This window comes from Arachis ipaensis, chromosome B7, assembly GCF_059453495.1.
Source record: "Arachis ipaensis isolate K30076 ecotype BB chromosome B7, ASM5945349v1, whole genome shotgun sequence".
NCBI classification, from domain to species: Eukaryota; Viridiplantae; Streptophyta; class Magnoliopsida; order Fabales; family Fabaceae; genus Arachis; species Arachis ipaensis.
The window spans coordinates 81683332-81755420 of NC_142442.1; the positions used below are offsets into that span (position 1 = coordinate 81683332).

The following is a 72089-nucleotide window of genomic DNA, read 5'->3' on the forward strand; positions in this document are numbered from 1 at the left end:
AGGATTTGCATTCCCTTTTTTTTCTTTTTCTTTTTTTACGTCATTTCCATCAATTCTCCTTAGGGGGGAAAAGCTTGAAGCATTTGTGTATGTGTTGTTAATTCGTGTACATGCTTTTTAATCAAGTGTCACGTTCTGATCTTGAGATTCAAATCAAGAAGGATTTGCTTCAAATGGCTCAAAAAATTCTCGTTTTTGAAGTGGGGGGATAAACTCGATTAAAGGGGAACGTTAGGCGGAGAAATTAAAAATAAATAAATAAATAAATAAATAAATGAAATAAAATAGAAGGGGATACGATAAAATGCACTAACTAAACGTGAAATGAAATAATGGGCCACGGAGAGAGAAAGGGATGAGTACTACGTATGCGTTTGAAGATAAGCATTCAAGGGCTTTACGCAAATTAGTGAGGCAAGGTAGCTATATAAAGTTGGAATATGATTGTATTGAAATTAAAAAAAAAAAAGATAATAATATTGCCATGCACAATGCATATATCATATTATGGTTATTGGGTGGTTCCTTTGCTCCTTCCTATATAGAAGAATTAAGCAGATGAATGTGCAAAAAAATAGATATAGATAAGGTGTGATGCAATAAACCACTTGTGTTGTTGGGTAGTACCTTTAATTTGTCTATATACTAGCAAAGCCTCCTGTGTCTTGTAATGTTATTAGTTGCTTTATCCTGTTTTATTTTTATCACTACGTCAATGAAATGATCGTTGCTCGTTCATTATTATTATTACATGGACATGGGGGGTGCCAATTAGGCCTCTCTATCTCTGATATGATTCCATTTCTTTCTTTTTCGGTGCTGCTTTCTTGAGCCCTGCCCAATCATTGCCTCATAATGCATGCCCTCCTAAGATATGTATCATTTATTTTCATTTCTTTTTGCTTATGTTTTGATTTGATTATTCATCCATGGCTGCCATACCATGTGTCATGCATCACCTTTCTTGTGGACCTAGCTTACCTCATGCTTTAATTCAATCATATCCTTGCTCCTCTTACATGCATGCTTCCTTTTATTCTTCCCTCGTAAAACTATTCTTGTGGAAACTTTAAATCGATAAATAAATAAATAAATAAATAAAAGAGAAAATCTACGCATCATCATATTTATTAAAATCCGGTTTGCACTTAATTAGCAAATGAAAAGTGAATAATCTCACACCATTAAATATAATTTCACACCATTAAAAATATTAATAATGACTACAAATTACAAAAACTGCTAACCCCTAACATTCCTCATATATATAAGAAATATATCTAATGAGAATGAGTTGTTTATATAAGAATGTGAGAATGTAATTATTATGGTTGAAATAAATTAAATTTAATGGCCAGGATTAAATTTGCTTTAAAAGCTAAATTAAAATTAAAATTACTACTCCTTCTTTTTCTCTTTCTTTCTTTGACCAAAAGTAAAATTTCTCTCACATTTTTATCTTTTTTTCCTTGATCTTATATTTGGAGGCTAAAAATTAAATTCCTAATGTTTTAATATTTCTTTGTAATGCGTTATTTCTTTCACTATTAGTCTTGTTACTGTTATTGCTCCTCCTTATACTCGTTACTATCATCGTTGCCACACATTAAAACAGATTTAATCTTGGCCATTAAATTTAATCCAACGATAATAATTGCATTATCACATTCTCATATAAACAATCCATTCTCACTAAATATATCTCCTATATATATATATATTTAATATATTTTTTTTAAATAAGAACTTTTTAAAATTTGTTTAAATTTTTAGCATAGTTTTTTTTTTTTAATTTTTCTTAAGCTAAATTCTTTTTTCTTTTGAGATCTAATAAGCATCGATCTCTAAATCTTTTCAATCATAAAATTTTAATATTATGTTACAAAATTACTTTTTTTTTTAAACTTAAAACTGATAAAAAAATATAAATAATTATATCTCTAATACTTTTTAAAAATATTATTTATAATATTTCATTAAGACGTATACAATATATATTAATAAATAAAAATATAATTATACCAATGAACTATACTTCAAATAATATAGCCTTCGTATCTTTACTTCAAAGTTTTGGGTTTGAGTCTCACTCCTAATATAAAAATAAAATATATAATTATACTAAAATTTAAAAGTGAATTTTGTTTTTCTTTTGCATGTGTTTTGTCTTTTCACTGTTTGGAACATTTTAGGCAGCTGATTTATGCATGGTGGCTATGAAAATATATCTCAATACGTGTTGATTTGAATCCAATCCTTTTGTGCCACATGACCAACTTGGAGATCTTATATATGTTTCCTTCACTTTGCTCTTATTTATCACCTCATCACCTAAATGAATCATCCGACAGCAAGATATCATCAGTAGTTATCTCAACTGCTCGTACGTATATATAACCAATTTATAAAAAACAATGTATCATCTATCACAAAGAATCTGAATTCAATGTGCTTAACTTTTACATATCCTATCGCATGCAACCTCTCTTTACTCCTTACAACTACTTATTTTTAAACACTAAATTATAGATAAATTTTATTAATTTATATGTATAAATTTTAAAAAATATAGGTATAAATTATATATTAATTTATATATATAAAACTCTAATAAATATAAATATAAATTATATATTTTTTATGTGTAAAATATCGATAAATATAAGAGTAAATTATTACTGATTAAATATCAATAAAAAATAATATAATATTTATTAATTACATAATATTATTTTTTTTAAATTTAATTTTATAAAAAAAATACCTAAATAATTATATCTTTTACACAAATTTTTCAAGATTTTGGTAATAATAATTGAACGCATTACTACTTGCTAGTTAATGCTGATCCTTAATTAATAATCTGACTAACAAAAGATTGGATATTAGCTACTTATAATTGGTTGGGATACATGAGTTAATTAAGCCTCACCTCTATACTGGTATAAAAATTTTTGTTTCAAGTTTGCATAAACTTCCAAGTCTTTTAGAACTTTCGCACTTCCTTTTTTCTGCTCCCCTATAAAAGTTTCGTCTTCACATGCCTTAATTCATCAAGAGAAGTATACGGAATATGTTTATAACAGCTTTTGAATTAAAAGTGACTCCTTTGCATATATAATATGAACCAAACTTGCTATTTGCAAATAGAAGAGATTACTCTTTACTGGATTGATTTAGTGCCTGCCTAACATTGAGGTAATAATACTCTGCGCGCGTGCTACGTACCAAAAGAAGGGAAAAAAAAAGAAAAATAAAATGATTAGAGATATAATTATTCATGTTACTTTTTAGCTTAAATTTTTAAGATAAGTAGTTTTATGATATGATATCAAAAAAATTCGATTTTTGATAAATTCTAAAAGTAAAAAATTAACATAAAACAAATAAAAAAAATACTTATATAAAAATTAAACAAATCCAAAAGAGAGTATCACTTGAAAGAAAATATTAGAAATCATCTCATGTGACAGAAAACACACATCGTCTTATATCTGTTGTATGGTCTAAATTTTGCTATATGCCGTGGACCTTACATAAAATTTATTTTAATTCATTCCATACAATGTTATGTACGTAACCATATGCAGACCACATATTTAATTCACTCTTCTTTTAATTAGGACTACCTAAAAATTAAAAGTTGTCCTAAAGAGAGTGACTATATATCCATGTGTGTGCACTATGACTATATTCCTACCTCGCCCGTCCTTTTATGAAAGTGTCTTCAACCACAGTGTGAGTTTCACACCATAAATTGTGAATAATTGTTTTACTTTATGGAATATACTTGATTGTTATTCTCTTTCCTTGTTATTAAAATAAGTGTTTCTTTTAATTTTTTTTAACTTCATTAAAACTTACATCTGCTTTATTTTTAGTTTTGATTTCTATAAAAATTTTAATTTCTTTAGATTTTATTAGTATAATAAAATTTAAAAGATCTTAGTTTTAGTACATCTTGCTAAGACAAAAAAAAATTATAAGAATAGATTAATTTTAATAGTCATCTTTGAGACACTTATTACGTGGTCAATGTAATTTAATAACAGAGGTGGGTTTGACTTGGTAATAAGTTAGCAACAGTAGAGAATATATATAACGCCAAGAGAAGATATAAATAGTCATAGTGATAGTGATATAGTCAAAATATATGATACTCATTTATTCAAATAGAAAACGTATAGTCTAATTAACCTCCTTATACTATATAGTTTTCTGCACTCTTTCCCCCGCACAAATTAAAACAGATATAAGAAAAGGAAAGACGAAAGCTAAGACAGTCAAAAAGAGAGAGAGAATAAGGACCCTTTTTTCCCATTATTATTGAATTATACATATATTCAGTTTGCAATATGATCAAAGTTATTGAATAGAAGTGGTATGATAGTGTTCCTGCATAATAAGTCTAGCGGTAGATATAACTGGTCTTATTTAGAGATTGAATTTTTTTTCATCTGAAATAGAAGAAGTATATGTCAATTTCAAAAAAAATGACAGCGGTATATACCTGCTCATGGTAAATAAGAGTAAAAGATGAATGCAATATATATTCAAAGTAAATAACATATTTTTTAAGAAGTTAAAATTTTTGTATTTATAAAGTATTATCTCTTCAAAGTGGTTGAAATATGTTTTTGATATTTTGATAACTACCTTCAATTTTTTTTTTAAATAGTTTTATTATTGTCAAAATTTTTTCTAACAGAAATAAATCACGTTTTATTTATTTTATTTGAATTTCGATTCATAGGTATAATAAAGTCGGAGTATAACTATCATATCAGTAGTAATATAAAAATAGTGAGTTTGTGATCATGTATGTGTTGTGTTAAAAGTTAGGTCACAAAAAGTGCTACTTACAAATTCATTATGACGCAGAAATAATAGTGCAAATTTATTGATGAGTTATCATAGATTGATTGACCGCTAATTGAGACAAACTAAAATCTTAAACAGAATTTCATATATACATTCTCTCTAAATTCCCTTTATTATGTTCACACATGCGCAAGGCTTTTGAATGAGTATACATGCACAACTACTTTAAAAAATGGCCCAAAAATCTGATATTGATACTACTACGTACTCGTAATATATTAGCCGCAAGTTAAAATATGCTTTTATCCCATATTATGATGGATATCACTATCATATCTTGGTTGATATGCAGCAATAATAATGTGCATTCAATATATATACTGCTTACAAATTACAACAAATTAAAGGTGAAGACTCAGACTCAAGATATATAGTGATAGTATGCATAGAATAAAGAGTGTACTCATTTAAAAAAAAGAGAAAAAAATAAGAGAGATCTGCATTGATTTTTCTCTCTTTCTCTATATCCCTGCACTATTGAAATATACATGTATGGAAACAAGCACTCAAATTAAAAGGCTGCTTCAACATATATATAGGGGGACAAAAAAGATAAAAAGCCACTCATCCTTGAGAACTTTACATCACAAATGAGATAATTATCTCATCGGCAAGGGATCTTCATCTTACCCTTTGAGGGGCCACCAATTTCGGAATTTTAATTTACACATGTGCATACATAACATCAATACTAATAAGATCTGCTTTTTAATTGATTTATGATCATGTTGATTAAGCAACTCATGTGAAACCAGAAACTGAAACCAGAGTTGCATGTGATCAACTTAAATAAGGGGTTTTATAAAGAAAATAAAAACAAAACAAAATTATTACACAATTCTATTAAGATGGTTTTGATTACATTTCGTATCTTTTTTTTATATATGAATCTGGTTTAAAACAACGAAAAAGAAATAAACATATATAAATCATAGTTCGATCCAACATTTAAGAGATATAAAGCATATAAAAATGAGTAAAAGTTCTATTTATACATTAAAATTGATAACAAAAATTAACTATTATTATATACCTGTATATAAATACATATATTATTTAATTTATTTTTAATATATATTTTATATTTTAATATATATTTTATATTAAAAATTAATTGAAAAATAACCTACAAAAGTACAAATAAATTGTGATTTTGCTCTAGGATTTATGGCCCATAAAATGTGGTTGTTTTAAACCGCCGTTTATTGCATCTATACAAATATTTAAAGTTGTATTTATTTACAAACACAGAACATTAAAATAGTGAACTAAAATTGTATTTGGCATCGTATTTGGAAGATAAGACATGAATAGAGATATCGTGTTTAAAAATATTGAATTAGTGTATTTTATGTCCATTTTAACAGAAAAGATAAACACTACCAAGAGACACAAATTATTTTTTATTTTTAATTTTTTATTATTTTTGTTAGTTTTTTATAATTATATTTTTTTATTATTATATTTTTTTAATGAAAAAATGAGAATAAATTAGACATTCATAATTTATTCTAGTTTATCACCAAATAAAATATAAAAATACTAATTTTTGTGTCTTTATTTTTTTATGTCTTATTCTCAGTGTCTTGTCTTATCCTATTCTCAGACCCAAACGCAGCCTAAAAGAGATTTATTACGATCTATTTATTTGTGTTATAATATTGTTACTTATATCGGATCTCTTAAAATCTGATAATAAATTTCATAAATATTGAAAAAATATATAAATACTAATTTTTGTGTCTTTATTCTTTATGTCTTGTTCTCAGTATCTTGTTTTATCCTATTTTCAGACCCAAACGCAGCTTAAAAGAGATTTATTATGATCTATTTATTTGTGTTATAATATTGTTACTTATATTGGATCTCTTAAATTCTGATAATAAATTTCATAAATATTAAAAAATTTTAAAATAATTAATTTTAATTATTAACCTGACATTTAACATATTTTCAACTACAAAATAAATAATATATATAAAAATATTTATTATTTTATATAATTTTATAAAAGTTTTCAAAATTAAAATCCACATATTATCAAAATATAATTTGTTTGGTTATTTTTTTAAGGGTTAGATTAGGTAAATAACTTAATTAAGTTCCTTTAAAAAAATAGCTTAAAACATAAGAATTTATATTAAAAATAGTTTATAAATAAGTTATTTTTTGTTTGAAAAGTTATTATAAAAAAATTTGTTTTAAAATTGTGTAATAAATAGGAGTGAAAAAATAACTTTTGAGAAGGAAAGAAGTCAAATTTTTTATTTTTTCAAAAGCTCTTTAATAATTTTTCAAAAAGTTAAAAGTATATTTTAAAAAATGTACTAAATACTATGACTTTTTATAAGTCAAAAGTCCAAAAAATAGCTTTTAAAACTTCACAAACAGACTCAAAGGACCATTTAACATTGTTATATGGTTAAAATTCTTAAAAATTGTTCATTTTGATCAAAAAATAAAATCCTCGATTTTGAGAAGAAATAAATTATTTTTTTTACATTATGTTTCATTGTTTCTCCTCCCACAATTAAGTTATTATTATTTAAATATAATACTTAAATGATTTAACTAAGTGAATAATATCATTTAAATATACAAATAATTGCTTCACCATTTTTTTCTTTCTACCAAAATTTTCTCTTTTATCCTCCCTTTAATTTCAGTCAAAATATTTTGGCTTGTGACTTGTGAGCGTGTAAACGGTGTTATTGAACCATTTAATACTAATAATCGTATGTGGCCATCATCCACAATTCACTAACGTTTTTTCAAACTAAACTCGTGGTTCTAATTCAAGACTTATACTTACTAATTCGTAGTTCATAAATTGTAACTTTTATCCACAATAAAGTGATTTTGTTCGTCAATTTACATATAAACTTATGTACCAAATTCGTGGTTTTGTTCCACAATTAGGGGGATATATATATATATATATATGCCTAAGCAGTATATAATATATTTTAATCACTACAAAAAATTATCGAAATAGCGATGGATTTAGCGATTGATTATAATCTACAATTTAAATGTACATTTTAATAGCTAATGGTCTCAAATATATACAAAGAATAAGCAAAGAAAAAAAAATTTCATTTATATAAAAAGAAAAAAACCTAAATACCTTAAAAATTCAAACACACGAATATATATCAAACAATTGAAAGAATTTACAGCTTAATTTTTTCTTTCTCTTTTCACCTAACCAGGAGTTGAAGAAATTCTATGACCTAATTAAAGTTTCTTAGAGAGTAGGAGGCATTACTTTCTTTCTTCACCAAAGATACTAAAATCCCATAACCACGATTGCAGGGCAATATAATTGGTTGGTAATATGCTAGTAACCAATGAAATGGAAAGTTTTTCCACCATATGCATTATAGTAATTCTGCTGAATAACAAAAATATTTAATTATTCTGTTAGTTTTTATAATTTTACTATATTTTTAATTAGATCTTTATTTTTTTTTTAATTGAGTCTTTACACTATTTTTAATTTTGTAATTACGTTATTTTCATGTTAAAAATGTTAAAATTAACATAATATTTTTATCAAAATATATACGGTCAAAGATTTAATTAAGTTTTTAATTATAAATATCTTCAATTTACAAAGAAATATTTAGTTAACTCTAATATTTTTTTATATTAGGAAGGACTTAATTACAAAATTAAAATAGTGTAAGGATCTAATTGAAAAGAAAAAAAGTATAGAAATTTAATTAAAAATTTAGTAAAACTATAGGGATCAAGAGAATAATTAAATCTAACCAAAAAGAGGAAATTTAGGATAAAAAAGATTTGAGAGTTATAATAAACAAAAAATTCTGTAAGTTAAGATAACAGATCATTTCATATACTTGTTGGGAAGGGTAACCAGGATACCTGAATGTTGAAGAAAAACTTTTCAATTAGAATATATTATGATAAATAAAATAAACTGCTGAATTTAATTTGTCAGATATTTACATTTTACTAATTACAGGATATATAATTTATTTACTTATAGGGTGGATAAGAAAATGTATAATGTGGAATATGCTAATTATAATAAGTGGAGGTTCCTTGATGAACTGGAATTGGTGCTGTATTCTAAGAAGGGGTACTGAATTTTTGTCTGGCTGCAACATTTTAAATAAAAAAGATAAAAAAAAAATGAATGAAACTCAACAATCTTATTAGCAATCATAAACATGTTTGTTTTGGTTGCATGCAAGAAATTTAGGCCAAGTGAGTTCTATAATATCTTTGTTATGGTGTCTAAATTGTCTAACTTTTTTTTTAAGTAAAAAATAAAATATTTAAAATAAAAAATAAATCATGTAAAATTTATTAAATATTATTTATTTACTTTTTTTAGTAACTTAAGTACAAAGTAATAAACACCATAACATTTACTATTAAAAAAAATTAAATTTTAAACAAAAAAATGAAAAATTAAATATTTGTCATAAATGATGGATCAATTTTACACTACTTTACTCCCTATAATTTAAGAAAAGAAAATGTAATACCTTAAAAATATCTTCATCGGTTTTATCATCTCCAATGTAGATAGGAAGCACATCATCATTATCATTTAAATCTGCAAACAAAGCAATATAATTTAACCCTCTAATAATAATGTACAATTATCTTACAACACACATAAATTGAAGCAGAGGTTGTTATCAATCAATACCAAGAGATTCAAGTAAAAATTCAACCGCTTTCTCTTTGTTCTAGTCAATCAATGGACGAACCTCTAAACCTTCAATTTAAAACCTTGTTAAATAGCAATCATCATCATGATCTGGTGGGAGAACTTACAAATTACACACTTGTTCACACAAAACATGCAAATAAAGATAAAAATTAAATAAAACCTGAAGGGGAAAGAAAGTTGTGGAAATAAGTGGGGGCATTCTCATGTGGTTTGGTAGTGGGATACTCTTTCTTGAACTCGTTCTCCAAAACCTAAGGATTTTAGAATTTTAGAGATAAGTATAGCAGTTGGAATATCTGAATTCAATTAAATAAAAAATACAGTTGAAAAACATAAAAAAAATGAATCGCAATTCAAGAAAGAAAGGAACAGATTTTATCTTTTAAAATTCTTGTATCTTCATTTTTAATTGCTTTTCTCCCACAATCAGTGAAGTACATTCCACAACTACAGTCTTTGACTAGAGTGATATACATTGCTCAAGATTCATAATGTGTTTGGAATTAGATGAAATCTTCAATAAGAGGCTGATAGAAGAGTTTATATGCCTCTATCACTTTAAGATACCACATTGCTTCTCGATCAGGCCATGATGAAAGATCAACAATCTTATGAACATGTTATTATATTACAGTTCATTACTACATTTTGCTCCTAATTCCTTAATTAACCATCATGATAAGTTCTATAATCGCCTGATTCAATCAGAATTACAGTAAAAAATACAAATTACCTTTACCATAGAAATGTTTCTGGTACCGACAACATAATCTCCAACTACCATCACATACATCTCTGTCATTGATGAATAAAAACAAAAAAATAATTAATTAATTAGTAAAACTAGATTTGAAAATAGTTGCAGATTTTGAAGAGGAAATGTGAGGTTGAGTTGGATGACCAAGTTGCCAATGGCAATGTAGGAAATCGCGACCGAGGGATAGCTCAATGACTCCGGTGCTGTCATCAAGAACCAGAGGAGTGTTGGAGACCAAAACATCCTACGAAGAAGAATCGAGAATGTTATTTATGGTTGAAGTTAAATGGTGTTGTTTAGAGAAAATTGGAAATAGTTGGGAACTTAGTAAGTACCTGCAACCAAACGCGTTCGAAGAGGATGCCACCGAGTGTGTAACTGCTTTGAGAGTGATTTGGAACTTCACGTGCGTGCTTCAACTATAGTTGCGGATTGAAATAAGGTGAACAATCAGTAAGAAAACAAATCAAGAACATACAAAATAAGAAATTGAGGTGTTTCTTAGTTTTGGAAACCTGAATGCAAGCAATCTTCTTCTCTTCCGTTGGAGGTTCGAGATTGAGAACGGGAAGAGATGGCTCAGTGAAAAATCTTGTTATTTGTTAACATGTGTATAAACCCTAACTATCGAATCTTTTGAATTCTTCGACTTACAAATTTCATCAAGCTTCTTCACCTAATCAAAAGTTAGATAATCAAATTAACAAATAATTAAATAATATTTTTGTTATGGCAATCGAGAAATTCTCTCGATTTATACCAAATAATTAAATAATACGCGACAAGAAGCAACGGTGGATCTAGATGGCAAGGCGACGATCTGCAACAAAAGAGTGAGTAAAGGAGGCATCGCGACCAGAGGAGGCGACCGTGAGAAAAGAATGGCACAACAATGAGAAAGTCAGATCTGGACGGTGATAAAATGATATGTGAACTCAAACGACACCAACGACGTCAGGATCTTAAAGAAGAAGGCGACGATGCCGAGACCTCAGAAGACGATGGCGACGAGGCCTCAGGAGATGGTGCTGCAATAAGAAGATGATGAAGATGGCGCAGCAACGAAGAGACGACAATGGTGTAGGTAACTCAGAAGACGGTGCTGTGCTTCCAGCGGGTAACTCAATAACTGAAGGGAGAAGATGAGAATAGTGTGAGTGAGGGTAATTCAGTAACTATCTTATTTTTTTAAATTAGCGACCGGTTTAGTGACTGATGAGTTCATAGCGACTGAATTAGCGACCAAATAATATTTCATCATATTTTTCTATCAGTTGCAAAATTGGTCAGTAAATTAAAAAATAGCGACTGATTTTATGACCAGGAGTCCCAAAGACGTTACTTCTTTATTTTAGTTACTAACTCGGTCACTAAATTAAAAAAAAAAGCAACCGATTTTAGCGACCAACTTTATTCTGATTGTATAAAAAAGTAAACGGTCGCTAATTCGGTTGCTAATAGTGGCTGATTTAGCGACCACTGCCTTAGTGACCAAATTAGCGACCAAATAATTTTTCACCCTATTTCTCTATCGGTTGCAAATTGATCGCCAAATTAAAAATAGCGACTGGTTTTGTGACCAAGAATTCCAAACACGTTATTTCTCTTGTTTTGGTTGCTAATTCGGTCGCTGAATTAAAAAATAGTGACCGATTTAGTGACCAACTTTATTCTAGTTGTATAAAAAACTTATCAGTTGCAAATTCGGTTGCTATTGGTGACCGATTTAGCAACCAACTTTTCTCTGGTTATAGAAATTCTATATCGATCGCTAAATCAGTCGCTATTAGCAACCAATTTTTTTATTCGCTAAAATCGGTCACTATTCTAGTATTTTCTTGTAGTGAATGATGATTCTTAAAGTACTTTCCCAAAAAACATATTAAAAATTATTTTTTTAACTTAAAAAATATAAAAATAAATAAATTTTAAATATTAATATCTATTTTAAAAGATAAGTTTCCCAAATTTAACACTAGAAAACTACCAAAAGTATCCATGAAATTTACGAACACTAACAAAAATACACATAAACTAAGGAAATTAACGTTCAACCCATTGATGAGTGGATATTTTATACGCTTTTTGGCATCATTTTCATATAGTTTTCATTATGTTTTGTTTAAGTTTTATTATGTTTTCATAGGTTTAGTGAAAAATTCACATTTTTGGATTCTACATTGAATTTATGTGTTTTATGGTGATTTCAGGTATTTTCTGGTTGAAAATTGAGGAGCTTGAGCAGAAGTCTAATTCAGAGACAGAGAAAAGACTGCAGATACTGTCAGGATCTGACATCCGTGCACTCGAAGGGGCTTTTCTGGAGTTACAGAAGTTCAAATTGTAACACCCTACCATACAAAGTCTTATGCTTAAGTCATAATTCAGAGATGGCAAGGTATTACGACCTCTAAAACAAAAATTTAGTACGTATAGTAGTATGAATAATTGATTATAACTAGGAGCCTTTGTAGAAAAAGGGGGTAAACAAAAACCGTAACTCGAAAACGCAACACTCCGAATGATAACGTAACGAGCAAAGGATAAGCTAGCGCAAGATCATATATATAAAGAGTGTCAAAAACGGGAATATCAAGACTCAAAATCCGGCTGCGAAGAGAACCGGTCCGAGCATAGCAATATATACATATGATAAAATAAAGAAACCCCAAAGGAAACCCAAAGGGACACAAATACAGAAAACCTATTCTCCAAAAATCTCCTCTAGAAGGAGTCATCACAGTTTGTATTATTTAATGGAGATAAAAGTATCTAAACAAGATATATAACCCAAAACAGAGTCCCGAGAACAAAGGATCTTTGCTAATCCAGAAGTCTCCAGCATGCCTCAACGAGAAGCCTCACGTCCTGCATCTGAAAACCACAAAATCCGCATGGGTGAGAACCAGAGGTCCCCAGCACGGTAACAGCTTCCACATATATAATACATAATAATAGAGGAAAGCCAAAGGCAATCCTAGAGCTTCCTCCAGATAATATCAAAGCTTATAAACAAGCTAAACCGTAAGTGGCAACTGACTAAAGATTCTTCAGTCTAACCAATACTTCCCTTTCCAATTCCTTCAGACATCCCAACCACCAGCAGGAGTATAATATAGCAAACACAGTTATATCAGACAAGAGATTTACAAATAGGAACAGATAAGGCATTTAGACAATTAGCAAGTAATATGCAGTCAAATAGGCAATCTCAAACAATTCATGTAGTATGCTTATGATGCATGCCTGTCCCTAGTGGCTGATGATATCATCTGTCGGTTATAGAGTCAACCCGACAAGTCCTGGTAGCTAGCCATTGGACTGTCCCCCTGTCGTGCATCCCCAACTCGAGTTATACTCATCATAAACTTGATCATAATCATGATCCATATCCATCACCCTCACTGGTGAATATTTATCCATCACCATCACTGGTGAATATTTATGGGGGCGAGCTCATCCGGGCCTTTCACAGTGCCCGGCCACACTTACGACATAGGGTCAAAAGAGCTTCGAGTCTCAACCTGGAGCACGTGGTGGCTAGCCACTGCTACTACCCAGGGAAACCCTCATCTCCAATGGTGGAAGTGCAAACATTCACAATTCATTCAACAGCATATATGCATTTATACTTAGCCATAAACATGGCTCCGCCGCCACATGGCATAATCCAGCCATCCGGCTCACGGTTAAATCCATAACCAGCCAATTCATTAACAATTACGGCCATTCGGCCCATGGCATAACAAGCACTTCCACCGCCATCCTCCACATCTCACATAATCATCTTTGATCCTCATGGATCATTCATTTTTCCCTTGCTTCACTCGCAAGTTACCACATTCACTAGCCCTTTTCCTCATGCTAGGCATATCATAATGATTTAAGACATAAGTGGTGAGATTGGAGGCTTAGAAGTATGAAGTTTGGCTTTTAAAACTCAAAAATCAACTTTGGGATGAAAACAGGGCCACGCATACGCGCACTCCATGCGCACGCGTGGATGATGCTTTCTCGAAGAATGGCGTATACGTGCCAAGTGTGCCTACGCGCGAGGGGTCATTCTGCTAAAAATTTTCTAAGTTAAAAGCTGCAGAATTCACAGATTCAACCCCCAATCTTCCGACGGTCATAACTCTCTCATTTTAAATCATTTTTCACCCGTTCTTCGAACGGCATGGACATCCCGGATCCAATTTCATTTCTAAACAGAATTGGCACAAATCAAAGATTCGTAGTCCAAGTTATGTCCCGTCAAAGTATGCCCAAAAACCATATTTTCATTCAAAACCACAAAGTGCCATTTTCAAAACAAGCCACTTTCAACTCTTTTCAAAATCAATTAAAACATGCCAATTTCATCCCTTTTCTTTGAAATCAATCAAAGTGTACCAAATTCAACAACAAGCCATCCTCAACTCACGCATTGACGTTTTACCAAAATTCTCAAAACTACCTCCAACCATTTTAACACTTCTCAATCAAAAGGCCAAAGGATAAATACAATATTATGTCATACATCCTTCTCATCCCAATTTCTAACAATATCAATTTTCAATCAACCATCATTATACATAATCATCATACTCACCAACAATATGGCACCACCCATCAATTCAACCTCAATCATTCATCAAGCATATATCACAACATGCATTTTCTCACATATCACACAATCAAGGCATCAATATTCATAATCACACATATGATCACATCATATATCTCAACCATTCCACAACATCATCAATTCAATGCCTATCTTAGGGCCTCTAGCCTAAGTATTTCCTACCACATTACATATTAGATACGGGAAACCGAAACCATACCTTAGCCAATTTTCCAAGCTCAACCGGAGCACTTCCAAACCACTTGTCCACAAGCTCTCAAGGTATCAACACCTCCAAGAACAGATTTTATCACACAAAACCCTCTTCCAAGCTTTCCAAAATCACCAATCAAGCTCCAATATTCACATATACACAACCTAAGCCACAATCATCATACCCATACACAACATCTCAATGCCCAAACCTCATAGAACAACAAATTACACTAGGGTTGAGAATCTTACCACACCCAAGGTCCAAGGAGACAAGATTAACCTTCTCCTTCAAGAGAGTTGGGTCCTATAACATCAAAGAACCCAAAATCTCAACATTTTTACTCATGAAACTCGAAATCAAGGGCTGGAATTTCGAACAGTAAAACGTGGCTTACCTCAAGATTAATTGTATGGGTTTTGTAGAGCTCTCCGCGGTGAACGCGTGGCCACAAACGGAGTGGCAATCGGAGCTCTAGATCAAAAGTTATGGTGGTTTGAAGATCAAGTGAGAGATAGGACTTGAGAGAGTGTTCTTCCCTCCATGGCCTCCATTTCAGCGTGTTTAGTGTCTCAAATAAGGAGAGAGAGTGCTGAAAACTAGGGTTTTGGTTTAGTTTAGTTGGGCCAAGGGCCCACTTTGGGTCCGGTTGGCCCGATTTGGCCCGTTCGGTCCAATCTTGGTCCGATTTCTATAAAATTGGTACCGAAATTCTCGTCTCAATTTCCTCTATCATATTAAGCCATAAAAATAACATTTTTGGCTTTCTAGAATAAATTCTCATTTATGGGTTAATTAGCCGTTAATTAACCGGATCTTACACAAATGACACGCTCTCAACGACTATGGAAATCTAACATCTAGGGCTTTCCAGAAATATATAATAGTCTATACTTTGCTTTGGAAATGAAGGCCCAAAACTGGCATTCAACGCCAGCCACCAGCCCGTTCCTCTCTAGCAATAGACTAATCGCCGCTCCTCCATTAATTAACACCTTATTCACTTTGATTCCACCCATTACAGTTGTGATATGTAATGGGCGAAGATGAGATTTTTGTTTCTCAGAAGGCCTTTGGAAATAACCTGGTTCGTCCTCATAACGAATGAAGGAAAAAACCTCCTCATCCTCAACATCGTAGTCTTCACAAGGATTCCCCTCATACTCACCCAGGTACTCAGTTGGAATTATCAAATTGGTGCTCACCATTTAATCATCTACCTCTTCGAAGTATTTCTCATCCAAATCAGCATCTTTCTCTTTAGTAACTTCTGGAGTGACTATCACAGCCTTACCCTTATCCAGTTTAACAGGGGACGGAATTTCCTTCGAGTATGTTTCCCCTTCGGCAGGAAATACCACTCTCGAATGAACAGAAGGAGTTGTCCCCTTGACTTTTTCATTTTGAGACGCCCATGGAGCCTGACGTCTCCCCTTCCTCTTTGATATCCTCTTGCTCAAACTCGAAAATAAGGATAACGACCATGAGGAGGACCTCGGTGGTCCCATTGTGGATTACGCTTGTATTGGGCATCTCTATTACGAAACTCTTGGCAATTTCATATCCATTGGACACCTAAAGCCTGTGAACGGTGGTGCACGAAATTAGAACTCGCACAACTTAACCGGAAAGTGCACCGGGTCATCCAAGTAATACCTCAGGTGAGCGAGGGTCGATCCCACGAGGATTGTCGGACTGAGCAAGCAATCGTTCTCCTATTGGACTTAGTCGGACAAACAGTAAAGGTTATTTGTTGGTATAAAACGCATAAAATAAAGAAAGCAATGAGTGGTTTGATGTAAAATTAATATAAGAAAACAGTTAAGGTCTCGAAGATGTTTATCTTTCCGGATTAAAACGTCTTACTAACTATTTTAACAATGAGTGATTCATTCTATGGCAAACCATAAGTGATTAAACCCTAATCTCTTAGTGATTTAATCTCCCTTAATCCTCATCAAACGCCACTCTCGTAGGGGTGTCCATGGATCGGATCTGATCCGCATATCCGCGGTGTTTATCCGAATCCGATCCGAAAATTGCGGATATGGATCCGATCCGCAAGGCTTTCGGATCGGATCGGATCGGATCCACACACTAATCGGATCGGATTGCGGATTTTGTGTTGGTATCCACATATCCGATCCGCATATCCGCGTATCCGCAAAAATAAAGAAATAAATAAATAAAATATTCTTTTTATGTTTTATTTTAACTAATAATTATCATATATGTTAAATTATTTTAATTTATTATTCAAGAAAAGTATGTTTAATATTATTTTAAGAGTAAACATATTTAAAAGAATAGAAAAAATAAATTTTATTGAAATTTTTTTAATAAAAATAAGCTTTTAAAAATATTTTTGTATTTTGCGGATATATCCGATATCCGATCCGATCCGTGCGGATCGGATCGGATCGGATCCAACCTTAAAAACTGCGGATATTGGATCCGATCCGATCCGATGATTGTAGTGCGGATCGGATCGAAATTTTGGCCATATCCGATCCGATCTGATCCGCGGACACCCCTACACTCTCGTGGTCACTCAATTCAAATCAGAGGGTGAAGTTTAGAAAACCAGTTTAATGCCACAAAAACCCTAATTACCCAAAACTAACAGGATTATATGTCACATATCCCGATTAATTCATGTAATTAGCAATTTAGGAGGAGTGTTTTCAAGATGTAGTTCAAGCGAGATAACTCTCTCGAGAATCACAAGAACTCATGTAGAAAGGGTCATACTCTCATTCCACCCAGTTCATAAGATTAAAAACGAAAACAACACCTTATAATTGAATCAAACATAAATTAAAATAGAAGAATAATAGTTCTAATCCATAGAAATAAACAAAGCTCCTAACCTTAACCAGGAGGTTTAGTTGCTTATGGCTTACAGAGAAAATAGGGTTCTGAAAAGTGCAGAAGAAAGAAGATCCTAAACCTAAGTGATCTTTTCCTTTAAATACTAACCTAATAATAAATGCTAGGCCTAAAAGATATTATTTGTAAATAAAAATTACAAAAAGAAAATAAATTAAAACTAAGAAGTGCTAAATCTACTTAAAGGCCCAAAGAGGTATGAAACGGGCTGCTGCTGGTGTCCAACTTCAGGAATGAGCATCCGCTAAGGGGAGAAGTCTAACGTTGCTGGCCTATGCCCCCTGCTGACATCAAACGCCAGATGGGCATTCAGCGCCCAGGGAGGGTGCTGCCAGCATTTTCCTTTCTTGCTCCAGGCTTCTCCAAACTGCTTTGAATTTCACCTAAAATCATAAAAACACAATAAAAACTCAAAGTAGCATCCAAAGGTGATTTTTGCACTAAAATCAAGTAAAAGTAAATAAAATCTAATTAAAAATAATATAAAAATAACTAGAAAAAGGGTATAAGATGCTCACGCATCAAACGGCTCAAAGTGTAGCAGGGCTTCTTTGAGGGCCACCAGAACTTCACCCCTCTATCCTTCGATTTAGTTGCCTTTGTCTAACCTATTCTTCTTTGTGGGCCAATTATTTCTTCATTCTTTCTTTTTCGAAGATTGTTGCCGCCTCAGCATTGAAGACCGCATTAGGAATTCCAATAGCCCATCACCCACTCCAGGATAAACCGCTCAAACATGGGACTCGAAATCTCCCAATGTAGTGTCAAAATAATAAGAAAAGCCAACCTATTTACACAAAAGTAGGGTTCAGTAAAACTGGCCACATCATCAAACAGATCAGAATCAACCTTCATTTCTTTCTTTCCATCATCGAATTTCAACCGCCCTTCCATGATTGCTTCTTGTATCAAGTCCCTGAAAAGGATACAATTATTAGTCGAATGGCTAGTTGCTTGATGAAACTTACAGTAAGGTTTTCCTTTTAAATCTTTTATCGAAAGCAAAGTTTTGCCTTCAGGTAAAACTAACTATTTATCTTTAAGCAACAAATCGAATATTTGATCCGATTTTAAAATATCAAAACTATATTTTTTCCTACTCTTATGTTTTGAATCACTCAATTTATCAGTATTCAAGATCTTCTTATGTAAAGAACAAACATAAGGTGATCCTTTCTTTAGTTCAGATTCCTCACTCGAGGATTCCATTGCTACATATGATACCCTTTCTTTTCGAGAAAAAGATTTGCTTTTCAACTTTCTCTCGTCATTCTTATATTTTTCTTTTTCTTTCCTAAGAATTTCTACCTGGCACACCCTTTTAGCCAAATGAGTCAGATCAGGTATATGAATATTAAGCAACTTTCGATGCATATAAAAACCTAAACCCATAGTTGCTATTTTAACTACTTCACTCTCAGAAAGAGACACATAACATCAACTTCGAGCGTTTTTTAAACGAATCATGTAATCATCAATTGATTCTCCATAATCACGTTTCAAAGCCACTAAATCAGTAACTGCCACATTTAACTCCCCTTTTTAAAACTGAGCGTGGAAAACACTTTCTAACTATTCCCAAGTCGTCATTAATTAGGCCTAAGATTTGAAAACCAGGTAAATGCATTCTTCATTAACGAAGAAGGAAAAAACTTCATTTTCAGATTCTCATCATTAGCTAGATTTTCGATTTTGACTAAATATCGGGCAATATGCTCAGTAGTTGATTCGCCAACTTCCCCAGCAAATTTTGTAATTATCTTAGGATTCTTCACTCCTCTAGGTACTTCTGCAATTTGAACAACAGTAGGGAAAGCAGAGACAAAATAGGATCGATTCATAAAATCCACATTAAATTCAACCTTGTTAAACACATCCTCAACAATCCTCGTAACCTGATAACGTTCTCCAATTCGATTGACATGCAATTGAGCCAACACGTTATCAACATTTTGGCCATGATGAACCATCTGAGGATTTTCCTTGCCCACGAGAATATCATTTTCATTTTTCAACAAATTCTCAATACCCTCATGGTTTCCTCTCACATCTTGTCTTGCACCCTCATCGTAGTCAACAATTTGAGCAACCCGCTCTACTTTCCTAGCAAGATGTTCAAACTTTGTCCCATGATCTGCCATCATAGGATTCAATATTGTAGTCATTTGTTGGGTTAACAAGTTAACCAAATTATGATGACTTTTTTCTACATGTTGTCGAAATGCTGCCATTGAATTAGAGGCATTCGATGTAGAACCCACATTATAATCTCGAGAATACTCGGGTTGTGGTTGTGGCAGTTGAACATTATTCACCCCGAATGTACCTCCAAATCAAATTGGAGGAGAAAAACCACCTACTGGTGGAGTACACCCTGGAGGAAGGCCATAAGGAGGCCAGCCAGTGGTTACCAGGGGTTGAGTTTGTAATGTGTTACCATGTGGGCATGTATTACGCCCGTTATTCCCTGTTTGGGAACTAGTAACCACCACACTTTCACTCGCCACATTTCCTTGTAGACGTGAAGTAACATCCGAAGATTGTGCAACTATTGTTGTACTATCAATTATGGATGAACCACCATTAACATTCGAAACCTCATCTGTCATGTGTACAATTCTTCCACTTCTCAATTGCATACACTATGACAACATATAACCATTTGACACACTTGAATTTTCAAACTGTTCCACTGGCATGCCAATTTTTTTTTGTCAATTTTAGCAAATCGAGAGTGATTTGATATATAGTGGTTTGGGAGCGAAACCTACTCCTCTGTGAGTACCAGTTTTCTAAAGTGCATCAAAAAGACCTTTTTTGATTGAACCGAAACTAAATAAAATCTGAAAAGATAAATATAGTAAACTTTGAAAATACATTGATTGAATTTAAAATGAACCACATTAAATTTAATTAAAGTAGTAAATTGCCTTCGATAAGATCAAAGGACTTTGAATTTGAAAACAAAGTGATGAAAGATAAAATTGAACAAAAAAAATTAAAGATTGCTTGTAAAATAAATTGCAGGAAAATTAAAGGTTACTGGAAATGTAAATGAAATTTAAAAACATAGAAGGAATCCTACAGAAAAATAACTCGAATGTAGACTCAGAAAGTCGCTGGGATGTGAGTGTGCTTGAGTTCTTTTCTGAAGTAAAGTTCCAACACTTCTTCCTTCGAGTCTTCTCATATTTATAAGAGTTTCCAACCAATCAGATTACGGTGTAACCTCCACATTTATTAACTTTTAAACAATTATTCCTCCTTCTTTTGCTTAACATAAATAACTACTAGAAATAACTAGTGCGCGAAATTGAACTCGCACAACTTCACCGGCAAGTACACCGAGTCGTCCAAGTAATACCACAGGTGAGTGATGATCAATCCCACAAGGATTGTTGGACTAAGCAAGCAATGGTTATTATGCAGATCTTAGTCAGGCGAAATAGAAAGATAGTTGTTGTTGTTGGATGCACATAAATAAAAAATAGAGAAAAGCAATTAAAGGTTGACAAAAGGATAATTTATAAAATCAATTAAGGCTTTGGAGATGCTTTATCTTTCCGGATTAATACTTCTTACAGACCACTTTAACAATGAATAATTCATTCTATGGCAAAACTGTAAGTGATTAACTCCTGTCCTCTCAGCAAGTTAATCTCCTCTAATTCATATCAAACGCCATTGTCAGTGGTCATTCAATATGAACGAAGATGAAGCTCATGCAATTCATTCTCCTTCTGATCCTACTCAAAATACCACAAACAAGGTCAGATCTTCTGGATTGAAGAATGAAGCTCAATGTTCTAGCCTTATAATGAGCGGAAAATTTATACCCTTTTTGGCATTATTTTTACATAGTTTTTAGTATATTTTAGTTACTTTTTATTATATTTTTATTAGTTTTTATGCAAAAATCACATTTCTGGACTTTACTATGAGTTTGTGTGTTTTTCTATAATTTCAGGTATTTTCTGGCTGAAATTGAGGGACCTGAGCAAAAATCTAATTTAGAGGCTGAAAAAGGACTGCAGATGCTGTTGGATTCTGACCCTCCTGCACTCGAAGTGGATTTTCTGGAGCTACAGAAGCCCAATTGATGCGCTCTCAATTGAGTTGGAAAGTAGACATCTTGGAATTTCCAGAAATGTATAATAGTTCATACTTTGCTCGAGATTTGATGGCCCAAACTGGCATTCAAATGCCCACCAAAGACCCTTTTCTGGAGTAAAACGCCAGAACTGGCACCAGAACTGGAGTTAAACGCCCAAACTAGCACCCAAGCTGGCGTTTAACTCCAAGAATGGCCTATGTACGTGAAAGCTTCAATGCTCAGCACAAGCACACACCAAGTGGGCCCTGAAAGTGGATTTCTGCACTATCTGCACTTAGTTACTCATTTTCTGTAAACCTAAGTTACTAGTTTAGTATAAAAAGCACTTTTTACTATTATATTCACATATTTACATCTGTGGATGAACTTTGTCATCTTAGGACTTGGAGGCTGGCCATTCGGCCATGCCTAGACTATTTTCTCTTATGTATTTTCTACGGTGGAGTTTCTACCCCTCATAGATTAAAGGGTGGAGCTCTGCTGTTCTTCATGAATTAATGCAAGTACTATTGTTTCTCTTTCAATTCACGCCTACTTCTTCTCCAAGATACACTCTCGTACTTAATTCAGTTAAGTCAGAATGAAGGGGTGACCCGTGACAATCACCCACCATCTTCGTTACTCGCTTAGCCAAGATCCGCGTGCCTGACAACCACAAGCGGTCTACATGATGTTCAACGTAGTCATTGGATGACAGCCGGAGTATATTCTCTTGGGTCTCTGATCTGCGATTCGCATCGTCTCTCCTGACAACAGAGCATCCGAATATGAGATTAGAACCTTCGTGGTATGCTAGAACCATTGGCAGCATTCCTGAGATCCGGAAAGTCTAAACCTTGTCTGTGGTATTCCGAGTAGGATCTGGGAAGGGATTACTATGACGAGCTTCAAACTTGCGAATGTTGGGTGCAGTGACAGTGTGCAAAAGGATAAGGGTCCTATTTCGACGCTAGTGAGAACCGACAGATGATTAGCCGTGCGGTAGCTGTACCTGGTATTTTTCATCCGAGACGAGAGATCCGACAGTTGATTAGCTGTGCAGAAATCGTACCTAGTATTTTTCATCCGAGAGGATCATACAGCTTGCCATGGAAGGGAGCACGCATGATTGGAAGAAGACAATAGGAAAGCCGAGGTTCAGAAGCAACAAAGCATCTCCAAACGCTTATCTGAAATTCCCACCAATGAATCACATAAGTATCTTATTTTATTTTATGTTTTACTTATCTTTTAATTATCAAAACCTCATAACCATTTGAATCCGCCTGACTAAGATTTACAAGATGACCATAGCTTGCTTCAAGCCAATAATCTCTGTGGGATCGACCCTTACTCACGTAAGGTTTATTACTTGGACGACCCAGTGCACTTGCTGGTTAGTTGTGCGAAGTTGTGAAAAGTGTGAATCATAATTCCGTGCACCAAGTTTTTGGCGCCGTTGCTCGGGATTGTTCAAGTTTGGATAACTGACGGTTCATCTTGTTGCTTAGATTGGGTAATTTTATTTTATGTTTAAGCTTTTTATTTTTAATTTCGAAAAAAAATGTTCTTCATAGTTTTTAAGAATGAATTCTAGAGCTTCATGAGATATGTTGAAGCTTGGATGGCTGTTAAGCCATGTCTAATCTTTTGGACTGAGGTTTTCACTTTCCATTGTAGAAAGGACATGTCTGTATTTGTTATGCTAAAGCTTGGCTGGCCATCTGGCCATGTCTATTCTTTTGGACCGAAGCTTTAGACTAACATTGCACGAATCCTGAAAATTCTTATTAAAATTTTTGAATTTCTTTATTTTCTTTTTCCAAAATAATTTTTGAAAAATACAAAAAAATTTAATAAAATCATAAAAACAAAAAAATTTTTATGTTTCTTGTTTGAGTCTAGTGTCAAATTTTAAGTTTGGTATCAATTGTATGTTTTTAATTTTTCTTGAAATTTTCGAAAATTCATCATGTGTTCTTCTTTGATCTTCAAGTTATTCTTGATCATTTTTCTTGTTTGATCTTTAACTTTTCTTGTTTTGTGTCTTTTCTTGTTTTTCATATGCATTTTCGAATTGTTAGTGTCTAAACATTAAAAATTTCTAAGTTTGGTGTCTTGCATGTGTTTCTTTTCTTAAAAATGTTCAAAAATATGTTCTTGATGTTCATCATGATCTTCAAAGTATTCTTGGTGTTCATCTTGACATTCAAAGTGTTCTTGCATGCATTATTTGTTTTGATATTAAATTCTTATGTCTTGTGTCATTTTGTTGTTTTTCTCTTTCTTCATTAATTCAAAAATCAAAAAAATAATATCTTTCCCTTATTTTACTCATAAATTTCGAAATTTTGGGTTGACTTAGTCAAAAATTTTCAAAATTTAGTTGTTTCTTGTTAGTCAAGTCAAAATTTCAATTTAAAAACTTTATCTTTTCAAATCTTTTTCATTTTTCTTTTTAATATTTTCGAATTTCTTAAATAAAATTTTCAAAATCTTTTTCTTAATTTTATTTCATAATTTTCGAAATTAATGCTAACATTTAATGTTTTGATTCAAAAAATTTCAAGTTTGTTACTTTCCTGTTAAGAAAGGTTCAATCTTTAAATTCTAGAATCATATCTTTTAGTTTCTTGTTAGTCAAGTCATCAACTTTAATTTTCAAAATCAAATCTTTTTAATTTCTTTTTCAAATCTTTTTCAAATAAATTTCAATCATATCTTTTTCAAAATTTAATTTCAAAATCTTTTTCTAACTTCTTATCTTTTCAAAATTTATTTTCAAATCTTTTTCAGTTAACTACTTGACTTTTTGTTTGATTTTAAAAAGTTTTCTATTTCTTATCTTTTTCAAAATCACCTAACTACTTTTCTCTCTCTCTAATTTTCGAAAATCACTAACCACTTTTTCAAAATCTTTTTTAATTAACTAATTGTTTTAAATTCTAATTTTATTTTATTTCTTTTCTTAAAATTCGAATTATAACTTATAAATAAAATAAAAACAAAAATATTTTTCTTTTCTCTTAAGTAAAATTCGAATACACTCTCTCCCTCATCTTTTTCTATTTATTTATTTATTTACTAACACCCCTCTTCTTAAAATTCGAACCCTCTCCCTCTCTTTGTGTTCGAATTCCTCTTATTTTCTCTCTACCTCATTATTCTATTCTTTCATTCTTCTACTCACATAAAGGAATCTCTATACTGTGACATAGAGGATTCCTCTTCTTTTCTGTTCTCTTCTTTTTCATATGAGCAGGAACAAGTATAAGAACATTCTTGTTGAAGCTGATCCTGAACCTGAAAGGACTCTGAAGAGGAAGCTAAGAGAAGCTAAAGCACAACACTCTAGAGAGGACCTAACAGAAATTTTTGAAAAAGAAGAAGACATGGCAGCCGAAAACAACAACAATGCTTTCTTGGCCAAATTCTTTCCGTCTCAAAAGTTGAGCAAGCTTAGAGTGGAAGTCCAAACCTTCAGACAGAAGGAAGGTGAATCCCTCTATGAAGCTTGGGAAAGATACAAGCAATTGATCAGAAGGTGTCCATCTGACATGCTTTTAGAATGGAGCATCTTATGTATATTCTATGATGGTCTGTCTGAATTGTCCAAGATGTCATTGGACCACTCTGTCGGTGGATCTCTTCATCTGAAGAAAATGCCTGCAGAAGCCCAGGAACTCATTGAGATGGTTGCAAATAACCACTTCATGTATACTTCTGAAAGAAATCCTGTGAATAATAGGATGACTCAGAAGAAAGGAGTTCTTGAGATTGATACTCTGAATGCAATATTGGCTCAGAATAATATATTAACTCAGCAAGTCAATATGATTTCTCAAAATCTGACTGAGATGCAAGCTGCATTCGGCAGTACTAAAGAAGCCTCCTCTGAAGGAGAAGCTTATGACCCTGAGAATTCTGCAATGGAAGAGGTGAATTACATGGGAGAATCCTATGGAAACACCTATAATCCTTCATGGAGAAATCATCCAAATTTCTCATGGAAGGATCAACATAAGCCTCAACAAGGCTTGAAGAACGGAAGATTGATGGTTTAGAATTCAGAATAAATTTCCGTTGCAAGTATAGTTTCTAAACCAAGCAATCATCCTTTCTTACAAACGTTTTGGTTGTCACAAGTAACAAACCCCTTTGAAATTGATAACCGAAGTATTTAACCTCGGGTCATCTTCTCAAGGAATTGCAGGGAGGTGTTCTTATTATTGGTTATGAGTCTTGTAAATTGGGGGTTTTGAAAGTGAGGAACAGGTAATTTAAATAACAAGGAAAATAAATTGCAGGAATTAATAAATTAATATCTAATAAAACTCTTGGCAAGGTATGAAAATTCGGAAGTCCTATCCTAGTTACTCTTATGAGAATTAAAGTTAATCCCACTTAGTTAACCTTTACTAAAGCAAGGGAAAGTGAAGTGAACTAATTAGTTAGATCCCCAAGTCCTAGCCAACTCCTAAGGAAAGACTAGAGTTAGTGGGATTCCAGTCAATTAGCAGACATAACAATCAATCACGATAAGGTTGATAACTCAAGAGCCTCCAGTTAATCAATTAAAGCCAAGAATGTAAAAAGCTAAATAAGAATCATAAATCTGAAATACCTCAATTGCATTAATAAGAGAAAATCCTGACATAAATGGTTCATAAGCCAATTTGGAAAAGAAGAGAATCAATAAGAAAAATAAGTAAACCAAAGTACTAGAATAAATAAAAGTAGAAGAGAAACTAAATTAAAAGAATATTGAACCTGTGATGGAGAAGAAATAATCCTAAATCCTAAAACTAAATCCTAAGAGAGAGGAGAGAACCTCTCTCTCTAAAAACTACATCTAATCCTAAAATTATGAATTATGAAAGCATGATGATGAATGGAAGCATTCCCCCACTTTATAGCCTCTAATCTGTATTTTCTGGACCGAAAACTGGGTCAAAAACAGCCCAAAAATCACCTCCAGCAATTTCTGTTACATTCAGGTCACGGCAAAGTGACGCGGAGGCGTCGTCCACACGTTTGCGTGGATTGCATTTTTGCCAGGTCATGCATCTGCGTGATCCACGCGTTCGCATTGCCTATCGTCGGGGCAGCTATAGCAAATTATATTTCATTGCGAAGCCCCGGACGTTAGCTTTCCAACACAACTGGAACCATCTCATTTGGACCTTTGTAGCTCAAGTTATGACCATTTGAGTGCAAAGAGGTCAGGCTGGACAGCTTAACAATTTCTTCAATTTCTTGTATTCCTTCCACTTTTGCATGCTTTCTTTCTATCCTCTGAGCCATTCCTGTCCTGTAATCTCTGAAAACACTTAACACACATATCAAGGCATCTAATGGTAATGAGAGAGGATTAATATTAGCAAATATAAGGCCAAAGAAGCATGTTTTCAATCATAGCACAAAATCAGGAATGAGAATGTAAAACCATGCAAATAGTATGAATAAGTGTATGAAAGATTGATAAAATCCACTCAAATGAGCACAAGATAAACCATAAAATAGTAGTTTATCAACCTCTCCACACTTAAACATTAGCATGTCCTCATGCTAAGCTCAAGATAAGCTATAAAAGTGAAGAGAAATGGTAGAATGTATGAAATGCAACCTATCTATGTGAATGCAACTACATGCAAAATGTTTCTACCTACTTGGTTAAAAGTAAATAAGTTCTCCAAGACAAACATAAGTTAGATTTCACTAATTTAAATCATACAATAAAAGACAAGTAAACTTGTAAGAAGACAACTCATGAAAGCAGGGAACATAAAATCAAGCATTAAACCCTTACTGGTAGTGTATATCACTCTAATCTCTCAAGTGTCTAGGGTTAATCACTCTACTTTTCTCTAATCATGCTTTCTAAACTTTGTTCTTCATCTAACCAATCAACAAATATTTAGTATACAAATGCAAACATCATGAGGTCTTTTCAGGGTTGTAATGGGACTAAGGTAAGGGTGAGGATATATGTATGGCCAAGTGAGCTATAATATGAATCTTTAATTAACCTAAGCTCTCACCTATACATATGATGAGCGGATAATTTATACGCTTTTTGGCATTATTTTTAGTATGTTTTTAGTAGAATCTAGTTACTTTTAGGGATATTTTCATTAGTTTTCATGATAAATTCACATTTCTGGACTTTACTATGAGTTTGTGTGTTTTTCTGTGATTTCAGGTATTTTCTGGCTGAAATTGAGGGACTTAAGCAAAAATCAGATTCAGAGGTTGAAGAAGGACTGCTGATGCTGCTGGATTCTGACCTCCCTGCACTCAAAATGTCTGGAGCTACAGAACTCAAAATGGCGCGCTTCCAATTGCGTTGGAAAGTAGACATCCAGGGCTTTCCAGCAATATATAATAGTCCATACTTTGCCCAAGTTTAGATGACGCAAACTGGCGTTCAACGCCAGCTCTCTGCCCAATTCTGGCGTCCAGCGCCAGAAACAAGCTGCAAAGTGGAGTTCAACACCCAAACTGGCACCAAAACTGGCGTTCAACTCCAGGAATAACCTCTACACGTGTAACACTCAAGCTCAGCCCAAGCACACACCAAGTGGGCCCCGGAAGTGGATTTAAGCATCAATTACTTACTTCTGTAAACCCTAGTAGCTAGTTTATTATAAATAGGACCTTTTACTATTGTATTAGAGATCTTTGGTCTCAGTTTTAATCCATTGTTCATCTTAGGAGACTATTGATCACGTTTTGAGGGCTGGCCTCTCGGCCATGCCTGGACCTTCACTTATGTATTTTCAACGGTAGAGTCTCTACACTCCATAGATTAAGGTGTGGAGCTCTGCTGTTCCTCAAGAATTAATGCAAAGTACTACTGTTTTCTATTCAATTCAACTTATTCCACTTCTAAGATATTCACTCGCACTTCAACCTGAATGTGATGAACGTGACAATCATCATCATTCCCTATGAACGCGTGCCTGACAACCACTCCCGTTCTACCTTCGATTGAACGAGTATCTCTTAGATTACTAATACAGGGGACCGAGTCCGAGATATTGGGATCTTCGTGGTATAAGCTAGATTGATGGCGGCATTCATGAGAATCCGGAAAGTCTAAACCTTGTCCGTGGTATTCCGAGTAGGATTCTGGGATTGAATGAATGTGACGAGCTTCAAACCTGCGAGTGCTGGGCGTAGTGACAGACGCAAAAGGATAGTAAATCCTATTCCAGTATGATCGAGAACCTCCAGATGATTAGCCATGCAGTGACAGCGCATCGGACCATTTTCACAGGGAGGAATAGGATGCAACCAACGACAAAGGTGATTCCTCCATATGATTAGACGTGCTGTGACAAAGCATTTGGATCATTTTCCCGAGAGAGATCGAAAGTAGCCATTGGCATCGGTGACATCCTTACATAAAGCTAGCCATAGAAAGGAGTAAGATTGATTGGATGAAGATAGCAGGAAAGCAGAGGTTCAGAGGAACGAAAGCATCTCTACACGCTTATCTGAAATTCTACCCAATGAATTACATAAGTATCTCTATCCTTATTTTAGTATTATTTTCGAAAACCCCATTACTATTTTATATCTGCCTGACTGAGATTTACAAGGTGACCATAGCTTGCTTCATACCAACAATCTCCGTGGGATTCGACCCTTACTCACGTAAGGTATTACTTGGACGACCCAGTGCACTTGCTGGTTAGTTGTGCGAGGTTGTAAACCATGGTATTGGCATCGTGTTTTTGGCGCCATTACCAGGGAAAGCAAGAGCAATGAATTTTACATAATCAAAGTGTAATCACAATTTCTGCGCACCAAGTTTTTGGCGCCGTTGCCGGGGATTGTTCGAGTTTGGACAACTGACGGTTCATCTTGTTGCTCAAATTAGGTAATTTTCTTTTGTTTTATTTTCAAAAATTTTTCAAAAATTTTCAAAAATTTTTCCTTTGTTTTCGAAAAAAAAATGTTTTAAAAAAATTATTTTTTCTTCAGAATTTTTAAGAATGAATTCTAGTGTTTTATGAAGCATGTGAAGCCTGGATGACTGTAGGGAATGTTAGGCTTGTCATGTCTGAGTTACATACTAAAGCTTGGCTGGCTATTAAGCCATGCCTGACCCTTTGATTGGAGCTTTAGACTAAAGAGCATAAGATTCCTGGAATTCATATTAAAAATTTTGGAATCCTTATTTTTCTTTTTTTTTTCAAAATAATTTTCGAAAAAATTAAAAGAAAATACAAAAAAATTAGAAAATCATAAAAATCAAAAATATTTTTTGTGTTTCTTATTTGAGTCTTGAGTCATGTTATAAGTTTGGTGTCAATTGCATGTTCATCTTGCATTTTTCGAAAAAAAAATTCATTCATTCATAGTGTTCTTCATGATCTTCAAGTTGTTCTTGGTAAGTCTTCTTGTTTGATCTTTGTATTTTCATGTTTTGTGTCTTTTCTTGTTTTTCATATGCATTCCTGAATTCTTTATGTCTAAGCATTAAAGAATTCTAAGTTTGGTGTCTTGCATGTTTTCTTTGCATTAAAAATTTTTCAAAAATGTGTTCTTGATGTTCATCATGATCTTCATAGTGTTCTTGGTGTTCATCTTGACATTCATAGCATTCTTGCATGCATTCATTGTTTTGATCCATAACTTTCATGCATTGCATCATTTTTCTTGTTTTTCTCTCTCATCATAAAAATTTCAAAAATAAAAAAATATCTTTCCCTTTTTCTCTCTTAAAATTTTGAAAATTAGATTTGACTTTTTCAAAAATTTTTAAAAATCTAGTTGTTTTTATGAGTCAAATCAAATTTTCAATAAAAAAAATCTTATCTTTTTCAAAATCTTTTTCAAAAATCAAATCTTTTTTCAATTTTTTTTAGTTATTTTCGAAAATTTCAAAAATATTTTTCAAAAATATTTTTCTTAATTTTACATCATATTTCGAAAATAACATCATCAATTAATGTTTTGATTTAAAAATTTCAAGTTTGTTACTTACTTGTTAAGAAAGATTCAAACTTTAAGTTCTAGAATCATATCTTGTGATTTCTTGTGAATCAAGTCATTAATTGAGATTTTAAAAAAATCAAATCTTTTTCAAAAACTAATTTCTATCATATCTTTTCAAAAATATCTTCTTATCTTACCTTTTTCAAAAAAGTGATTGCAAAATATCTTTTCTAACCTTCTAACTTCTTATCTTTTCAAAATTTGTTTCAACTAACTAACTAACCTTTTGTTTGTTTCTTACCTTTTTCAAAACCACCTAACTAACTCTCTCTCTCTAATTTTCGAAAATATCTTCCCTCTTTTTCAAAAATTCTTTTTAATTGACTAATTATTTTAATTTTTAATTTTTAATTTTTTATTTTAATTTTCGAAAAAAAAAATCACTAACCTTTTTCAAAAACTATTTTCGAAAATCACTAACCATTTTTCAAAAACAATTTTCGAAAATTCCCTCTCTCTCTTTTCTTCTCCTTTTCTTCCACTCACCTAAAGGGAACCTCTATACTTGGGTAAAAAGGATCCCTATTATTATTATTTTTCTGTGCCCTCTTCTTTGTCATATGACCAGGAGCAAGGACAAGAACATCCTTGTTGAAGCAGATCCAGAACCTGAAAGGAATCTGAAGAGAAAACTAAGAGAAGCTAAATTACAACTATCCAGCAAGCACCTGTCAGAAATTTTCGAACAGGAAGAGGAGATGGCAGCCAAAAATAATAATAATGCAAGGAGGATGCTTGGTGACTTTACTGCACCTAATTCCAATTTACATGGAAGAAGCATCTCCATTCTTGCCATTGGAGCAAACAATTTTGAGCTGAAACCTCAATTAGTTTCTCTGATGCAGCAGAACTGCAAGTTTCATGGACTTCCATCTGAAGATCCTTTTCAGTTCTTAACTGAATTCTTGCAGATATGTGATACTGTTAAGACCAATGGAGTAGATCCTGAAGTCTACAGGCTCATGCTTTTCCCTTTTGCTATAAGAGACAGAGCTAGAGTATGGTTGGACTCTCAACCTAAGGATAGCTTGAACTCTTGGGATAAGCTGGTCAAGGCTTTCTTAGCCAAGTTCTTTCCTCCTCAAAAGCTAAGTAAGCTTAGAGTGGATGTTCAAACTTTCAGACAGAAAGAAGGTGAATCCCTCTATGAAGCTTGGGAGAGATACAAAGGACTGACCAAAAAGTGTCCTTCTGACATGCTTTCAGAATGGACCATCTTGGATATATTCTATGATGGTCTGTCTGAATTAGCTAAGATGTCATTGGATACTTCTGCAGGTGGATCCATTCACCTAAAGAAAACGCCTGCAGAAGCTCAAGAACTCATTGACATGGTTACTAATAACCAGTTCATGTACACTTCCGAGAGGAATCCTGTGAGTAATGGGACGCCTATGAAGAAGGGAGTTCTTGAAATTGATACTCTGAATGCCATATTGGCTCAGAATAAAATATTGACTCAGCAAGTCAATATGATTTCTCAGAGTCTGAATGGAATGCAAGCTGCATCCAACAGTACTCAAGAGGCATCTTCTGAAGAAGAAGCTTATGATCCTGAGAATCCTGCAATAGCAGAGGTGAATTACTTAGGTGAACCTTATGGAAACACCTATAATCCATCATGGAGAAATCATCCAAATCTCTCATGGAAGGATCAAAAGCCTCAACAAGGCTTTAACAATGGTGGAAGAAATAGGTTTAACAATAGTAAACCTTTTCCATCATCCACTCAGCAACAGACAGAGAATTCTGAGCAGAATCCATCTAGCTTAGCAAATTTAGTCTCTGATCTATCTAAGGCTACTGTGAGTTTCATGAATGAAACAAGGTCCTCCATTAGAAATTTGGAAGCACAAGTGGGCCAGCTGAGTAATAGGATCACTGAAATCCCTCATAGTACTCTCCCAAGCAATACAGAAGAAAATCCAAAAGGAGAGTGCAAGGCCATTGACATAACCAAAATGGCCGAACCCAAAGAGGGAGAGGAGGACGTGAATCCCAAGGAGGAAGACCTCCTGGGACGTCCAGTGATCAATAAGGAGCTTCCCTCTGAGGAACCTAAGGAATCTGAGACTCATCTAGAGACCATAGAGATTCCATTGAACCTCCTTATGCCATTCATGAGCTCTGATGAGTATTCCTCTTCTGAAGAGAATGAGGATGTTACTGAAAAGCAAGCTGCCAAGTTCCTTGGTGCAATCATGAAGCTGAATGCCAAATTATTTGGCATTGATACTTGGGAAGATGAACCTCCCTTGTTCACCAATGAACTAAGTGATCTGGATCAACTGACACTTCCTCAGAAGAAACAGGATCCTGGAAAGTTCATAATAACTTGTACCATAGGCACCATGATCTTTAAGGCTCTGTGTGATCTTGGTTCAGGAATAAACCTCATGCCCCTCTCTGTAATAGAGAAACTGGAAATCTATGGGGTGCAAGCTGCTAAAATCTCATTAGAGATGGCAGACAATTCAAGAAAATAGGCTTATGGACAAGTAGAGGACGTGTTAGTAAAGGTTGAAGGCCTTTACATCCCTGCTGATTTCATAGTCCTGGATACTGGAAAGGAAGAGGATGAATCCATCATCCTAGGAAGACCTTTCCTAGCCACAGCAAGAGCTGTGATTGATGTGGACAGAGGAGAATTGATCCTTCAATTAAATAAGGACAACCTTGTGTTTACAACTCAAGGATCTCTCTCTGCATCCTTGGAGAGGAAGCAGAAAAAGCTTCTCTCAAAGCAGAGTCAACCAAAGCCCCCACAATCAGGCTCTAAGTTTGGTGTTGGAAGGCCACAACCAAACTCTAAGTTTGGTGTTGAACTCCCATATCCAAACTCTAAGTTTGGTGTTGGGGGAGTCTCAACAATGCTCTGAACATCTGTGAGGCTCCATGAGAGCCCACTGTCAAGCTATTGACATTAAAGAAGCCCTTGTTGGGAGGCAACCCAATTTCTATTTATCTAACTATATTTTTCTTAGTTATATGTCTTTATAGGTTCATGATCATGAGGAGTCACAAAATAAATATAAAAATTGAAAACGGAATAAAAAACAGCAGAAGAAAAATCACACCCTGGAGGAAGCATCTGCCTGGCGTTCAACGCCAGAACAGAGCATGGTTCTGGCGCTGAACGCCCAAAATGGGCATCATCTGGGCGCTGAACTTCAGAATTGCACCCTGGAGAGGAGCTGGCGCTGAACACCCAGAACAAGCATGGTTCTGGCGTTCAACGCCAGAAATGGGCAACAAATGGGCGTTGAACGCCCAAAATGGGCACCAACCTGGTGCTGAACGCCCAGAGTTGTGTGCAAGGGCATTTTACATGCCTAATTTGGTGCAAGGTTGTAAATCCTTGAACACCTCAGGATCTGTGGACCCCACAGGATCATCTCAGGATCTGTGGACCCCACAGGATCACCTCAGGATCTGTGGGCCTCATAGGATCCCCACCCACCTCACCCTCCCTCTCTAGATTCATGATCATCCCTTCTGTTTTCCATTCACCACTCACATCCATACACACATCCCTCCATCTCCTCCATATCTTCTTCTTCTTCTTCTTCTATTCTTTCTTCTTTTGCTCGAGGGCGAGCAAAATTCTAAGTTTGGTGTGGTAAAAGCATAAGCTTTTTGTGTTTTCATTACCATTAATGGCACCTAAGGCCAAAGAAACCTCAAGAAAGAGGAAAGGGAAGACAATTGTTTCCACCTCTGAGCCATGGAGATGGAAGGATTCATCTCACATGCCCATCACTAAGAAAAGGATGGAGCAAACAAGAGAGCACATTCATGGATCTCAACAGGCACATGAAGAAGCTCATCATCATGAGATCCCGGAGATGCCTCAAATGCATTTTTCTCCACAAAACTATTGGGAGCAAATCAACACCTCCCTAGGAGAATTAAGTTCCAACATGGGACAATTAAAGGTAGAACATCAAGAGCACTCCATCATCCTTCATGAAATAAGAGAAGATCAAAAAGCAATGAGGGAAGAGCAACAAAGACAAGGAAGAGACATAGAAGAGCTCAAGGACATCATTGGTTCCTCAAGAAGGAAACGCCACCATCACTAAGGTGGATTCATTCCTTGCTCTTATTTCTTCTATTTTTCGTTTTCTATGTTAAGTGCTTATCTATGCTTGTGTCTTCATTACATGATCATTAGTAGTTAGTAACTTTGTCTTAAAGTTATGAATGTCCTATGAATCCATCACCTCTCTTAAATGAAAACTGTTTTAATTCAAAAGAACAAGAAGTACATGAGTTTCGAATTTATCCTTAAACTTAGTTTAATTATATTGATGTGGTGACAATGCTTCTTATTTTCTAAATGAATGCCTGAACAGTGCATATGTCTTTTGAAGTTGTTGTTCAAGAATGTTAGATATGTTGGCTCTTGAAAGAATGATGACAAGGAGACATGTTATTTGATAATTTGAAAAATCATAAAAATGATTCTTGAAGCAAGAAAAAGCAGCAAAGAACAAAGCTTGCAGAAAAAAAAATAGGCGAAAAAAAAAATAGAAAGAAAAAGAAAAAGCAAGCAAAAAAAGCCAAAAGCTCTTAAAACCAAGAGGCAAGAGCAAAAAGCCAATAACCCTTAAAACCAAAAGGCAAGGGTAAATAAAAAGGATCCCAAGGCTTTGAGCATCAGTGGATAGGAGGGCCTAAAGGAATAAAATCCTGGCCTAAGCGGCTAAACCAAGTTGTCCCTAACCATGTGCTTGTGGCGTGAAGGTGTCAAGTGAAAACTTGAGACTGAGCGGTTAAAGTCAAGGTCCAAAGCAAAAAAAAGAGTGTGCTTAAGAACCCTGGACACCTCTAATTGGGGACTTTAGCAAAGCTGAGTCACAATCTGAAAAGGTTCACCCAATTATGTGTCTGTGGCATTTATGTATCCGGTGGTAATATTGGAAAACAAAGTGCTTAGGGCCACGGCCAAGACTCATAAAATAGCTATGTTCAAGAATCATCATACTGAACTAGGAGAGTCAATAACACTATCTAAACTCTGAGTTCTTATAGAAGCCAATCATTCTGAACTTCAATGGATAAAGTGAGATGCCAAAACTATTCAAGAGGCAAAAAGCTACAAGTCCCGCTCATCTGATTGGAGCTATGTTTCATTGATAGTTTGAAATTTGTAGTATATTCTCTTCTTTTTATCCTATTTGATTTTCAGTTGCTTGGGGACAAGCAACAATTTAAGTTTGGTGTTGTGATGAGCGGATAATTTATACGCTTTTTGGCAATGTTTTTAGTATATTTTTAGTAGAATCTAGTTACTTTTAGGGATGTTTTCATTAGTTTTCATGATAAATTCACATTTCTGGACTTTACTATGAGTTTGTGTGTTTTTCTGTGATTTTGGGTATTTTCTGGCTGAAATTGAGGGACTTGAGCAAAAATCAGATTCAGAGGTTGAAGAAGGACTGCTGATGCTGTTGGATTCTGACCTCCCTGCACTCAAAATGGATTTTCTGGAGCTACAGAACTCAAAATGGCGCGCTTCCAATTGTGTTGGAAAGTAGATATCCAGGGCTTTCCATAAATATATAATAGTCTATACTTTGCCCAAGTTTAGATGATGCAAACTGGCGTTCAACGCCAGCTCTCTGCCCAATTCTGGCGTCCAGCGCCAGAAACAAGCTGCAAAGTGGAGTTCAACGCCCAAACTGGCACCAAAACTGGCGTTCAACTCCAGGAATGACCTATACACGTGTAACACTCAAGCTCAGCCCAAGCACACACCAAGTGGGTCCCGGAAGTGGATTTAAGCATCAATTACTTACTTCTGTAAACCCTAGTAGCTAGTTTATTATAAATAGGACCTTTTACTATTGTATTAGAGATCTTTGGTCTCAGTTTTAATCCATTGTTCATCTTAGGAGACTATTGATCACGTTTTGAGGGCTGGCCTCTCGGCCATGCCTGGACCTTCACTTATGTATTTTCAACGGTAGAGTCTCTACACTCCATAGATTAAGGTGTGGAGCTCTGCTGTTTCTCAAGAATTAATGCAAAGTACTACTGTTTTCTATTCAATTCAACTTATTCCACTTCTAAGATATTCATTCGCACTTCAACCTGAATGTGATGAACGTGACAATCATCATCATTCCCTATGAACGCGTGCCTGACAACCACTCCCGTTCTACCTTCGATTGAACGAGTATCTCTTAGATTACTAATACAGGGGACCGAGTCTAAGATATTGGGATCTTCGTGGTATAAGCTAGATTGATGGCGGCATTCATGAGAATCCAGAAAGTCTAAACCTTGTCCGTGGTATTCCGAGTAGGATTCTGGGATTGAATGACTGTGACGAGCTTCAAACTCGCGAGTGCTGGGCGTAGTGACAGACGCAAAAGGATAGTAAATCCTATTCTAGTATGATCGAGAACCTCCAGATGATTAGCCATGCAGTGACAGCGCATCGGACCATTTTCACAGGGTGGAATAGGATGCAACCAACGACAAAGGTGTTGCCTCCAGACGATTAGCCGTGCTGTGACAGAGCATTTGGATCATTTTCCCGAGAGAGATCGAAAGTAGCCATTGGCACCGGTGACATCCTTACATAAAGCTAGCCATAGAAAGGAGTAAGATTGATTGGATGAAGATAGCAGGAAAGCAGAGGTTCAGAGGAACGAAAGCATCTCTACACGCTTATCTGAAATTCTACCCAATGAATTACATAAGTATCTCTATCCTTATTTTAGTATTATTTTCGAAAACCCCATTACTATTTTATATCTGCCTGACTGAGATTTACAAGGTGACCATAGCTTGCTTCATACCAACAATCTCCGTGGGATTCGACCCTTACTCACGTAAGGTATTACTTGGACGACCCAGTGCACTTGCTGGTTAGTTGTGCGAGGTTGTGAACCATGGTATTGGCATCGTGTTTTTGGCGCCATTACCAGGGAAAGAAAGAGCAATGAATTTTACATAATCAAAGTGTAATCACAATTTCTGCGCACCAACATACATTCTATATTTTAAATTCATGCCTAACTACCCAAAATTCCCATTTCTGCATATCATACTCATGTATCAACTTTTCTTTAATTTTATCACATATGCATTGATTTTTCATTAACTTAACATTGGGGTAATTTTGTCCCCTTATTTATTTACTTATTTATTGAATATTTTTTTGGATTTTTTTATATTTTTTTTATATAAAAATAAACATAGCTTATCGATGCACATGGATTTTTAATTTCTATAGTTTCACATGAGTAGGTACCCAAATTCTCATTATATTATCATGACACATTCTCTTATTTTCTTTTGTTCCCACATCTTCCCATACTCAATTAACACACAATTCTATCTTAAGCTAACCAAAGATTCAATTGGGACATATAATTGTTTTTCCGCTTAAGGCTAGTGATGTGGTAAAATAAAGAACAAATGAGATTTAAAGGCTCAAAGTGGCTAACAAAGGTAACTTAAGGGGTAGGCTTAATTTGGATAAGTGAGCTAAACAAATAATGGCCTCAATTATATGCAAGCATATAAATATATTAAACATTGGACATATAGGATGAAACAAAATATAGATTACAATCATAGAGAAGTAAACACGCAAGAATAAAATAATTATGGTTAAATAATGTAACCATGTATTTAGGCTCAAAGTCTCACAGGTTGTGTGTTCTTTAGCTCAAAAATCATGTTCCAAATATAACTTCAAGCAAATTTAACATAAAAGTTTTGATTAAAATTAGTGAAATTTTGTTCTAAAAATAGGGTCTTAGAAGAAACTTATTGTCTTTTCAATCAAGTAGAACATGCATGCGACTAACCTATTACTATACAATTTATCCTATTCTACAAAAGAAAAACTAACTAAATATCCTATTTTATTGGTGTTAAGGAAGAGAAATTACCTCCGGAAGTCAGGTACTGACCGACCTCCCCACACTTAAGGCTTTGCACCATCCTTGGTGCCATCTATTAGGAACAAAGGTGGGCTGGTAGCAGTATCTCCACAGTCGGAACCGTCATGGCTCCCTATGCTGGTAAAGGAAGTGGAGTCCGGAGTGTCTGAGTCTCTGTATTTTCCCTTAAGTAGCTCCTTGAGGTATGTGAATCGGCGCTTGTTTCGGCGCTCTCTTAGCTTTGCTTTGTGTTCCTGCCGATCCAACCTTTCAAGTATCTGATGGAGCAGTTGATTGGTTGTAGGTGCTTGTGGTGTTGAAGGTGGAGTGTCTTCAGCCGGTTCAGTAGGCTGGCTTGTAGTGGCTGCTGGAGGTCTGATATCTTTCCCGTTAGGGATGTACTGATCATCCCGTGGGAGCATGGCTTTGGTGTCTCCAGCTTTGTAAGAGACTCCAACTACTGAGACGAGATTTGAAATCAAGGCGGGAAAAGGTAAGTTGCCCGCAATTTGTACGTGTCCCATGGCATTCCGGATGTGTCTTGGTAGGTTCAGAGGCTGGTCTGTAAGGATGCACCATAGTAGAATGGCCATGTCTGCAGTGAAGGAGGACTCGTGAGTGCTCGGAAAGACGTAATGGGATATAATCTGTGCCCACACGTGAGCCTCCAAGGTAAGTGCGGAAGCCGATATTCCCTTAGGACGGGAACGATTGTATCCGTAGATCCATCTGCTGCCAGGTAGTGTGATAATTCTGAGAACAGTGTCCCAGTCAAATTGGTACATCTGGCGCTTGAGTGAGGCTTCTTGAAATGCGTCCAGTCCTTCTAGAGTAGGGGGAAGATCTAGAGCTCGCTGAATGGCCTCTTCTATAATGGGAACTTGCTTCTGACGGACATAGACAGACTGCAGGGTTGGTAGGTGGAAGTTTGAGTAGAACTCAACTACCCAGGAAAGATTAACCTGCCGTGGCTGTCTCTGTAGGAAACCCCATTATCTTCGTTTAATTTGCGGCTCAACAAATTCAGCAATACGGGTCGGGGAAGGTGGTAATTAATGCACATTAAAAGATGAATGATGTAAACACATGGTCATGACTACATGTGAAAAATCATCAACGGAAAATAGCAAGTGCATATAATGACAATTAAATGCAAGGTGTTTATTGGCATGCAGGCAAAGGCATGAGTAGCATAGATCAAGCATTCAATGTCCCAGTTAGATTACCAAGCCTTTCAAACTAATAACCTATTTGTAATGACAATTATATTGAATTAATATGATACGAAAAAGGGTTTTGTGAAAAGCAAGCATTTTAGAGTAGTAGGATAAAAGAAATTGAAAAATAGTGCACAATGCCATACGGGCGTTTTCACAAACACATAGCATGCATAATGAATAAGCTATTGAAAGTATTGAATTGAACATGCAAACAACCCTTAAAAATTAATATATAATTGCCAAACAAGTCCTTAACAATCCACAAGCAAATCATAAGGAATAATAATGACCCTAATAAATTTCCAACACTAATTAAAAGAAAAAGAAAACATGGATAATGCAAGTAAAAAGAAAAAGAAAGGAAGAAGAAAACATAAAATAAAAAGAAGAATAGAAAAGTAAGGAAGGAAGAAGAAAAGAAAAACCTTGATAATGGTGGTGAGAGAGAGAGAAAGTAGAAAGTGAGAAAGAAGGAAGAAGGAAGAAAAGGGAAGAAAGAAAGAAGGAGGGAAAAGAAAAAGTAGGATTTGGGGAAGAGAAAGATAAGATATTTTGGCAGATTAGGATAAGTTGTGCGGCGCAAGCGACGCGGACGCGTGAGGTACGTGTTCGCGCGAATTGCGCTCATATGAATCGACGCGGTCGCGTCGGTCACGCGGACGCATGACTCGTTTTGTGCTACTGGCCCGAGGGCAGCCACGCGCTCGCACAACTCTCTGTTCGAAACTCATTGTTTCCAAATTCCAGGGTGACACGTTCGCGTGGGTGGCCAATATTGGGATACGACGTGGATGCGTGGAGTACGCGTTCGCGTGGTGAGGCTTGTGCGCCTAGCAGCAGTCCAGCACCACTCCAGCACAACTTTCGGCTATGCACCCTTTCTTACGTCGATTTTTAGGCCACGCGTCCGCGTGGGTGACGCAGACGCGTGGGTCAATTTGTGCCTAAGGCATGCCTCCAGCCACACTCCCGCGTGACTTTCTGTTCGATTTATGTTTCTTTCTTACTCACCTGCGACGCGGACGCGTCGGCGACGCCGTCGCGTCGCGTGCCACATTTTTTTAATATATGCAAATGCAGATGCAAACTAAATGTGCTAATAATGAGAAGAGTTATTGAAAAAGAAAACTAGGAAGAAAGAAAGGAACGATCATACCATGGTGGGTTGTCTCCCACCCAACACTTTGCTTTAACGTCCTTAAGTTGGACGCTCCACTAGCTCAGTCTTCTGCTGTGGGTGGATCCTCCAAGAGGAAGATCTCTAGCTCCTTGGTTTTTGTCGCCTTCTCACCATGATATAGCTTTAAGCGATGTCCATTAACTTTGATGAATTCAGAGCTTGAAGGATGACTCAGGTGGAAAACTCCGTATGGCTCAGCCTTCTCTACTCTGTATGGGCCTTCCCATCTTGATCTCAACTTGCCTGGCATGAGCCTCAGTCTAGAGTTGTAAAGGAGGACAAAGTCCCCAGGTTGGAACTATCTCCTCTTGATGTGCTTATCATGCACAACCTTCATCTTTTCCTTGTACATCCTTGAGTTCTCATAAGCTTCTAGGCGTAGGCTCTCTAATTCTTGCAGTTGCAACTTCCTCTCAGTTTCGGCCTTCTCAAATTCCATATTGCACTCCTTCACTACCCAAAAGGCTTTGTGCTCTACCTCAACTGGGAGGTGACAGGCTTTTCCATAAACTAAGCGGAAGGAACTCATCCCAATGGGTGTCTTGTATGCTGTTTTGTATGCCCAGAATGCATCTAGTAGCCTGGTGCTCCAGTCTCTTCTATTAGGTTTGACTATCTTCTGCAATATACTCTTTATCTCTCTGTTTGACACCTCAGCTTGCCCACTAGTCTGGGGATGGTAGGCTGTTGCCACTTTATGAACTATCCCATGCTTCTTCAGTAATCCTGTTAGTCTCCTGTTATAGAAATGGGTGCCTTGATCGCTCACGATTGCTCGTGGTGATCCAAAGCGACAAATAATATGGTTTCTAACAAAGGAAACAATAGTGTTAGCATCATCAGTGTGGGTAGGAATTGCTTCCACCCATTTAGAAACGTAATCTACAGCTAACAATATATAAAAATAACCATTAGACTTTGGAAAAGGACCCATGAAGTCAATGCCCCAAACATAAAAAATTTCACAGAAAAGCATAGTTTGTTAAGGCATCTCATCCCTCTTGGATATATTACCAAATCTTTGGCATGGGGAACAAGATTTACAAAATTCAGCAGCATCTTTAAAAAGGGTAGGCCACCAGAATCCACAGTCTAAAATTTTTCTAGCTGTTCTTTGAGGGTCAAAATGTCCTCCACTCTCAAATGAGTGGCAGGCCTCTAAAATGGACTGGAATTATGATTGAGGCACACACCGTCTAATTACCTGGTCAGCGCCACATCTCCATAAATATGGGTCATCCCATATATAATATTTGGACTCGCTTTTCAGCTTGTCTCTTTGATGCTTAGTAAAGTTTGGAGGAAAAGTGCGGCTAACTAGATAATTAGCTACAGGCGCATACCAAGGGACTACTTCAGATACTGTTTGCAGGTTATCAAATGGGAAATTATCATTTATAGGAGTGGAGGTATCCTTAATGTGCTCAAGGCGACTCAAGTGGTCTGCCACTAGATTTTGGTTACCACTCCTATCTTTAATTTCTAAATCAAATTCTTGTAGTAGCAGTATCCAACGTATAAGCCTTGGTTTGGACTCCTTTTTAGCTAATAAATACTTTAGAGCTGCATGGTCTGAGTACACTACTACTTTAGTACCAAGTAAATAGGCTCTTTCTCAGTAGTAGTGTAAGTAGACTGAGCAGTGTCTAAAGTCTTAGACGCATAAGCAATTACAAAAGGATCCTTACCTTCACGCTGAGCCAGCGCTGCTCCTACTGCATGATTGGAAGCATCGCATATGATTTTAAATGGCTTGCTCTAGTCTAGTCCTCTCACAATTGGAGCTTGAGTCAGTGTGGTCTTCAGCTTATCAAACGCTTGTTTGCAATCCTCGCTGAACTCGAACTCAATATCTTTCTGCAGTAGTCTGGATAAGGGTAGTGCTACCTTACTAAAGTCCTTAATGAATCTCCGGTAAAAACCTGCATGGCCAAGGAACGAACGGACTTCCCTCACAGAGGATGGGTAAGGTAAACTAGAAATAACATCCACCTTTGCTGGATCTACAGAAATGCCAGTATTAGACACAACATGTCCTAGTACAATCCCTTGTTTTACCATAAAGTGACATTTTTCAAAATTCAATACAAGGTTTGTACTGACACATCTATCTAATAATCTAGATAAACTATCCAAGCAAAGGCTAAAGGAATCACCATAAACACTAAAATCATCCATAAAAACCTCCATACAGTCCTCAATAAGGTCAGAGAAAAGACTCATCATGCACCTTTGGAAAGTAGCTGGTGCATTGCACAAGCTAAAGGGCATTCTCTTATAAGCATAAGTGCCAAAAGGACATGTAAAAGTAGTCTTTTCCTGATCTTCAGGAGCTATATGGATTTGAAAATAGCCTGTATAACCATCTAAAAAACAATAATGGGATTTACCTGACAGGCGATCAAGCATCTGATCAATGAATGGCAAGGGGTAATGATCCTTGCGAGTGGCTTGGTTGAGACGCCTATAGTCAATGTAAACTCTCCAATAATTCTGCACTCTAGTTGTTAGAAGCTCTCCATGCTCATTTCTTACTGTTGTGATTCCAGACTTCTTGGGCACCACTTGTACTGGACTGACCCATTCGCTATCTGAGATGGGGTAAATGATATCTGCTTCAAGTAGCCTGGTCACTTCTTTCTTGACAACTTCTAAGATGGTGGGATTCAGTCTTCTCTGAGGTTGATGGACGGACTTTTCTCTCTCTTCTAGAAATATTCTGTGCTCACAAACTTGAGGGTTGATGCCTACTATATCCACCAGGCTCTATCCAATTGCTTTCTTGTGTTTCCTCAGCACACTGAGTAACTGTTCTTCTTGTTGGGAAGTGAGTTCCCTTGCAATGATAACTGGAAACTTCTGCTTGTCCTCAAGATAAACATACTTGAGGTGTGGAGGGAGGGGCTTTAATTCTAATTTCTGCTCATGGTCAGGCTCTGGATTATCTAGAGCTGGTGATAATGGCAAAGTGCCTTCATTGTCCTTTGAAAATGTCCTCACACTTGGACCTTGTTCTGTGTACTTCTCTTCTAATTCCTCCTGGTGAACTTTAGCCACGGTTTCATCTATGATGTCACACTGGAAGATAGAATGATCATCCGGAGGGTGCTCCATAGCTCCATTTAAACTGAACTTTACCATTCTGCCATCTATTTCAAAAGAATAAGTTCCTGAAAATGCGTCCAGTTTGAACTTTGAAGTCTTCAGGAATGGTCTTCCAAGAAGGATTGATGATGGCCTTCCTGAGTCATTAGGGGGCATTTCCAGAATGTAGAAGTCAATGGGAAATGTGAGCCCCTTAATGCTCACTAATACATCTTCAGCAATTCCAACCACTGTAATAATGCTTTTATCTGCTAACACAAAATGAGCTGCCGACCTTTTTAAGGGAGGGAGCCTCAAAGTATCATATATAGACAAAGGCATTATACTAACACATGCTCCTAAATCACACATGCAGTCAGAAAATATCACACCTCCAATAGTACAATTAACCATACATGGACCTGGATCACTACACTTTTCAGGTATACCTCGCATTAAAGAAGATATAGAACTAGCTAAAGGAATAGTTTCTAATTCATTAATTTTGTCTTTATGTATACATAAATCTTTTAGAAACTTTGCGTATTTAGGTACCTGCTGAATAACATCAAAAAGGGGAACAATTACCTCAACCTTTTTGAATATTTCTACCATTTTGGGATCAAGTTCCATCTGCTTCCTGGACTTCCTTGCAATTTGTGGAAATGGAATAGGGAGGGCGTTTTCTGCAGCATCTGCATCCTTTGGTGCTTCCTTCTGTGGTTGGACTTCTTCTTCTTCAACCATGTCTTGTATGTCCTTTTCCTCTTTAGCATCCTCTACTTCCACCACCTCTTCAGCTGAGGCGTGTTCTGATGGGATTGGCTCCTCCTGATTCCTCTCTTGCAGTGTGGTTCCGGACCTTAGGGTGATGGCATTGATGCTACCCTTTGGATTGGGTAAGGGTTGAGAAGGAATTCCACTGGAGCTTGCATGTTGAGTGTTTGAAGTAATGGGTGATGCCAGCTGAGAGATGAGAGCTTGTATAGCGGATGCTAGACCATTAAGTAAACTCTCCACATTCTTTTGTCCTTGCACAATGGATTGAAGCACCTCATCACTCGGAGAGGAATTAGATTGAGTGATCTGCGGAACTTGTTGTTGGTTGTGCTGTGGTCCTTGGGACTGCCTCAGGTGAGGTACTCTGTAAGGCTGGTTCTGGTTCTGCTGCCTGTTGTTGTTATTATTCCACCTCTGATATCCTTGATTGTCTCTGCCTCCTCTGTTATTGTTGTCTCTCTCTCTCCAACCTTGGTTGGAATTGTCCTGCCATCCATGGTTGTAGCCGCCACCTTGATTGTATCCTTGGTTGGGGCGGTCATAGAAGTTATGAGTGGCTGCCACAGTGTTGTCTTCCTGTTGGAGCTACAGACGTTTATCAGTATAATGGCTATAATCAGCACAGATCCCGCACACTCTCTGTGGGACTAACTGTTGGCTTTGCTGTGCTTGTTGTTGACTCAACTGCATCTGCTTCAGTAAGTTGGTCATTTCACATATACTCTGAATCAGAGCATTAGTTTCCTTGCTAGAAGATACCTCTGCAACAACTTTTGACCGGCCTTGTTTCTGTCTGTGATTCCTAGTAGATTCAGCCAAGTCGCTGATCAATTGCCATGCCTCATCAGTGGTCTTGTACTTTTTCATAGACCCATTGCTAGCACTTTCCAATGTGGTCTTATCTTGAGGCATCATGCCCTGTGTGACGTAGCCGAGCAACAGTATCTTGTCAATCATATGGTGGGGGCATGCTTCCAGAAGGTTGTTGAAGTGCTCCCAATATTCGTAGAGAGTCTCAGATTCCTCCTGAACAATCATGGAAATGTCTTTCCTCAGTTTATCAGTAACTTTAGCCGGAAAGAATTTTTCCAAAAATTCTCTTCTAAGCGTATCCTAGTCAGAAACAGTTGCTGCGGGTTGAGTGTAGTACCACTCTCTCGCCTTTCCCTCAAGAGAGAACCGGAAAGCTTTTAACAGAATAGAAGTTTCATCTGCACCATCACGCCTGACAGTAGAACATGCTGCTTGGAAATCCCTAAGGTGCTTGATAGGCTCTTGAGCAGGTAAGCCATGAAACTTGGGCATCAAGTTGAGTAGTGCAGTCTTTATTTCAAAGTCTGTAGCCACTGCTGGAGGATGCGCTTGAAACGGTTGCATTGTAAAATCAGGGGCTCCAGCCTCCTGGATAGTAACTCTCCTAGGTGCTGTCATGTCATCTGCACGTAAATCAACCGAATTAGTAGAAAGGGGGCTTGTTTCTTCCTTACGTGACGTTTCAGATTCGCCCTCGGGGAGGACTAACCGACGCCGAGCTTGCCTTATACGTGAAATAGTTCTTTCAATATCAGGGTCAAATACTGGCAAGCTTGGATCAGGAAGTGAACGCGTCATTTAATGAAAGAAACATGCCGCTCATAGTAGCAAAGTAAAATAAAATGCAAATAAATAAATTCCAATCAATAACTTAGCACTCTATTGCAACTCCCCAGCAACGGCGCCATTTCGAAGAATGGAAGATTGACGGTTTAGAATTCAGAATAAATTTCCGTTACAAGTATAGTTTCTAAACCAAGCAATCATCCTTTCTTACAAACGTTTTGGTTGTCACAAGTAACAAACCCCTTTGAAATTGATAACTGAAGTATTTAACCTCGGGTCATCTTCTCAAGGAATTGTAGGGAGGTGTTCTTATTATTGGTTATGAGTCTTGTAAATTGGGGGTTTTGAAAGTGAGGAACAGGTAATTTAAATAACAAGAAAAATAAATTGCAGGAATTAATAAATTAATATCTAATAAAACTCTTGGCAAGGTATGAAAATTCGGAAGTCCTATCCTAGTTACTCTTATGAGAATTAAAGTTAATCCCACTTAGTTAACCTTTACTAAAGCAAGGGAAAGTCAAGTGAACTAATTAGTTAGATCCCCAAGTTCTAGCCAACTCCTAAGGAAAGACTAGAGTTAGTGGGATTCCAGTCAATTAGCAGACATAACAATCAATCACGATAAGGTTGATAACTCAAAAGCCTCCAGTTAATCAATTAAAGCCAAGAATGTAAAAAGCTAAATAAGAATCATAAATCTGAAATATCTCAATTGCATTAATAAGAGAAAATCCTAACATAAATGGTTCATAAGCCAATTTGGAAAAGAAGAGAATCAATAAGAAAAATAAGTAAACCAAAGTACTAGAATAAATAAAAGTAGAAGAGAAACTAAATTAAAAGAACATTGAACCTGTGATGGAGAAAAAATAATCCTAAATCCTAAAACTAAATCCTAAGAGAGAGGAGAGAACCTCTCTCTCTAAAAACTACATCTAATCCTAAAATTATGAATTATGAAAGCATGATGATAAATGGATGCATTCCCCCACTTTATAGCCTCTAATCTGTGTTTTCTAGACCGAAAACTGGGTTAAAAACAGCCCAGAAATTGCCCCCAGTGATTTCTGTTATGTTCAGGTCGCGGCAAAGTGACGCCTTCGCGTCGTCCACGCGTTTGCGTGGATTGCATTTTTGCCAGGTCATGCGTCCGCGTGATCCACGCGTTCACATCACCTAGCGTTGGGGCAGATATGACAAATTATATATTGTTGCGAAGCCCCAGACGTTATCTTTCCAACACAACTGAAACCATCTCATTTGGACCTCTGTAGCTCAAGTTATGACCGTTTGAGTGCGAAGAGGTCAGGCTGGACAGCTTAGCAATTTCTTCAATTTCTTGTATTCCTTCCACTTTTGCATGCTTTCTTTCCATCCTCTGAGCCATTCCTGCCCTGTAATCTGTAAAAACACTTAACACACATATCAAGGCATCTAATGATATTGAGAGAGGATTAATATTAGCAAATATAAGGCCAAAGAAGCATGTTTTCAATCATAGCACAAAATCAGGAAGGAGAATGTAAAACCATGCAAATAGTATGAATAAGTGTATGAAAGATTGATAAAATCCACTCAAATGAGCATAAGATAAACCATAAAATAGTGGTTTATCAGTCAGCTGAGTAAAAGAGTTACTAAAATCCCTCCTAGTACTCTCCTAAGTAATACAGAAGAGAATCCAAAGAGAAAGTGCAAGGCCATCAATATAACCAAGGTGGCCGAACCTATAGAGGAGGAAGAGGCAGTGATTTCCAGTGAGGAAGACCTCAATGGACGTCCACTGACCACTAAGGAGTTCCCTAATGAGGAACCAAAGGAATCTGAGGCTCATACAGAGACCATAGAGATTCCACTGAACTTGCTGTTGCCATTCATGGGCTCTGATGAGTATTCTTCCTCTGAATAGGATGAAGATATTGTTGAAGAGCAAGTTGCTCAGTATCTAGGAGCAATCATGAAGCTGAATACCAAGTTATTTGGTAATGAGACTTGGGAGGATGAACCTCCATTGCTCATCAATGAACTGAATGCCTTGGTTCAACTGAAATTACCTCAGAAAAAACCGGATCCCGAAAAATTCTTAATACCCTGTACCATAGGCACCATGAACTTTGAGAAGGCTCTGTGTGACCTGAGGTTAGGAATAAATCTCATGCCACTCTCTGTAATGGAGAAACTAAGGATCTTTGAGGTACAAGCTACAAGAATCTCACTAGAGATGACAGACAAATCAATGAAACATGCTTATGGACTTGTAGAGGATGTCTTAGTGAAGGTTGAAGGTCTGTATATCCCTGCTGATTTTATAATCCTAGACACTAGGAAGGATGAGGATAAATCCATTATCCTTGGAAGACCCTTCCTAGCCACGGCAAGAGCTGTAATTGATGTGGATAGAGGAGAGTTGGTCCTTCAATTGAATGAGGACTACTGATGAGCGGATGATTTATATGCTTTTTGGCATTGTTTTTAGTATGTTTTAGTTAGTTTTTATTATGTTTTTATTAGTTTTTTATTTAAAAATCACATTTCTGGACTTTACTATGAGTTTGTGTATTTTTCTGTGATTTCAGGTATTTTCTGGCTGAAATTGAGGGACCTGAGCAAAAATCTAATTCAGAAGCTGAAAAAGGACTGCAGATGCTGTTGGATTCTAATCTCCCTGCACTCCAAGTGGATTTTCTGGAACTATAGAAGCCCAATTGGCGCGCTCTCAATTGCGTTTGAAAGTAGACATCCTGGGCTTTCCAGCAATATATAATAGTCCATATTTTGCCCAAGATTTGATGGCCCAAATCGGCGTTCCAAGTCAGCTTAAGAATTCTGGCGTCAAAACGCCAGAACTGGCACAAAAGCTGGAGTTAAACCCCCAAACTGGCACAAAAGCTGGCGTTTAACTCCAAGAAAAGTCTCTACATGTGAAAGCTTCAATGCTCAGCCCAAGCACACACCAAGTGGGCCCGGAAGAAGATTTCTGCATTAATTACTTATTTCTGTAAATCCTAGGCTACTAGTTCTCTATAAATATGACCTTTTACTATTGTATTTTCATCTTGGTTCTTCGAGTTCCCTCTCTGGGGCCGAAGCCAATGAACACCATTATCACTTTTGTATTTTCAACGGTGGAGTTTCTACACACCATAGATTAAGGTGTGGAGCTCTGCTGTTCTTCATGAATTAATGCAAAGTACTACTGTTTTTCTATTCAATTCACGCCTACTTCTTCTCTAAGATATTCATTCGCACTCAAGAACATGATGAATGTGATGATTATGTGACACTCATCACCATTCTCACCTATGAACGCGTGCCTGACAACCACTTCCGTTCTACATGCAAACAAGCTTGAATGTGTATCTCTTGGGTTTCTAATCTAAGATTAGAACCTTCGTGGTATAGGCTAGAATTATTGGCGGCCATTCCTGAGATCCGAAATGTCTAAACCTTGTCTGTGGTATTCTGAGTAGGATCTGGGAAGGGATGACTGTGACGAGCTTCAAACTCGCGAGTGTTGGGCGTGTGACAGACGCAAAAGGATCAATGGATCCTATTCCAACATGATCGAGAACCGACAGATGATTAGCCGTGCGGTGACAGCGTGCGTAGAACATTTTCACTGAGAGGACGGAAAGTAGCCATTGACAACGGTGATGCCCAACATAAAGCTTGCCATGGAAAGGAGTATGAATGATTGGAAGAAGGCAAGCAGAGGTTCAGGAGGAACAAAGCATCTTTATATGCTTATCTGAAATTCCTACCAATGAATTACATAAGTATCTCTATCTCTATCTTTATTTTATGTTTTATTTATCTTTAATTATCAATCCTCCATAACCATTTGAATCTGTCTGACTGAGATTTACAAGATGACCATAGCTTGCTTCAAGCCGACAGTCTCCGTGGAATCGACCCTTACTCACGTAAGGTATTACTTGGACGACCCCGTACACTTGCTGGTTAGTTGTGCGGAATTGTGACAAAGTGTGATTCACGTTTGAGAGCTCCAAGTCTTTGGCACCATTGTTGATGATTACAATTTCGTGCACCAAGTTTTTGGCGCCGTTGCCGGGGATTGTTCGAGTTTGGACAACTGACGATTCATCTTGTTGCTTAGATTAAGTAATTTTACTTTTTATTTTCGAAAAAATTTTTTTAAAATACAAATTTTTTTTTCTATTTTGTTCTTCAGAGTTTTTAAGAATGAATTCTAGAGTTTCATGATGATCTGTTGAAGTTTGGCTGGCTGTGAAGCTATGTCTAATCTTATTGGACCGAGGTTTCAACTTATCATCACAAGAGCTTGTTGATTTCTATCAATTTTGCTGTTGTTAGCAATGATCTGCTAAAGCTTGGCTGGCCATTGGCCATGTCTAGTATTTTGGACCGGAGCTTTCATTGAAAGCTTGGCTGGCTAGTAAGCCATGTCTAATTCCTGGACCGGAGTCTTAGACTAGCATTGCAATGATTCCTGGAACTCTTATTAAAAATTTTGAACCCCTTTATTTTGTTTTCCACTCAATTTTCGAAAAATTACAAAAAAATTTATAAAACCATAAAAATCAAAAATATTTTATGTTTCTTGTTTGAGTCTAATATCAATTTTTAAGTTTGGTGTCAATTGCATGTCTTTATTCTTCTTGCATTTTTTGAATATATGCATTATGTTCTTCATTGATCTTCAAGTTGTTCTTGATGATTTCAGTGCTCTGATCTTTAATTTCTCTTATTCTGTGTCTTTTGTTGTTTCTTACATGCATTTTCAAATTGTTATAGTCCTTAGTATACAAACTTCTAAGTTTGGTGTCTTGCATGCATTGTTTATTTGATCTTAGTTGCATTTCTATTGTTTCTCATCATTAAAAATTCAAAAAATTTTTTTTCAAAATTGTGTCTTTTCAAGTCAGTAACACATAGAATTGAAGATTCAGAACATTCAGCAGAGGAATTACACAGAAAAAGCTGGGTGTTCAAAACGCCCAGTGAAGAAGGAAAACTGGCGTTTAACGCCCAAAAAGGTAGGATTTTGGGCGTTAAATGCCAGAATGGATACCATTCTGGGCGTTTAACGCCAGGATGACACTAGAGGGAAGATTTTGTTTTTAATTCAAATTTTTTTCAAATCTTCATAATTTTTCAAAATCAAATCTTTTTCAAATCATATCTTTTCAATCATATCTTTTCAAAATCAAATTCTTTTCAATTTTTTATTTATTACTATTTTCGAAAATCCTTGCTACAATTAATAATTTAATTCAAAATTTTCTAGTTGTTACTTGCCTATTAAGAAAGGATCAAAAGTATTAATTCTAGAATCATATCTTCTAATTTCTTGTTAGTCAAGTAATCAACTTTAATTTTAAAACTTTCTCTTTTTAATTTGATTTTCAATCATATCTTCTCAATCATATCTTTTCAATTACATCTTTTTCAAAATTAAGTTTCAATCATATCTTTTTGATTTCTAATTTCAAAATCTTTTTCAAAAATTACTTAATTTCTTTCCCAATCTTAATTTTCGAAAAACCTTTACCAAATTTTCAAAATTTCTTTTAATTATTTCAAAATCTTTTACTTTAATTTCAAAAATTCTTCCCCTCTTCTCACATCCTTCTATTTAAGGACTAACACTCCTCCACTATCAACAATTCAAACTCTATCCCTCTTGATAAGTTCGAATTCTTCTCTTTCTACCTCCTCCTTCTATTTTTATTTTCCTCTGACACCTCAAGGAATCTTTATACTGTGACATAGAGGATTCCATACTTTCTTCTTCTCTCTTTCATATGAGCAGGAGTAAGGACAAAGACATTCTTGTTGAGGCTGATCCTGAACCTGAAAGGACCTTGAAGAGAAAGCTGAGAGAAGCTAAAGTACAACTCTCTGTAGAGGACCTAACAGAGCTTTTCAAACAAGAAGAAGCCATGGCAGCCGAAAACACCAACAATGCAAGAAAGGTGCTTGGTGACTTTACTGCACCTACTCCTGACTTCTATGGGAGAAGCATCTCTATCCCTGCCATTGGAGCAAACAATTTTGAGCTTAAGCCTCAATTATTTTCTCTAATACAACAGAATTGCAAGTTTCATGGACTTCCATTGGAAGATCCTCATCAGTTCTTAGCTGAATTCTTGCAAATCTATGACACTGTCAAGACTAATGGGGTTGATCCCGAGGTCTACAAGCTTATGCTTTTTCCCTTTGCTGTAAGAGATAGAGCTAGAATGGTTGGATTCACAACCTAAAGAAAGTCTAAAATCTTGGAAAAAGCTAGTTAATGCCTTCTTGGCAAAGTTCTTTCCACCTCAAAAATTGAGCAAGCTTAGAGTGGAAGTCCAAACCTTCAGACAGAAGGAAGGTGAATCCCTCTATGAAGCATGGGAAAGATACAAGCAATTGATCAGAAGGTGTCCTTCTGACATGTTTTCAGAATGGAACATCATAGGTATCTTCTATGATGGTCTGTCTGAACTGTCCAAAATATCATTGGACAGCTCTGCTGGAGGATCTCTTCATCTGAAGAAGACACCTGCAGAAGCTCAGGAACTCATTGAAATAGTTGCAAATAACCAATTCATGTACAACTCTGAAAGGAATCCTGTGAATAATGGGACAAATCAGAAGAGAGGAGTTCTTGAGATTGATACTCTGAATGCCATACTGGCTCAGAACAAATATTGACTCAACAAGTCAATATGATTTCTCAGAGTCTGTTTGGAATGCAAGCAGCAACAGGCAGTACCAAAGAAGCTTCATTTGAAGAAGAAGCTTATGATCCTGAGAACCCAGCAATGGAAGAGGTGAATTACATGGGAGATTCCTATGGAAACACTTACAATCCTTCATGGAGAAATCATCCAAATCTCTCATGGAAGGACCAACAGAGGCCTCAACAAGGCTTCAATAACAATAATGGTGGAAGAAACAGGTTTAGCAATAGCAAGCCTTTTCCATCATCTTCTCAGCAACAGACAGAGAATTCTAAGCAGAGCCACTCTGACTTAGCAACTGTAGTCTCTGATCTAATTAAAACCACTCAAAGTTTCATGACTGAAACAAGGTCCTCCATTAGAAATTTGAAGGCACAAGTAGGTCAGCTGAGTAAGAAAGTTACTGAACTCCCTCCTAGTACTCTTCCAAGCAATACAGAAGAGAATCCAAAAGGAGAGTGCAAGGGCATCAACATGGCCCACACGGCCGAACTTGGAGAGGAGGAAGGGGCAGTGATCTCCACTGAGGAAGACCTCACTGGACGTCCACTGGCCTCCAAGGAGTTCCTTCATGAGGAACCATGGGAATCTGAGGCTCACACTGAGACCATAGAGATTCCATTGAATTTACTTCTGCCATTCATGAGCTCTGATGAGTATTCTTCCTCTGAAGAGGATGAGGATGTTACTGAAGAGCAAGTTGCTAAGTACCTTGGAGAAATCATGAATCTAAATGCCAAGTTATTTGGTAATGAGACTTGGGAGGATGAACCCCCCTTGCTCACCAAAGAACTGGATGACTTGACTAGGCAGAGATTACCTCAAAAGAGACAAGATCCTGGGAAGTTCTTAATACCTTGTACCATAGGCACCATGACCTTTGAGAAGGCTCTGTGTGACCTAGGGTCAAGTATAAACCTCATGCCTTTCTCTATAATGGAAAAGCTAGGGATCATTGAGGTACAAGCTATAAGAATCTCATTAGATATGGCAGACAATTCAAGGAAACAAGCTTATGGACCTGTAGAGGATGTCTTGGTAAAGGTTGAAGCCCATTACATCCCTGCTGATTTCATAATCTTAGAGACTGGGAAGTGTGTGGATGAAGCCATCATCCTTGGCAGACCCTTCCTAACCACAACAAAAGTTGTGATTGATGTTGACAGAGGAGAATTAGTCCTTCAAGTGAATAAGGACTCCCTTGTGTTTAAAGCTCAAGGATCTCCCTCTGTAATCATGGAGAAGAAGTATGAAAAGCTTCTCTCAATGCAGAGTCAAACAAAATCCCCACACTCAAACTCTAAGTTTGGTGTTGGGAGGCCACAACCAAACTCTAAGTTTGGTGTTGAGAGGCCATCATCATGCTCTGAGTATCTGTGAGGCTCCATGAAAGCCCACTGTCAAGCTACTGACATTAAAGAAGCGCTTGTTGGGAGGCAACCCAATTTTATTTATTCTCCATTGTTATTTTATGTTTTTTGTAGGTTGATGATCATGTGAAGTCACAAAAACAATTGAAAAAAAAAGAAGGAAAAACAGTATTAAAAATAGAACACCCTGGAGGAGAAACTTACTGGCATTTAAACGCCAGTAAGGGTAGCAGAATTGGCGTTAAGCGCCCAGTCTGGCACCATTCTGGGCGTTTAACACCAAAAATGGGCACCAGACTGGCGTTTAACGCCAGGAATGGGCAAGAAGCTGGCGTTAAACACCAGAAATGGGCAGCAGCCTAGCGTTTAACGCTAGGATTGGCAGAAAGGGGCATTTTTGCACGCCACTTGGTGCAGGGATGAGATATCCTTGACACCTCAGGATCTGTGGACCCCACAGGATCCCCACTGATGCATTCGCATATTTACCATTTTAACTAGTTAGTTTAGTTAGTTTTAGCTTAATTTCATTCACTTTCTTTGAAATAAATGAGCAATTTTGTGAGTTTTTCATCCATGCATCCATGAACCAAGAACTAAGTGAAATTTGGCATAATTCATGCAAATGACTCAAGGAGTTTATATATAAGTTGATGTAAATGATTCCCTTGAAAATTATTGCATAAGATGGCAAAACTTTGAGGGAAATTCTTTGGTTTATGGTAGGTGATGGAGCAAGGAGGAAGAAGGGGCGTTGTTGGCTGCGTGTTTCAGTAACAACTCCAGCAACAATGCCCAACAAATCAAGCTGCCAGGGAGAAGAAGGCTTGAGCGTTATTCCTGGCGTGTTTAGCCAATAACTTGGGCAACAACGCCAGGAAATCACCAAAGAAGAGGGATGCACGTTGTTCCTGGCGTGTTTTGCCAATAACTTGGGCAACAACGCCAGGAAGCCACCAAAGAAGAGGCATGAAGCCACCAAAGAAGAAGGATGCACGTTGTTGCTGCCGTATTTTGCCAACAACTTGGGCAACAACGCCAGGCAGCCACCAGAGAAGAAGGATGGGTGTTGTTGCTGGCGTGTTTTGCCAACAACTTGGGCAACAACGCCAGGCAGCCACCAGAAAAGAAGGATGGGCGTTGTTGCTGGCGTGTTTTGCCAACAACTTGGGCAACAACGCCAGGCAGCCTGACCTTGCCCTCTTCAAAGGAGTATATCTTGAGCTAGAATACTCCAAATGAGGTGATTTTAGTGGCATTGGAAAGTAGACATCAAGAGCTTTCCAACCATATATCATAGTATGAGATTGGAGTTCATTTGAAGACTCAAAAGCTGGCTTTATTTAGAGCCTCAGAGACTAAGGGCGTTGTCACTGGCGTGTCAGCTTGAGACTAACTTGAGCTAGAGCTCCAATTGTAGGTGCTTCCAGTTGACGTTGAAAAGCTGACATTCAGAGCTTTCAACCATGTATCAATGAGCTCAAATTAAGCTCAGGAGCTTGAGCTAATGTCTTGGCCATCAAAACTGAGTCATGTGTTTAGGCAAGGTAGTTGGCCTAGGATAGGCATTACGCCGTTGCCAGTGGTGAACTGGCCAAGAGCACGTGCATGGTGCTGTGACTGGCTATGTTGTGCAAGTCAGTATTCCCGAATTGGGGCCAGAATTTGATGAAGGACTTGCTCTGCTCTCTTTGCTCTGCTCTGCAAACGGGGAATACTGCATGCATGGACCAGGACTTAAGTCCGCAACATAGGACGCATTGCTAATGCAGATGTCAAAGAGGACTTGCCTAAATGAAGGGAGTTCTTAAGGGAATAGTGTAATGGATAGAATGGAAGGACGTTTGTACTTTAAAAAGGGAATTTTTACTTTACTTTTACTTTTCGACACTTTTTACTTGTTTTCTAGCATTTTTACTTTTTAATACTTTACTCTTCTTCTATTCTTCTTTATTCTTATCTTTACTTTAGATTCTTTAACGTTTTACTTTCTTCTTACTTCTTCATTCATTAATTCTCTTCATTATGGGATAGCTCTAGTTTAATTTGTAATACTTTCTTGTAATTTATTGTTGAAACTCTTAGGGAGGATCTGTATTGATTCTTCGGTGAGATCTCTGTTCTTTGAAGCTTGAGAATTCTTCTTTTATTCTTGTTCAGAAGTGGTTCATCATGACTTTCTTCAATTATTACTCCTTTGAGAGAAGGTTGATCTGACTGAATTATGTGTGATTATATGTTGACTTGAGAAGGAGCCATGTAACTCAGTTTAGAGTCATCAGTTGCATGATTTGTTGTGATTAATACACTTTGAGGTTGATAATGTGAGTATTGTCACCTCCCTTAGTTGAGGAGTCTCTGGAAGTGAGTGCTTGGACTATTATGCAAGTTGTGAAGATGAAATCTCTAATCTCTAATGATCCTCATCAATTATTCATTCTCATTTGTTATTCTAGTTGTTATGGTTCGTAAGTTCTCATATGCCAATTCCCTTTTACTGTTCTTCTTCATTTCATTCTTGCCATTTACATTCTTGCCATTTACATTCTTGCAATTTCTCTTGCATTTACTCTTCTATCTCTTAATTCTGCAATCTTTACTTTCTTGCAATTTATTTTTCATGTCATTTAAGTTTCTTGAAATTTAAGTTTCAGTTATTCACTTTCATTTTCTTTCTCTATTCTAGTTCTTTAAATTCCTTGCCATTTAAATTTTTGCAATTATGTTCAAAAATCACAAATCTCATGAAATCAAAACCATGTTTTCTTAACTAAATATACCATTTAACTAAAGTTGCTTAATCCACCGAATCTCCGTGGGATCGACCTCACTCTAGAGTTTTACTTGATACGACCCGATATACTTGCGGTTGCGCGCTAATTTATAATTTTCGCGTATCAAGTTTTTGGCGCCGTTGTCGGGGATTGGAAAAGATTGACAATGATTACGTGAATGGTAGTTTAGATTAAGTATAGTCTTTTCTTTTGTTAAAGCCCACTAACTGTTTGATATTTTGTTTCGCTAACTGTAACTTTTCTTAGCAATAGAGTGTTTCATTTGTGTTGTTGGTTTGTGTGTGTTTGTGTATGTCAGAGGCAAGGAGATTTGATCCTGAATGATGAGAGAACCCTTCGAAGGTAAGAAGGAAGAAGGAAAGGGTCATTGGTGAGGAGGATAGAAGGCGAGGTGAGAATCATGGAGGGCAATTCGCATAACCCCCTGAGGGAGTTGAATAACAACCATGAGCAATTCGCATAGAGCTTAGCTTCCTTGGGACAGTTTCCACCAGATACATCAGACTCACTGTGGGAGGTATAGACTCACTCTCAATGTTCATGCACACAACTTTGAATTGAAGCCTCAGCTTATCACTTTGGTGCAAATAATTGTTCCTATGAGAGTCCCTTGAGGATCCAAATCAAATGGGGACATGTTTATTACTAAGAATATGTTGAACTTCTAGAGGAAATGGGTGCATCAGAATTACAGCTATACTGTGTTCGAATTTCTAGGAGATACAATTGGGATGCATTCAGATGAAGAGAATTGTTCCATTCGAAAGAGACTAGTCATCTCAGAACTGGAGTGAATTCCTAGTTGAATAGAGCATGGGAAGAATTCGTATTAGAAGTCCTCAGAGGATTTCAGGTTGAATCGAGGTGCAAACATTCACTAGAATGTACTGGGGACGTCATTGTAGATGAGCATGGAAAATAACAAAGCTCTTATTATGAGGGTCTCACGCTTGAAGTGATCAGTGAGTGGATGGATACTCCGCAGGAGGATCTTCTATTAGACTTGAAGACTGCTGAGGAAGCCAAAATCTCGATAGACATGGTGGCAAATAACCAATACTTCTATGCTCATCAGAGCTACCGTTCAAAAGAAGGGTGTGTTGGAACTAGAAGGAGTGGACACAATCTTGGCACAGAACAAGTTGATGCACCAACAAGTCCAACAACAAATGAAAATAATGGCTAAGAGAATAGATGGCCTCCAACTAGCTTCAGTGAGCACAACAAATCAAGCTTCAATTGAATGGGGTCAAAATGAAGCAGGCAATGTTGAGCAGCAACAAGAACAGGTTCAATACATGCAAAATACCTCAAGTTCATCTCAAAATGACTTCCATGGTGACACATACAACTCATCCTGGAGGAATCACCCCAACCTGAGATGGGGTGATAGTCAAAACTATTGGCAGAAGAACAACAACTCCAACTATTCCCGCAACACACACAGCCAAAATCACTCATCTAACAACACTAACCAATACAAGAAACCACAAAACACATATCAACCACCTCACAACAATCCATAAACTCATCAAAATAACTTTTCCGCACCAACATCCAACCCACAAAATTACCACACCAGCCCTGCAAACAACTTCCAGCAACAACAATCTACCTCCATCATACCACCAATTGACCATCATGAAAATAGGATTTCAAGTCTTGAGACAGCCCTACAAACAATTGTCCAATCCACTCAAAACTTGCTCAAAGGGCAAGAGAGATATGAAGCTACCATGAAGAGCCTTGAACGGCAAGTAGGACAATTGGCCAAACAAGCTGAACGGCCAACCAACATCCTCCCAAGTGATATAGTACCCAACCCAAGAGAAGAATGTAAAGCTCTTCAGTTGAGAAGTGGCAAAGTACTCGGAGAAAGTTCTAACAAGAAAGCAACAAAACTCAAAGAGCAAGACACGGTGGATGAGCAAGATAAAGAAAAGGCATCAACGCCTCAAGAAAGCAAAGGAGATGAAAAGCCACAAAGCAAGACACCTACTCAAAACAGCCACCCCAACAACAAGGAGAATGTGAAGCCATAGCAGGAGAACAAGAATGAAGGGGTGAAAGCCTATGTGCCCAAGCTTCCATACCCAACCAGGATACACAAAGGAACGAAGGATCAACAATTTCCAAGGTTCTTGGAAATCTTTAAGAAACTTGAAATCAACATTCCATTGGCAGAAGCTTTAGAACAAATGCCATTATATGCAAAGTTTCTTAAAGAATTAATCACCAAGAAGAGAAGTTGGCAAGAGAAAGAAACAGTGATTCTCACTCAAGAGTGTAATGCCATTATTCAAAAGGGACTGCCACCAAAACTCAAGGATCCAGGTAGCTTCCTCATACCATGCACAATTGAGAGTATAGCCATTGATAAATCACTCTGTGACTTGGGAGCAAGCATTAACTTAATGCCTCTTATTATGATGAAGAAAATGATGATAGAAGAGCTGAAACTCACAAGGATGTCACTCCAACTTGCTGACAGATCTATCAAAATACCAAATGGTGTAGTTGAGAACCTCTTGGTGAAAGTGGAAAATTTTATATTCCCAGCCGATTTTGTGGTCCTAGACATGGATGAAGAGGGGAGCAACTCAGTTATCCTTGGTAGACCCTTTTTGGCTATAGCTAGAACAATCATTGATGTGAAAAAGGGAGAGATGATCTTCAGAGTACATGATGAGCAAATGACCATAAATGTCTTCAAGGCAATGCAATACCTCGCTGAGAAAGAGAGTTGCATGAGGGTTGATGTGGTGGATTCTTTGGTTGAAGAAGTATTGGAAACAAACCATCAAGTGAAACAGGAGGAAGTCCGGGATATCCAAGAACAAGAAAAGAACAAATTGGAAGCACCAGAGGAACCAAGTGAAGCCAAGAAAGAAGTGGCACTACAACAAGAGTTGAAACCATTACCCCCTTATCTTAAATATGCATTCCTTGGTGAAAAGGATAGCTTCCCAGTAATCATCAACTCTACACTGAGTGCAGAGGAAGAAGAAAAACTCCTTGTAGTATTGAGAGCTCACAAGGATGCATTGGGGTGGACCATTGATGACTTGAAAGGCATAAGCCCTGCCATATGCATGCACAAAATACTCTTGGAGAAAAATTCCAAACCAGTGGTACAACCTCAAAGAAGATTAAATCCCACAATGAAGGAGGTTGTTCAAAAGGAAGTCCTGAAGTTATGTAAAGCTGGGATTATGTATCCTATCTCCGACAGTCCATGGATTAGTCCAGTGCAAGTAGTACCCAAGAAAGGGGGATGATTGTCATTTTCAATGAGAAGAATGCGCTTATTCCAACACGAACAGTGACAGAGTGGAGGATGTGCATTGATTATAGGAGGCTGAATGATGTCACACGAAAGGATCAATTCCCCCTCCCTTTCATTGACCAGATGCTTGAAAGGTTGGCTGGCCATGCTTATTACTATTTTCTTGATGGATATTCTTGGTATAATCAAATAGTGGTTGACCCCATGGATCAAGAGAAGACCTCTTTCACTGCCCCTTTGGAGTCTTCGCATACAGGAGAATGCCATTCGGACTGTGTAATGCCCCAGCTACCTTTCAGAGATGCATGCTATCAATCTTCTCGGACATGGTAGAAAAATTTATTGAAGTTTTTATGGATGACTTCTCTGTTTTTGGTGATTCTTTCAATGCTTGCTTGCACCATCTTACCCTAGTCTTGAAAAGGTGCAAAGAAACCAATTTGGTTTTAAACTGGGAGAAATGCCATTTCACGGTACCCGAAGGCATTGTTCTTGGTCACAAAATTTCAAGAAAGGGTATAGAGGTTGACAAGGCAAAAGTAGAAATTATAGAAAAACTTCCTTTACCAACTAATGTGAAAGCTGTTAGAAGCTTCTTAGTGCATGCTGGATTCTATCGAAGATTCATTAAAGATTTTTCCAAAATAGCAAAGCCATTAAACAATCTGTTGGTGGTGAGTAACCCTTTTTCCTTTGATGATGAATGTAAACATGCCTTTGAGACTCTAAAAGCTAGGCTCACCACAGCACCAATCATCACACCCCAAGCTGGGGATTGCCTTTTGAACTCATGTGTGATGCAAGTGACCTTGCAATTGGTGCTGTGTTGGGGCAGAGGAAGGAAAAGAAGCTTCATGTTATCTACTATGCAAGTAAGGTATTGAATGAAGCTCAAAGAAATTACACCACAATAGAGAAGGAGTTACTAGCTGTGGTATATGCTTTTGATAAGTTTAGACAATATTTGATTGGATCTAAAACTTTAGTCTACACTGACCATGCTGCTCTTAAGTATCTTATATCAAAACAGGATGCCAAACCAAGGCTAATCAGATGGGTACTACTCCTACAAGAGTTTGACATTGAGATAAAGGACAGAATGGGTAGTGAAAATCAAGTTGCCGACCATCTATCAAGGCTGCCACAAGATACATGTCAAGACACTTTTCAATCAGTAAATGAAGAATTTCTAGATGAGCACCTCTTACAAATTCAACACACTCCTTGGTTCACAGACATGGCCAACTATAAAGCAAGAAGAAGCATTCCACAAGGGTATACAAAGCAACAAGTTAAAAAGCTGTTACATGAGGCTAAGTTATTCTTTTGGGATGAACCCTTCCTATTCAAAAGATGCCCATATGGAATGATTAGAAGATGTGTGCCAGAGGTTGAGATGAAGGACATCTTGTGGCATTGTCATAATTCTAGCTATAGTGGCCATTTTGGAGCTGAAAGAACTACTGCAAAGGTACTTCAAAGTGGTTTCTACTGGCCCTCTATCTTCAAGGATGCTAGAGACTTTGTGAGCCATTGTAATGAATGCAAAAGAGCAGGCGGGTTAACGAAGAAGAATGAAATGCCCCAGAAGTTCATTTTGGAGGTGGAACTCTTTGATTTATGGGGTATAGACTTCATGGGACCCTTCCCTCCATCCTACACATTCAAATACATTTTGGTGGCAGTGGAGTACGTTTCAAAATGGGTAGAAGCAATAGCCACCACTACATGTGATACCAACGTGGTTTTGCAATTCCTAAAGAGAAACATCTTCACTAGATTTGGAGTGCCAAAGGGACTTATAAGTGATGGGGGAAGCCACTTCTGCAACAAGCAATTAAATTCTCTTCTCCATAAATATGGAGTTACTCACAAAGTAGCCACACCCTATCACTCCCAGAAAAATGGGCAAGCTGAACTTGCTAACAGAGAGCTAAAGAGGATTTTAGAGAAAACTGTGGGAGCAACAAGAAAGGATTGGGTTAGGAAGCTTGATGATGCACTTTGGGCATACAGGACAGCATTCAAAACGCCCATAGGAAAATCTCCATTTCAGCTAGTGTTTGGGAAAGCATGCCATCTCCCTGTGGAGCTTGAACACAAGACCTTTTGGGCCACTAAACTCTTGAATTTAGATGCTCAAGCAGCAGGAGAAAAGAGGTTACTACAACTCAATGAATTGGAGGAGTTCAGACTGGAGGCATATGAAAATGCTAGAATATACAAGAAAAGAGCAAAGAGGTGGCATGACAAGAGGATCTCCCCAAGAACATTCGAACCAGGCCAAAAGGTGTTGCTATTCAACTCAAGACTAAAGATTTTCCCTGGGAAGCTGAGATCTAGATGGACTGGTCCATACACCATCACCAAAGTATCCCCTCATGGCTATGTGGAATTACTTGATAAAACTTCAAAAGAGACCTTCACAGTCAATGGACATAGGGTGAAACTTTATCTTGGTGGCCCCTGGAGCAAGGAAGAGAGTGTGCAACTTTTAGCATGAGCAAGGAAGCTGCATTGTCAAGCTAAGGACAATAAACAAGCGCTTCATGGGAGGCAACCCATGCACAGGAGTTTTCTTTTATTTTTATGCTTTAGTAGTCAATAATGAGAGATTGCATCATATACATCTGAAAAAAAGAAGGGGATTGAATTAGCATGTAGTATATGCAAGACACTAAGTTTGGTGTGGCCAACTTTGAAGCAAATGGTAAATTTTAATTTTGTTACAACACTTAGTCACACACTAAGTTTGGTGTCCTCACATACATAAAAAAAATGCTAGAAAAAGAGAGAAAGTGTAGTTTTTTTTAGCATAGAAAGCAATCCTTAGATTTCAATTTTGGTTATTATAGTCAATTATGCATTAGGATAGCATCATAATTTGTTAGCATAAGTAAAGATACTTCAAGAATCTCAAGGTTTTGGAATTTTGTTGCAGGGAAATGAAAGAAAGAAGTGATGGAGAATCTTGGGAGAGGAGTTCACGGATACACACACAAGGAAAAGGAAGTCACATGAGCCTTGGATTTTGTGCATGAGAAAGAGCAACTCAACATGCATTAGCTAGAAGATTCATGTCCCCATGACACAACCAGACCATTAAGACAATGCTTCCACCATTCAAAGTAACGTTGAACCCCCCCCCCCCCCCACAACTACAAACACACTTCACTTTGCATTCACATCTATATATACCATCACCATACTTCACCAATACTTTCATTCGAAAATACTCTTCTTGTGCTTCATCCTTGTTTCACAAACCGTGGCCTTTAAGCCACCCGTATCATCTTCATTCCACAACTCCTTTTCAATCATTTTCAAGCCTTTATTTCTTGCCTTAAAATCTATCATTTTAAGCCTCACTCAGCTACACTTCTTGTATGCTTGAGGACAAGCATTGCTTCAAGTTTGGTGTTGGGAAGATTCGGCCATCACAATTCAATGGCCTCATCATCACGAGCTAGGAGGAAGAAAGATAAGCAACCCATGCAAGAGCAACCCACATTTGATGAAAGAAAGTTCAAATCCAAAAACCATGAACAAATCTTTAATTGGATGACAAGCAGAGGCAGAGACATTATCCCGGAGGTGCCTTTTAAGCTAGAAGATGAAGAATATCCTGACATATAAAAAGTGATTAGAAAAAGGGGATGGGAGCTTCTCTGTGATCAACCCAAGTTATAAGTGTGCTCCTCATCCATGAGTTTTATGCCAATGTCATAAAGAAAGATGATGAGAAAGAACCATACTTGAGTTATGTACGAGGGGTGGTAGTCCCCTTTGGCCCAGACACCATCAATAGAGTGCTAAAAACCAAGCCAAAACGGTTTAAGCAACCTAGCTATGAAGAGAGGGTTAAATATGACCCAAAATATGTAGACGTTCTAAGTGATCTATGCAAAGTGGGCACGGACTGGGTGTTACTCACACAAACAATCACTCAAACTCAGAAGGGGTGATCTCATACCTCAAGCAAAAGGATGGCATGACATAGTGAGAAGATCATTAATCTGCACTTCAAACAACTCGGAGGTGACACTAAACAGAGCTATAATGATCCACTGCATAATGAAAGGAGGGGAGATAGATGTGGGAGAAACCATAGCCAAGAACATTTTGAACATAGCTGAAGGTGTTCAAAAAGACAGCTGGCTAGGTTATCCTAGCACTATCTTGCGTTTGTGTGAGGAGGCTGGAGTACCACTTAAAGAATTTGATGACACAGAAATAATCTCCCCTGGGAAGCCTATCACCAAAAGATTGATGGAGCATGTCACCACGGTCCAATTAGAGAGGCAGCCTTTAGCAAGAAGAAAGAGGAGGAAAGAAGCAAGACAAGGGGAGGAGCAAGAAGAAAGGGAACAATAAGAAGATAGAGAAGAACCAAGTGCATTGAGCATGAACCAACTCCAAGCCGCATTAGAAGGAATCTCTGGGCAATACTCACAAATTCAAAGAAGCCAAGATGAACAAGCTCAACAACAAAGGGAGCTCTGGCAATTGATGGATCAACAAAGAGGAACCCAAGCTCAATGGATGGATCAGCAGAGGGAATATCAAACGCACATGATGGAACTACAACAAGAGCAATATACCAAGATGTATGAAGCCATCAACAACTCAACTGCTGAATATGAAAGATCCATGAATAAAGTAATACAAGAATAGTTTCAGTTAAGGAAAGAGCAAGCTCAACAAAGGGAACTTCTTCAAAGAATGGATGACAGAACAGACAAGCTTTACAGAGAATTCAATGAAAATAGAATGTTCAAAGAGGCTAGACACAGAGACAGAATTGATTATGATATGTGCACCCAAGAAAAACTCAGCTACCTTTGTGGAACACTCCCAGTGCTCAACCCAAAACTCCAAACATTCAATGAAGCACAAAAGGTATTAGAAGAGCAGGAAATTGCAAGGGTGAAATTTAATGTTCAAAGGCTAAAGGAGAGGATGGTAAGTTCAAGGATATGGAAGAAAATAGAGGAGGAATCAACAACAAAACAACAAGGAGAAATAAGAAGCAAGAAAAGGCAAGATCCAAAAGGCAAAGGAAAGCAAGGAGAATCAAGCACAGGAAAGGAACCCAAAGCTTAAAGGTGGTGAAGTTTCTTTCAGTATTTCAATAAATAAAGAAGATGTATGTCTGAAACATGACATACCTTCTAAGATTTCTCTTTTATGCATTTTCATGTTTATGTTATGCATTTTCATACGTACATCATGTTTGAAATGTATGTTTATCCTAAATCCTTTTGTTTGATAATTGAATAAAAGATGAGATTTGAACAAGAACAGAGAGAAATCTAGCCTAGAAAGCATAAAGTTATCCTATAAAAAGTGCTAGTATACATGCCTTCTTTGTAAATAAATCAAGGCTCAAGAAATCAAGAAATGCTTGCTTATACAAGACTAGTTGGTCGAGGGTTACAAGACTCCAAATAAAAAAAAAAAAGAGAAAATGAAAAGCTAGGCATCAATGACCAAATTTGGATATGTGTCTGTGGTGATTGATGTTAGGGGATATACTTGGGCTAGTAAATCTGAGGGGTGCTTCATCACCCGATAACTTGAGTTAACTAACTCGGGATTATCGATTGAGAACCCCCGTTCAAGAGTAGCTCCATAACAGAACATTTAGCAACCCAAAGAGGTGCTGGACACCACTATCCAAATAAAATCTCAAAGTTATATGCCTGTGATTGAATGTGTTAAGGAGAGAGGCTTGAGCTAGTAAATCTTTAAGAGTGTTTCAACACTTAATAACTTAAACCAACTGGTTTGGGATTGTTGATTGAAAGCTTATGCTAAAGAGCCACCTTAAGACAAGATTTTTAGCTCAATTGAAGCAAAGAAAACTGAAAAAAGGATGGAGAATGTGAAAAGGTGTGAAAAAAGGAGTCTAATAAAGCTAGCTAGTCTAATACTAAAGCAAGCATTTTGATAAAGAAGTGAATTAGCTTTGATCATTTGCATTAAACAAATGACTACACAATTAAGGATGATAGAGTTCTTGGAAGAAGTTCCTTTCTGTTAAGATATTTTTGCATCTTAAAGTCTGTTATCAAATCTTTTTCTCTCTTGCTTGAGGACAAGCAACATTTTAAGTTTGGTGTTGTGATGCATTCGCATATTTACAATTTTAACTAGTTAGTTTAGTTAGTTTTAGCTTAATTTCATTCACTTTCTTTGAAATAAATGAGCAATTTTGTGAATTTTTCATCCATGCATCCATGAACCAAGAACTAAGTGAAATTTGGCATAATTCATGCAAATGACTCAAGGAGTTTATATATAAGTTGATGTGAATGATTCCCTTGAAAATTATTGCATAAGATGGCAAAACTTTGAGGAAAATTCTTTGGTTTATGGTAGGTGATGGAGCAAGGAGGAAGAAGGGGCGTTGTTGGCTGCATGTTCAGCAACAACTCCAGCAACAACGCCCAACAAATCAAGCTGCCAGGGAGAAGAAGGCTTGAGCATTGTTCCTGGCGTGTTTTGCCAATAACTTGGGCAACAATGCCAGGAAATCACCAAAGAAGAGGGATGCACGTTGTTCCTGGCGTGTTTTGCCAATAACTTGGGCAACAACGCCAGGAAGCCACCAAAGAAGAGGCATGCACGTTGTTCCTAGCGTGTTTGGCCAATAACTTGGGCAACAATGCCAGGAAGCCACCAAAGAAGAAGGCATGCACGTTGTTCCTGGCGTGTTTTGCCAATAACTTGGGCAACAACGCCAGGAAGCCACCAAAGAAGAAGGATGCACGTTGTTGCTGGCGTGTTTTGCCAACAACTTGGGCAACAACGCCAGGCAGCCTGACCATGTCCTCTTCAGAGGAGCATATCTTGAGCTAGAAAACTTCAAATGAGGTGATTTCAGTGGCATTGGAAAGTAGACATCAAGAGATTTCCAACCATATATCATAGTATGAGATTGGAGTTCATTTGAAGACTCAAAATCTGGCTTTATTTAGAGCCTCAGAGACTAAGGGCGTTGTCACTGGCGTGTTCACCAAAAACGCCCAGGCAGCCTGACCATGTCTTCTTCAATAGAACATAACTTGAGCTACAGAGATCCAATTGAGGTGCTTGCAGTTGCATTGAAAAGTTGACATTCAGAACTTTCCAACCATGTATAATAGTCTATAGTGAAGCACAAAATTTAAGCTCAAACCAGAGGCAACTTTGGGCATCAAAAATGAGTCAAGTGTTTGGCAATAACTTAGGCCAACAACGCCCAAGCCTGGTGTAAAGGAAATTCAATAGCACGTTGCCAATGTGCTGTGAACTGGCGTATTTTCCAGTAATGCCCAATTGGGCCAGAATTGATGAAGACTTGCTCTGCTCTCTTTGCTCTCTTCAAAAGGGGAATACTTCCATTCATTGGACCAGGAACTTAACAAAGGAAAAGCCCACATTGCTAATCCAATTGAAGATCTCCAAATGAGTCTTAGGACTAGTATAAATAGAGAAGGAGTTTGTACTTTAAAAGGGGATTTTTTTTACTTTTACTTTTTAGACACTTTTACTATTACACTAGCATTTTTACTTTTTTTTTCTACATCTCACCCGTCTTCTATTTTGTTTTTCTTGCAACTTTGAATTTCAGTTTTAAAAGGAATACTTCTTCTTCTTCTTCTTCTTCTTCTTCTTCTTCTTCTTCTTCTTCTTCATTCTTCTCTACACTTAGTTTAATTTTCAACTTTTACATTTACTGTTGAATTTAGAGCTATGATTCACTAAACCCCACCTTCATTAGGGGGAGGAGCTCTGTTTATTTGAATGGGTTGATAATTCTTCTTTTCTTTCTCAATTCAAGTGGTTCATCTAAGAGAAAACTCTTGTTCTTCAAAGATTCAACTACATTCGAGAGAAGGGTTGAATCTACATGAATTATATGGTGAACTTGAGAAAGGAGCCATGTAACTCAGTTTAGAGTTCATCCTTTCAAGATTTCTTTGATCAATATACTTTGGGTTGATATGTGAGATGTAACCTCCCTTAGTTGAGATCCTGGAAGTTGTGTGGCATTGGATTAGAAATTGAACTTCACCTCTTCTCATGACCAATTAGATCACGAGAGTGGCAATTGATTATGTTAAAGAGAAATTGAATTGCCAAGAGATTGGGATTTAATTATTCACAATCCGCCATGGATCTATACCCATGATTGAGAAGGACTTGAGTAACATCAATTCATGACAATTTACATCTCTGATCCCTAATGATCCCTCCATCATTAATTCTCATCTCTTTTGTTCTTTAGTTCTTTGAATGCCCACTACCCAATTCCCTTCTACATTCTTGCAATTTATCATTCTTGCCATTTACATTCCGTTTCTCTATTTCTTGCAATTTACTCTTCTGCTCTTTAAAATTCTGCAATCTTTACTTTCTTGCAATTTATTTTCCATGTCATTTAAGTTTCTTGAAATTTAAGTTTCAGTTATTCACTTTCATTTTCTTTCTCTATTCTAGTTCTTTAAATTCCTTGCCATTTAAATTTTTGCAATTATGTTTAAAAATCACAAATCTCATGAAATCAAAACCATGTTTGCTAAACTAAATATACCATTTAACTAAAGTTGCTTAATCCACCAAACTCCGTGGGATCGACCTCACTCTTAGTGAGTTTTATTACTTGATACGACCCGGTATACTTGCCGGTTGCGCGCTAATTTATAATTTTCGCGTATCAAGCACCTACTCCACCTCTCTCTCTTCTTCTTCAACCATTCACCAATCACCTCAATACCTCTTCTCCCAAAATCCCTCACCTATCAAATCCCACCATTATCTTCACTACTCACATCCATCCTTCATAAAACCCCACCTACCTTACCATTCAAATTCAAACCACTTTCCCACCCAAACCCACCCATAATGGCCGAACCATACCCCCTTCTCCACTCCTATATAAACCCATCTTCACTCCTTCATTTTCACACAACATACACACTACTTCTCCCCCTTGGCCGAAACACTAAGCCCCCTCCATCTCCTCTATTTCTTCTTCTTCTACTCTCTTCTTTCTTCTTTTGCTCGAGGATGAGCAAACCTTCTAAGTTTGCTGTGTGGTATGCGAAATTGTTACTCAGAATTTGTTGCTCGTTCTCTCCCTAGCAATGGCGCCAAAACTGGTGCACAATACCATGGTCCAAACATAACTTCACAACTTCGCACAACTAACCAGCAAGTGTACTGGATCGTCCAAGTAATAAAACCTTACGTGAGTAAGGGTTGATCCCACGGAGATTGTCGGTATGAAGCAAGCTATGGTCACCTTGTAAATCTCAGTCAGGCGGATATCAAATGGGTATGGAGTTTTCGAATAATGATAATAAATAAATAGAAAAGATAGAAATACTTATGTAATTTATTGGTGAGAATTTCAGATAAGCGTATAGAGATGCTTTCGTTCCTCTGAACTTTTGCTTTCCTGCTGTCTTCATCCAATCAGTCCTACTCCTCTCCATGGCAAGCTTTCTGTAAGGGCATCACCGTTGTCAATGGCTACATCCCATCCTCTCTGTGAAAATGGTCCAAATGCTCTGTCACGGCATGGCTAATCATCTGGAGGTTCTCGATCATACTGGAATAGGATTTACTATCCTTTTGCGTCTGTCACTACGCCCAGCACTCGCGAGTTTGAAGTTCGTCACAGCCATCCCTTCCCAGATCCTACTCAGAATACCACAGACAAGGTTTAGACTTTCCGGATCTCAGGAATGGCCATCCATGGGTTCTAACTTATACCATGAAGACGCTAATAACTCGGACTTGGTCCCCTGTATTAGATATCCAAGAGATATTCATTCTAGCTTGTTTGCATGTAGAACGGAAGTGTTTGTCAGGCACGCGTTCATAAGTGAGAATGATGATGAGCGTCACATAATCATCACATTCATCATGTTCTTGGGTGCAAATGGATATCTTAGAAGCGGAATAAGTTGAATGGAATAGAAAACAGTAGTACTTTACATTAATTCATGAGGAACAGCAGAGCTCCACACCTTAATCTATGGAGTGTAGAAACTCTACTGTTGAAAAATACATAAGTGAAAGGTTCAGGCATGGCCGAGAGGCCAGCCCCCAAAACGTGATCAATAGATCAAAAGATACAATCCAGGATCAATCCAAAGATCGTAAGATGAAAATACAATAGTAAAAAGTCCTATTTATACTAATCTAGTTACTAGGGTTTACAGAAGTAAGTAATTGATGCATAAATCCACTTTCGGGGCCCACTTGGTGTGTGCTTGGGCTGAGCTTGAATGTTACACGTGCAGAGGCTCTTTTTGGAGTTGAACGCCAGGTTGTAACGTGTTTTTGGCGTTCAACTCTGGTTCGTGACGTGTTTCTGGCGTTTAACTCCAGACTGCAGCGTAGAACTGGCGTTCAACGCCCTTTTGTGTCATCTAAACTCGGCCAAAGTATGGACTATTATATATTGCTGGAAAGACCTGGATGTCTACTTTCCAACGCAATTAGAAGCGCGCCATTTTGAGTTCTGTAGCTCCAGAAAATTCACTTTGAGTGCAGGGAGGTCAGAATCCAACAGCATCAGCAGTCCTTCTTCAACCTCTGAATCTGATTTTTACTCAAGTCCCTCAATTTCAGCCAGAAAATACCTGAAATCACAGAAAAACATATAAACTCATAGTAAAGTCCAGAAATGTGAATTTAACATAAAAACTAATGAAAAACATCCTTAAAAGTAACTAGATCCTACTAAAAACATACTAAAAATAATGCCAAAAAGCGTATAAATTATCCGCTCATCACAACACCAAACTTAAATTGTTGCTTGTCCCCAAGCAACTGAAAATCAAATAGGATAAAAAGAAGAGAATATACTATAAATTCCAAACTATCAATGAAACATAGCTCCAATCAGATGAGCGGGACTTGTAGCTTTTTGCCTCTTGAATAGTTTTGGCATCTCACTTTATCCATTGAAGTCCAGAATGATTGGCATCTATAGGAACTCAGAGTTCAGAT

At 36.8% G+C, this 72089-nt stretch overlaps 2 protein-coding genes and 3 non-coding genes across 5 annotated transcripts; all 5 read right to left on the reverse strand.

Moving 5' to 3' along the window:
* Positions 1 to 8879: 8879 nt before the first annotated feature.
* On the reverse strand, positions 8880 to 10391 carry LOC107630841 (uncharacterized). Its single transcript, XM_088494821.1, has 4 exons — positions 10323 to 10391; positions 9750 to 9840; positions 9399 to 9469; positions 8880 to 9005 (listed from the first exon to the last, which is right to left on the reverse strand). Exons 1-4 carry the CDS (start codon positions 10389 to 10391, stop codon positions 8880 to 8882), a joined length of 357 nt encoding a protein of 118 aa, XP_088350947.1.
* A 7973-nt stretch (positions 10392 to 18364) lies between these two features.
* Positions 18365 to 20286, reverse strand: LOC148553143 (uncharacterized). Its single transcript, XM_088494775.1, has 3 exons — positions 19670 to 20286; positions 18874 to 18971; positions 18365 to 18438 (listed from the first exon to the last, which is right to left on the reverse strand). The coding sequence occupies exons 1-3, from the start codon at positions 20284 to 20286 to the stop codon at positions 18365 to 18367; spliced, it is 789 nt and encodes a 262-aa protein (XP_088350901.1).
* A 5317-nt stretch (positions 20287 to 25603) lies between these two features.
* LOC148553144 (small nucleolar RNA R71) lies at positions 25604 to 25707 on the reverse strand. The gene has a single exon (XR_015893898.1). It is a non-coding gene; the product is annotated as a small nucleolar RNA R71 (small nucleolar RNA).
* Positions 25708 to 32248: 6541 nt separating this feature from the next.
* Positions 32249 to 32356, reverse strand: LOC148553145 (small nucleolar RNA R71). Its single transcript, XR_015892571.1, has one exon. It is a non-coding gene; the product is annotated as a small nucleolar RNA R71 (small nucleolar RNA).
* A 20883-nt stretch (positions 32357 to 53239) lies between these two features.
* On the reverse strand, positions 53240 to 53343 carry LOC148553146 (small nucleolar RNA R71). Its single transcript, XR_015893251.1, has one exon. It is a non-coding gene; the product is annotated as a small nucleolar RNA R71 (small nucleolar RNA).
* Positions 53344 to 72089: the final 18746 nt, after the last annotated feature.

Bases quoted from the DNA above. Each gene is read 5' to 3' on its own strand.
- LOC107630841 (XM_088494821.1), bottom strand. From the start codon at position 10,391: ATGACAGAGATGTATGTGATGGTAGTTGGAGATTATGTTGTCGGTACC. The intron at 9,470-9,749 runs GTTTTATTTAAT...CTTTGTTTGCAG, and splicing joins CAACTTTCTTTCCCCTTCAG to ATTTAAATGATAATGATGAT. The intron at 9,006-9,398 runs GTATTACATTTT...AAAATGTTGCAG, and splicing joins CCGATGAAGATATTTTTAAG to CCAGACAAAAATTCAGTACC.
- LOC148553143 (XM_088494775.1), bottom strand. From the start codon at position 20,286: ATGGCAGCATTTCGACAACATGTAGAAAAAAGTCATCATAATTTGGTT. The intron at 18,972-19,669 runs GTTTTCAAATCT...TATCCTTTTCAG, and splicing joins ATGAAGAATGCATTTACCTG to GGACTTGATACAAGAAGCAA. The intron at 18,439-18,873 runs GTTTTACTGAAC...TTATGATTTTAG, and splicing joins TCTGTTTGATGATGTGGCCA to GTGAAATTCAAAGCAGTTTG.